The sequence below is a fragment of the Phascolarctos cinereus genome, unplaced genomic scaffold (genome assembly GCF_003287225.1).
Source record: "Phascolarctos cinereus isolate Bilbo 61053 unplaced genomic scaffold, phaCin_HiC Scaffold_8;HRSCAF=390, whole genome shotgun sequence".
Classification (NCBI taxonomy): domain Eukaryota; kingdom Metazoa; phylum Chordata; class Mammalia; order Diprotodontia; family Phascolarctidae; genus Phascolarctos; species Phascolarctos cinereus.
Window position 1 is genome coordinate 36,505,604 of NW_027556291.1, and position 72,089 is coordinate 36,577,692.

General features: G+C 39.2%; 1 pseudogene; it reads left to right on the forward strand.

Annotated features, from left to right (window-relative positions):
- The first annotated feature begins 26,711 nt into the window (after nt 1-26,711).
- On the forward strand, nt 26,712-32,701 carry LOC110197706 (polyribonucleotide 5'-hydroxyl-kinase Clp1-like; annotated as a pseudogene).
- Nucleotides 32,702-72,089: the final 39,388 nt, after the last annotated feature.

Below are 72,089 nucleotides of genomic sequence, written 5' to 3' on the forward strand. Positions count from 1 at the left end.
AACCTCGAGGGTTTGTTGAGATCTGTAGCGGTCAATGAAAATTTGAACAAAATTTGAGTGAAACCTTCAGAGAAGTCAAGAAAACATCCATCACAATGTAAAGAGGAACTCCTTGTGTTGGCTAAGAGAGAGATAGCATGGAAGTAAGCACAGGAAGCCATAAGTATCTAAAAAGCATTTACAAGGCACTGTGCTAAGCACTTCTTACAAATATTATCTCATTTTATCCTTACAACATCCCTGGGAGATGGATGCTATTATTCCCTCCATTTTACAGATGGGGAAACTGAGGCAGACAGAGGTGAAGTGACTTACTCAGAGTCATATAGTAAGTGTCTGAGGCTAGATTTGAACTCAAGTCTTCCTGACTCTAGGCCCAGCAATCTAGGAACCGAGCCAACTAGCAGCCTGTAATAATAATAATAATGGGCAACAGAAGAAACCCTGAATAAGGTGACTCAGAAGACTGACACTCAGAGTTATGACATTTGACCTCAGGTCTAGTTTCACCCTCAGCAAAATGGGGAGGTCAGTACAACGGGAAGAATCCCAGATTTGGTGTCCAGCACATCATGGCTCAACTCCCACTTCTGGTTCAATCTTCAGCCCTGCCATTTGCTACATGTGTGATCTTGGGCAAGTCACTTCATCTCTCTGGGCCTCAATTTCTCTGCCTGCACAATGAGGTTGGACTAGATGGCTTCCAAGGGCCCTTCCAGCTCTGATTCCTTCACATGCTAAAAAGGTCCCCTTTCTCTGTTGTCTTCCCCACTAGACTGCGAGCTCCCTGAGGGCAGGGACCATGTCTAACTAACTCATTGTAGCCGAACCAAGTAGTTGCTGAGGAAAACTGATGCTAAGTGCAAGTAATAGAGGAATGTCTTCTCTCTGTCACTGCCACCACCCTGTTCCAAGCACATCAGTCAGTCAGGTTGAGAAAGGGGAGAGAAAGGGGAAAGGAATTATGCAAAACTTGTATCTAGAACTTTTAAGTGTTTTACAATTAACATTTTGAATAGACTACTATTGATCCAGTGACAAAAGATTCTTTAGGACACAAAGGTTTACTCACATTGAAAAGTCAATGTTTTTTCTTCAGGATTTAAAACAGAACATGGTGACAGAAGTAAAGAATAGTAAACTGAGAAATCGATTAATGTGTGGTGTGAAAAATCTTGCAATATCTTCGCATATAATTAGTCCATTCATACAAGGCTTAGATGATTTTATTTTTAATAATCAATACTATAAAGCAGGAGGAAACAGGAGAATTATAGCACGAGGTCTGACCTAATTCTCCTGCCATGCTGCTAAAGAGTATCTGAAAAAGTCTCTTATTTCACAGAAGTCAGAAGGGTGATGGGGCTAATTAAAGAAAGGGGGAAAAAAAGAGAGAGATATGCATGAAGTCACTGGATCCTGCTAATGTTGCAAATGCAAAGCACAACTGTTTCCCTTCCTTCCTGGGACAGAAAGCTCCAAACTCCACCACTCCCGGGTTTGACACTTCTGTGCTGCAGTGGACGATTTTTCATTAGTAAAATGATCCTTCCTAGTCCTGGGGGCTGTAACTGAGGGTCTGTGCGTGTTAACCAATAGTGCAATATAGGGCTATTTATAATTCTATCCTCCATGGCAATCTTCAATGTGTTGCTGTAGGAAGGAATATAATAATATTCGGAGAAGTGTATTTTGAGGAGACTCAAAAACTGGCTCCCAGTTCAACCTGGGAGCCTAAATTTCCTAAACATAACAAAAGAGTAGGTGTTACTGTTCTGATAAGTCTCCATCCAGGCATATCTGAGGAATTCAAATAAGGAACTCAAGTGCTTATTACTATTATTCTGTATATTGTTGACTCTTGGTTGTCTTCAAGCTCAAATAATCAGTGGCTCAAATACTGCTCCCTACCTCCTGGCAAAGCCCTGGGCTGCCCAGACACAGCTGGGAGGCTTACAAGGACTGCTCCTCTTCCCAGAGAGGGAATATTTGCAGAGTCAGATTCTGATAGCATTTAGAGGGTGATGGAACTGTAGAAATCATCTAAGCCCCACTCACTCATTCCACAGAGGAGGAAACTTACTGGCTGTGTGACCTTAGCCAAGTCAATTCACTTGTGAGTTTCCAGATCCCAGAAAGATTAAGTGGGGAAATCAGAGGCTAGTTCACATCCTCTGTATGCCTGCCAAGCCAGAGAAAGGATTGGTCTGGGTTGTGTTCAGACAGAAATGTGGCATCTGTGGTATGGGAAAGAGGTCAAAGAAATGTGAAGTTGAATGTTGAGTTGTTCGGGTGACACAGGAAGTGCCCACAGAAAGTTCTATGCAACCCCAAGGTGAATCTATAGGAGAACGTGGGAAAGAGTCACACTGAAGGGATTTTGATCTGCATCAGTGGAGGGAATCCTCACACAAAAGAAAGCACAGATCCTCTTTAGAAATGATTGGGCCAAAGAACAAATCAGAGAAATAAATATTAAAGGAAATGAAACAATATGTCAAAATCCTGGAATGCAGTTACATTAGGGGAAATTTTCTTTCTAAACACTTACAAACACACAAGGATAAAATAACAATAGCTCATTAATTATAATAATAATAGCTAGCATTTATATACTACTTTAAGGACTACAAAGCACTTTACAAAATTATCTCATTTTATCCTCACAACAACCTGGGGCAGTAGGTGCTATTATCCTCATTTTATAGATGAAGAAACTGAGGCAAAGTGGCTTGCTCAGAGTCATAAAACAAATGACTGAGGCCAAATTTCAACTCAGGTCTTCCTGACTCTAGCAGGCTCTATCTACTTCACCACCTAGCTGCAGAAATGACCAAAGAACTGAGTCTGCAAACGAAAGCAAAAACTTCAAAACACAAAAACAGAAATCCTAAAAAACAAAGAGGAGACTATACATGCATGTGTGAAACTTTGGGCAAGATCTGAATCTGCCCTGGCACTACTTTCTCATCTGTAACATGGAGGTGTTGACCAGTTGGCCTCTGAGGTGTCTTTCAACTCTAGCTCCGTGATCCTATGACAGGAAATAAAGAACACTGTCAGAAATTATTATGCATGATTACATGCCAATACAACTGAAAAAGTATGATCTTGGAAATTATCCAAGAACAACAAAATTGTAAACACTGAAGATACCACAACAGGGAAAAAGAAGAATTTAAACTGCTCAATATCAGAAGAGAAATTGAGCAAACCTTAAATGAACTCCAAAAGTTTAAAAAAAAACAACCTGAACCAAATGGATTTATCAATAAGCTCTATGAAGCACTTAAAAATAATTAGCACCTATGCTAGATAGTCTTATAGCTTACAAGTATGATGCAGCTAAGAAGTTGTGAAGAACTGTTCCTCTTCCAGGAGAGATTATCTATCTGCTCAGAAAGACTCTCCTTTAAAGAGGAAAAAATGGAGGCCTATGGGAAAGAAAGTGATTTGCTCAAGGCCATACAACTGGCAGAGCTGGGATTCACATTCAGTCCTATGACTCTTTCCACTGTAACCCATAGCACCTTACTACAGATAACATTAAAGGAAGGTACCTTACCCAGCTTCTAGGGCAAATATGGTTTTGATGGCCAAGCCAAAGAGAGATGAAGAAAAACTATGGGCCAAGATTTTAATATAATGTTAGCAACAAGATGAATATGCTGGGGAAAAAAAATTCGGTATAAAAATGGAGGTGCTCTTGATAGAATGTTGGGCCTGGAGTCAGGAAGACTCATCTTTGTGAGTTCAAATCCAGCCTCAGACATTGACTAGCTGGGCGACCCTGGGCAGGTCACTTCACCCTGTTTGCCTCAGTTTCCTCATCTGTAAGATGAGCTGGGGAAGGAAGTGGCAAACCACTCTGGTAAGTTTGCCAAGGAAACCCCAAATGGGGACATGAAGAGTTGGACGTAACTAAAAATAACATAAAAACATTAAGAAAACTATAAATATAAATCATTCATAAAAAAATCACAAAGACTTTGATGTAACAGAATTCATATGGAGGAAATGGTTTTCTTTAAAGTATTAAAAAGAATTTTTCCTTAATGTGATTAAAGTACGTAAAATCAAAATCTAGCACCATTTGTAATGAAGAAATATTAGAAATTTCCCCAGTAAGATAGGGGGGTGGAAGAGAGGAAGCAGGAATGTCCACGGTCTCTATTATTATTTGATATAGTTCTAGAAATACTAGCTGTAGTAATAAGAAAAAAATTGAGAAACAAAGAAAAAAGGAAGGGCAATTATCCCTTTTCATAAGCAATATGATGGTTTAAAGGGTTGGAGAGAAGGAGATAGAGAGAGACAAACAGACAGGGACAGAGATAGAGAGACAGAGAGAGTGAGAATGAGAATGAGAATTTTTACTTAGAGATCCCCAGAGATTTCAGTGGGAAAAAAACTTGAAACAAATCAACAGCAGACTACAAAATAAAACCCACAGAAATCACCAACATACCTTTTACTAACAAAACCCCAGCAAAGAAAAAGAAATCCCATCCCAAAGAGCTACAAAAGACAACAGGTATTTTAGCGCTAACCTACCACGACACACACACAGGGCTTACGTATACACATGCAAGGCACTATTTACAGAAATAGATGAAGACCAACAATTGAAGAAATGGTCACTGTTCACTGTTTTGCCAGGTCACTGAAATAAAGATGACAACATTACCTCAGCTCATTTACAGATTTAAACTGAACTAACAAGAAATAGGTTACTTCATAGAGCTGGCCAAAGGAAATGAGGAAATTGATTTGGAGGAGCAGAACGTCTAGAACCTCCAGGAAAGCAGAGGGGAAGAAAAGGAGCAAGGAAGTGGGCCTTGCAATATCAGACTTCGGTTTAGCCTCTAATGCAACAAGTCCCCCAGAACTATTTGCTCCTGCTTAAAGTCACAAACGTGAATCACCTTGGGAACAGGCTGGAAGATCAGTACTCCAGAGAGGCTCTCTCCACCTGGCCCCTCCCCCACCCCTGCATCGAAGGCAGCACTGGTCCAGTAAGGCGGTAGGGCCAAGTCGGGCTAGCGCTGGAGAGGTCATTGGGCTCTTTCAGGGTGAGGCTAGTAGGGGTGAAGGGAACGTCGTGATTTCCCTCATACCGGCAAACAGCCAGGACCAGCTAACGATCCACCCCCAGCCACCTGAATCCTGGGACGAGGACAGGAAGCCCAGTACCCAAGGAGGCCAGCCTCCCAAATACAACCCCCACCTCCTCGCAGGAACTGAACAGACCACAGCCCCTTCCACTGCACTCTAGAAAGGTGCCAAAGCTTTTGCCTTTCCTCACTCCCCTGCCTCTTGACAGACCACCCGGACCAGGAGCCCCTGAGCTCCTTGTACAGGGAGTAGGCTGGACGGTGGCTCTGATTGGCTTAGCCCCTGGCCATCCAGGAACTCCAGCCCATAGGGAAGAGACAATATAAGAAGTATGCTGAGGGAGTAGCTCTGATTGGCTCGGAAGTCTAGCAATCTAGCCTCTACATCCAATCAAGGAGAACTTGTAAGAGGCTGGCTAGGCTGTTGTACCTTGTTCAGATCTGCAGTCCCAGGTGGCAATCCCAGGCTGAGCAAGGGGAGGCATGGAGCTCCTCTTAAAGGCACTCCTAAACGGAAACATGGGAAGGATACCAATGACTTACTGCTCTATTGGGGGCCTACCAACCCCAGGTGAAAACAGCCTGCCCTCACCTAGCCCCCTCCACCTCACCACTGTCCACAATCCTGCTCCTCTTTGCTCTAATGCAAGCCCATAGCCTGGCAAGCCCCTTATATGCCTGTTCTCTTTGGAGGAACTTCTGCTAGATTCCCACCTCCCCTTGCATCCTTAAGCTTTGCCGGCCACCTTTCTTCTGCTGTGTTCCTTGAACTGAAAGTTCCTGGAAACACCCTTGTAACTCCCTCTACAAGATGATCCTTATAGGACAAAATCTCCTAACCACCCACCCCCCATCCCCACTTCTCTGTCTGATTAGTTTAATTTTTAAGCTGAAATAGCTGTGATATAATAATAATAATAAAAAATAACTAGTATTTATATAGCACTTCATAAATATTTCACTTTATCCTCAACATCCCTGAGAAGTAGTTGCCATCATTATCCCCATTTTACAGATGAGAAAACTGAGGCATGCAAAGGTTAAAATTACTTGGCCAGAATCACACAGCTAAGAAATGTTGGAAGGTATATTTGAACTCATGTTTTCCTAACTTTGGTGCCCCACCCCGATGCCCATCTTGTAAAATATTAATTCCTGAGAAAGCCCCCTGACCAATTTCTCTATTCCTGGGCTACCCAGAGATCAATAAAGAAAGGCGCACTTGAGCTTCTTTTACCCACTACAACTTCCTGCCCCATAACCACAAACAGCACCTCCAGAGCAGCAGCTCTTTTTTCAGCCTATCTACCCAAGCCCTCCTGAAGTTATCATCCAGAGAAGCAATCCTTGGGGAGAAAAGGCAGCCATCCTTGCCACCACCAACATTAGCTGCTGACCAACTGCCAGCAAAGGAGCAAGTTAGTCAGCATAGCTGGAGAAAGACAGCACCCTGAAAGACAGAAAGGGTACATGTGCCAGGCAGCTCAAACCACTGGCGACACATTCATCACCACCTCACTTCAGATGCTGGTGGACAAAGCCCAGGATTTCTGCCCAAGAACCCTGGAAATGGCAGCCTCTTCCTAGCAGTCATGCTTTCCCGTCTGTCCCCGGCAGCCATCACTGAGCAGGACAACACTTAGAGAAGAGAGGCCCACCATCACAACACACCAACTGCACCCAACTGGCAGGGAATCCCAATAGCCTTCACAAAGCAGCACTTCTCAAACCACCAGCCCCTCAGTCCAACCAGTGAAGCAACCTTTGGAGACAAATAACCCAGCCACTGGTCTCTGCCTCCTCAGCAGCCAAAGCTAATGAAGAACCAAAAAAGAAAAATTCTTCCCACCAAAGTTCTTGGCACTGTCAAATGACTTTACGTCAGAAACAGCTATGATTTTCTCAATGGAGATACCACAAAGGCTGATTCATTACCACTGGTTTACTACTATACCCAAAGGACCTTCCCATCTGACTTCAAGCTGAAACTTCCTCTATGTCTTGTCTCTTCTATTAAAATGGGAGCTGAGTGTATGGAGTGTTATGGGTGGACTAGCTCCTCTAGTGTGAGGTAGCTTATCGAGCCCTTCTCAGGGCTGCTCATCCACCTTTGCTGTTCACCTGTCATCTCTCACCTGTGGCTCCAAGAAGCCACATGGTATGTGAAGTGGCCACATCCTGATAAAAACGGTCTCAGTAGACAGGCTAAACCTGTTGATGGTAACCAACAGTTAGGGGGATGTCTCTCTCAAGAATGTGAAAACTTCCCTGGGTTGAACAGGCAGATGAGAACAATCTGTTCCAGTGGCCATGAAGGCTGCTGAAGCAGGCATGGCATGCTTAGAGCTTGGTCAGACATCAAAGATACCAAGGTCACCTACCATATCCTGTTCCATCGTCAGTGGTCCTGACTTTTGTCTTGCCACTGGACTTCAATGAGTCTGGAAGTGTGAGGCTGACAACTTCGTGCAACTTTGTGTCACTTAAGTTCAATTCACCCACAATTCATAACATCATCCCAAGGGATTTGGCAGAGCCAAGATGGCTGAGTAAGGCAGGAATTCACTCGAACTCTCTCAAATTCACTTCTAAACAAATACAAGATAATCTCTCAAAATGAATTCTGTAGCAATAGAACCAACAAAAAGACAGGGTGAAACAATTTTCCAGCCCAAGACAACTTAGCAGGCTGGCAGGAAAGGTCTGTCACATTCAGGTGAAAGGATAATGCAATCTAGTGCAGGCAGCATCTAGCAGGCTGCACCCCAGCAGGTTAGTGATGATGACCAGCAAACCTCAGTATAGCGGGCCAGTGGCCAGGCCCTATACCCCCAGTGTAAGAAGCTTGGAACAGTTCCCTACAACCCCAGGAGCAGAGACCAACTTTAAAAGTCATGAAGTAGGCTAGAAAAATGAATAACAACAACAAAATAATCTGACCATAGAAAGCTATGTGGTGACAAGGAAGATCAAAACACAAACTCAAAAGAGGACAACAACGTCAAGATGTCTACACGTGAAGTCTCAAAGAAAAATATGAATTGACCTCAGACCCAAAAAGAACTTCTACGAGAGCTCAAATTGGATTTTAAAAAATTAAATAAGGAAGGTAGAGGAAAAACTGAGAAAAGAAATGAGAGCGATGCAAGAAAATCATGAAAAAAAATAACAACTTGGTGAAGGAAGCACAAAAAATGGAAAAAGATGTATAAAAATTCACCAAAGAGAAGAACTTAAAGTAGAATTGGCCAAATGGAAAAGGAGGTACAAAAGCTTACTGAAGAAAATAATTCCTCAAAATTACAGTTCAGCAAGTGGAAGCTAATGACTCCATGGGACATCAAGAAACAATAAAACAAAATTAAAAAGAATGAAAAAATAGAAGAAAATGTGAGACATCTCATTGGAAAAACAACTGACCTGGTTTAAAATAGTTCTAGGAGAGATAATTTAAGAATTATTGGACTATCTGAAAGTCATGATCAAGAAAAAAGAACCTGTATATCATATTTTAGGAAATTATCAAGGAAAATGGCCTTGATATATTCTAGAACCAGAAGGTAAAATCAGAATTGAAAGAATTCATTGATCATCTCCTGAAGGAGATACCCAAATGAAAACTCCCAGGAATATATTCCAAATTCCAGAGCTCCTGGGTCAAGAAGAAAATACTGTAAGCAGATAGAAAGAAACAATTTAAATATCATGGATCTGTAGTCAGGATTACAAAGGATTAAGCAGCTTCTACACCAAAGGATTGGAGGGTTTGGAATATGGTATTCTGAAAGACAAATGAGCTAGAATTAAAACCAAGAATCATCTACCCAGCAAAACTGAGTATAATTCTTTGGAGGAAAAAAAAAATGTATATACAATGAAACAGAGGACTTTCAAGCATTCCAGAGGAAAAGACCAGAGCTGAAGACAAATTTTGATTTTCAAATGCATCACCCTGTGATGTCATTGGTACTTTTTGAAAATGAAGGAACAACAACGTCAATCACAAAATGTGAGCTGTTTAAGAAGCTGTTTAAGAACGTCTTGCATTTTTATTCCGATTCCCGGTGCTTTGCACATAGTAAACATTTAATAATGATGTCAACTAGGCTCTTGCTGGAACTGGACAATAATTCTAAACTACATTTATCTCATTTTCCACAGGGTCTATTCCAAACATTTTCCTTTTTCCATGAGTCCCATTCCCATATTTATAGCAGATGACCTAGTCTCCTACTTCCCTGAGGAGACTGAGGTCATGTAAGATGAACTCTTTCAACTTCTCCACCCCATTCCTCAATGTTGTCAATATCACCAATTTCTCAATCCTGCTTCTTTTCAATTACATAAGAGCTAGCCCCATTACCCAGTAAGTCTACTTTTCTCTCTATCTACCATCCTTCTTCCCTTTCTCTCCACTTCTTCCAGCAGCCACTGCTTCTCTCTCATTATAATAGCTGATGTTTAGATAGCACTTTGCATCTGTTATTTTGTTTGGCCCTCACAACAACCCTTGTGAGGTGTGAACTGTTACACTCATTTTAAAGAAGAAGAGGGAACTTAGACTAGAAGTGAGATGACTCACCCAAGGTCACACAGCTAATAAATAAATAGTAGGATTTGAATGCAGGTAGACCCTTACTCTAAGTCCGGTGTTCTATCCACTATATTAACAATCATCCTTGCATGAATCCTTAATCTCCAGCACTGGTTCTCTCCTATCTGGATTTACACACATGCTCCGATCTTTCCAATCTTAAAAAAAAATGAAATCATTCCCTTGCTCTTCTTGCTCATTTAACTACTGTTTTCTCTTTCTCTTCACCTTCACCACTGCTAAACTTCTTCAAAATGTTGTCTGTGCCCATTATCTCCACTTTTTCACACCCAACTTCTCCTCAATCACTTACAATTAGGCTTCTGTTAATACTACTCAACTAAAAATCCTCCAAGGTCAGGACTCATTTTTTAATAAAAAAAAAATCCAACGGCCTCTTTCAATCTACATGTTTCTTAACATTTCTGCAGCTTTTGGTCTTCTTGACTACCTCCTCTTACTGGATACTTTCTGCTCTCTCTAAGTAAGAGGCTCTTCTGGATGTCCTTCTACCTCTCTGTTTCTTTTCTCTCTCCTAAACTGACTCTTCCTCCTTCTATTCCAATACCCTTACTCATAAGTGTTTTCCAAGAGTCTTCATTTAGTCCTCTTTTCTCTTCACACTCCCTTTCTTGGAAATCTCATCTATTTCCACAGATTCAACTACTACCTCTATGCAGTTGATTCCTAAATCTCTATTTCTTGTTCTGGCCTTTTTTTCTGAGCTCCAGGCCCCCATTACCAACTACCTTCAGAAAACCTCTATCTGGACCTCAAACTCCTAAATTTATAAGAGCAGTTTTGTTGAGTCTACTTCTACAACATCTTTGGCAATCCTTCCCCTTCTCTCCACTCACATGGCCACCACCCTAGGCCAAGATCTCATCACCTTCATATGGACTATTATAGTGACCTAGTCATTATTCCCCTTGCCTTAAATCTCTGCCTTCTCCAATCCTCCACACAACTGCCAAATTAATATTCCTAAAGCACAGGCTTGACCACGTCATTCTCCTGCTCAAAAAAAGTTTCTGTGGTTTCTGGGATAAAATACAAACGCCTCTGTTTTGCAATTATAGCTTTTTTTACAACCTGGCACTGATCCTTGGATTTCCCCAAGGCTCCTGGATTCTTGACCCTTTATGGATGTTTCATTCCCTGTCTCTTTCTCATTAGTCATTAGGGCTTCTTAAAGGAAGACTAGCCTGGTATCAAATTCAAAGTGAAAGACAAAAATGGAATACTGGTAAGGAGTTGGGGCAAAGGACTAAAATCTGGTCAACAAATACCATGCAAGCTCTGGAACAAAGGCAGGCTGAATAGGCAAATAGGGTGAGAAGACAGACTGTTAAGGAGAGAGTAGTTATACAATGTTTAATTTTTAAAAGAGACCTAATTTTAAAAATATCTTTGTTCTCTCTTTCCAGTGGCATCCAGGGGTAAAGACTTTCTTCATCCAAAGGATGGACATCATGCACTAAGCTGAGTAGGGGAAGCAAGCTGCCTTTCCTTACCTGTTAAGTCCTGTGGCCCTGCCAAAAGGGACCGGAGTTTTTATCTATTTCATTTGTCTTTTTCATCTCTAGGTACAAGGAACAGAGGCTTAGACCTAGGAGCTCCAAACATAGACACATTGAAATAAGGATTACACGTGGGATGTTGCTACTAGTTCAGCAGAGATTATACTTCCCACACCATCTCAGGTATTAGGGCAATGAAATGTGTGTTTTTGTTAATTCTATACCTTAGGATTACTATCTGTTACTATTTAATCTATTAAGTAGCTACATGAAGCCCAGAGTGCTTAGACCCCTAAGCCTAGAGTAACACAACTGGCAGGGGCTTGAACCAATGTCAGAGATGAAAAATACCTTGAACCTCCAGGGTACCAGAGAATCCTGAGGAAGGAATGGAATGTATCTGTTCTTCAGACAGTGAGGTACCGAATTACTGTTACACATGTGGAAAAGAAATGCCAACTAAGCAAACTTGAAAAGTTGAAAGATTATATTTGTTATTTTTATGACCTTGAGAAAGTTACTTAATACCTCTGGATCCAAGTTTCTTTATCTGTATAATAAGGGAATTACTTTATAATCCTCTTTTCCTTTTCTACTCAGTATACAGAAATGATCACTTTATTTAGTATTTGTTAAATTCAGAATAAAAAATATTATAATTTCAAAATTAAAATAACAAATAATAAAATGAAAGAATTAGATTAGATGACCTCAGTGGCTCCTTCTAGATCTAGATCTTGTTCTTATTCTCATTCTCTCTATGTGTAGTATATGTACTCTGCTTTCTCCATAGTACAATGCAAATGCAAAACTCTTCTCTCTGCGGCCTTTTTAACTTATATGTGATAAGCATACTTTGGTAATCATTTACAAAACCATTTAGCTTCAACAATGTCAGTTCATACTCTAAATATCTGGGGGTATCCTAGATCTCTAAATCTTACATTATGATAACAACAATGCAAGAACTGACTACTTGGCAAAAATTTCTGAGAAAACTGGAAAGCAATTTAGCAGAAGCTAGGTATATAAACCAACATCTCACACTGTATACCAAGATAAGATCAAAACGGGTACATGATTTAGACATAAAGGGTGATATCATAACCAAATTAGGGGATCATAGAAAATTTTGCCTATCAGATCTATGGATAAGGGAAGAATTTATAACCAGACAAGAGATAGAGAGGATCATGGGAGGGAAAATGGATAATTTTTATTACATTAAATTTAAAAAGTTTTGCACTAACAAACCCATTGCAGCCAAAGTTGAAATGAAAGCAGGAAACTGGGGAAAATGTTTATAGCAAGTTTCTTTGATGAAGGTCACATTTCTCAAATATATAGAGAACTGAGTCAAATCTGTAAGAATATGAGTCATTCCTCAATTGATAAATGGTCAAAGGATATGAACAGGCAGTTTTTAGAAGAAGAAATCAAAGCTATCTATAGTCACATGAAAAAAAAATGCTCTAAATCCATACTGATTAGAGAAATGCAAATTAAAACAACTCTGAGGTATCACTTCACACCTATCAAATTGGCTAATATGAGAGAAAAGGAAAGTGACAAATAATGGAGCGGATATGGAAAAAGTGAGACACTAATGCACTATTGGTGGAGCTGTGAAAGGATCCAACCATTCTGGAAAGCAATTTGGAACTAGGCCCAAAGGGCTTTGACCCAGCAATACTACTATTAGGTTTGCATCCCAAAGAGATCAAAGAAAAAAGAAAAAGGACCTATATATACAAAAATATTTATAGCAGCTCTTTTTGTGGTGATAAAGAATTAAAAATTGAGGGGATGCTCATCAATTGGGGAATGGCTGAACAAGTTGTAGTATATGATTTTGATGGAATACTATTGTGCTATAAGAAATGATGAGCAGGATGGTTTCAGAAAATCCTGAAAAGACTTATATGAACTGATACAAAGTGAAGTAAGCAGAACCAGGAGAACGCTGTACACAGTAACAGCAATATTATAGGATGATCAACTGTGAATGACTTATCTATTCTGATGAATACAATGAGTCAAGAAAATTACAAAGTACTTTTGATGAAAAATGATATCCACCTCCAGAGAAAGAACTGATAGTACCTGAATGCAGATTGAAGCACATTTTTTTTCACTTTCTTTATATTTGGCAACATGGCTAATATGGAAATAAGCTTTGCATGATTTCTTGCCTTCACAATGGGTAGATGAGGAGTGAGAGGGAAGGAGAGAGTTTTAAACGCAAATTTTTTAAAAATAAATTTTAAAAATAAATAATTTAATTTACAAAAAAACAACAGCAGCAAGGAATGTTAGAAGCACAGCTGGGGGCCACCTTTGTTAATAACCCTAGTTATTATGTTCTTTCCGTCTTCAAATTACTTTGTGTAATGGACCTCAGAAGCCATCTAAACTAGTCATACAAAGACTAAGGGATGAAGTGACTTATCCAGTGCTACACAAGTAATAAATAGAAGAGCCAAGAGGTAAACCCAGGTCTTTTGACTTCAATCTAATACCTTTTCTACTGCACTATTTTGTCCAATAATTTTTAAAACTTCATATTTAGTTAAATATTTATGTGGAAAGTCAATTCACCTCTATAGGCTCATTTCTCTCATCTGTAAAATGAGAGGGTTAGAAGAGATGACTTCCGAAAAAAATTATATGTATGTATATATAGATAGATAGATAGAGGGCACAGGGTGAGTTGAAGATTAAGGGGTCATATCTGGAGAATAAAATTAAGGGATGAGAGAGGATTATACTAGGAGAAGAAGAAGGGGAGAGGTAGAATGGGGTAAATTATCTCACAAAAAAAAAATCAGAAAAGTCTCTTACAGTGGAGGGGAAACGGGGAAGGTGAGAGGGAATGAGGGAATATTATTCTCATAGGATTTGGCTTAAGGAGGGAATAACATACACATTCAATTGGGTATGGAAATCTGTCTTACCCTACAGAAAAATAGGGGGAGAAGGGGACAAAAGAGCAGGGGGATGATAGAGAGGAGGGCAGATTGGGCAAGGGGGTAATCAGAAGTAAATACTTCTGAGGAGGGACAGGGTCAAAAGAAAGAATAGAATAAATGGGAGGGCAGGATAGGATTAAGGGAAATAGAGTTAGTTTTTCACAACATGTCTACTATGGAAGTGTTTTGCATAACTGCACATGTATAACCTATATTGAGTTGTTTGCCTTTTCAATGAGGGTGGTGGGGAGGGAGGAAGAGAGAAAATTTGAAACCTAAAGTTTTAAAAACATATGTTTAAAAAAAAGTGTTCTCACATGCTATTGGGAAATAAGAAATACAGGAGATGGGGTATAGAAGTCTATCCTGCCCTACAGGAAAATAGAAGGGGAAGGGGATAAGAGAAGGAGGGGGAGAGATAGAAGAGGAGACAGACTAGGGGAAGGGATATTCAGAATGCATGCCATCTTGGGGTAGGGGTAGGGGTGAGATGGGGCAAAAATTTGGAACTCAAAAACTTGTGGAAGTGAATGTTGAAAAGTAAAAATAAATAAATTTAAAAAAAAAAAGAGATGATTTCTAAGATCACTTCCAATTCTAGATCTAGGATCCTGTGTCATCCTTTCCTATGACCCTAAAAAAGTGACTTCACCTCTTGGGGCTTCAGTTTACTCTGATGTAAAATGAGGATGTTGTACTAGATGTGGCCTCTGGGGTTCTTTCCATCTTCTGAACTATAATCCTGTCACAGCAGTAGAATGACTTCTTTGGGGCAGGGACTATTTTTCATCTTGTCTTTTTATCCCAGAACCCAATTGTCTGGCATGGAATAGATGTTGTTGTTGTTGTTGTTTTTGTTGTTGTTGAATTTAATGAGATGACTTCCCAAATGTCTTTTATTTACATGTATATAAATTGTACTCCACTTCTTTCCATTTAACAGACCGTAATTAAGAGCTTATGATGCCCAAGGCCCTAAGTTGACTACTGGGGGATAGAAAAATTAATACATGTTTATCGATTGATTGACTAAAGTCATTGACCTTGAAGAGCTCACAATCTAATAGAGGAGGAAAAGATATATATTGAAATAACTCTAATTCAAGGCAGAATGGGCTAAATGCAAATACGTAAAATACCACTAAAAGTGGGAAGGGAATGAGATCACTTCCTGCTTGAGGTAACCAGGAAAGGCTTCATGGAAGCTGTGGCACCGTGAGTTTGGTTTAAAAGGTAGGAAAGATTACAAAGTGTAGAGATTGGAGTGCTGGCAAAAAATTCAACAAGAAGAGATGGGAAGGAACTAAGTTCCTTAAGAAGAGAGATTTAATTTATTTTGTATGTTCCAGAGAACCTAGTACAGTGCTTGGCCTGAAATAAAAGCTCAAAAAACATTTGCTGAATGAGCAAATGAATGATAAATGATTGAATAAATAAATCAATGGTATGAGTAAAATGGATTGCTGCAAGTGTTGATATTCTATCTAAACATTAGAAGAGGAATAGATTATATTCCAGAAGTTGGGAAATTCAAAGTCATAGGATTTTAGAAATAAAAGGGACATCAGAGATCTTCTACAAAACGAAGAGAGAGGAGCCGCAGAGAGGTTAAGAGCCTTGTCCACTGGCCACACAACTTATTTAGTTGGCTTCAGCATAGTTGAAACTTGAATGTAGGTCTTTTGATTCCAAATCTAGGGCTTTTCAATTACAGCATATTATATGCTTTGCAAACAATGCTCATTTGTAGAAAAACCTCCCAGCACCAGTGAGAGAGACCCACCAGTCTATTCACCTGTGGGGAAAGATATTTTATTCCTTAATAAATTCAAGTAAAGTTAAAGGATAGCTTTATAAAAAAAAAGCCTCATTTAAATTCTAGCTCTGATCTTCTAAATGTATATTCAAAGGAAAGAGGGTATAAGCAGCATATAGAAAACTGGTAAATATTTTATCCTTCAAATTTATTTATGGAATTTGTTTCATGTGCTATCTTAATTTTTTATGAGTTCTTTTTCTACTAAATCAACAGAGGAACGTGTCAAAGAGAAGAACAATAGTGTCATCCTGGTTCACTCACAGACTCCACATTTCTTTCCAATAATTCCTGAAATATAGCGAGTGCAGAGGCTTTCCAGATACAAAAGCTTGATTAAGAAATAATGAGATTATAGGGCATACCACAGTAATCAAATTTTCAGACAGAGATAAAAACATCCAGATGTCCAGGGTGAAGGGGAAATAGGCAGAAGTCAGCTAAACTCTGATTAGAAATATTCCAGAGGGAAATATGAGGGCTACTTGGATCCATTTCCCATCATTTTTGTCATGTACATCATTATCAAAGGCAGAACACACTGGATTTTGCTCTCTTATAACACACAGAATTTTATAAACTCCTACGTGAAGCCTAGTTCCTTGCACCCTAAAAATTTCCTGGAACTGAGCTCACTGGGCATTGGAGCTGAAGGCACCAATGAGTAGGACAGGGAGGGTGAGGTAGGGGATAAGATACATATACTGGGAGTCCCAAAAGTCTTAGTGCAGTTTTAAGCTTTGAGAGTTTATTTATTTTCTTTGGGGCACCCGGTACACATCAACAGTTTGATCAATCTAGAGATCAATGGATCATAGACTGAGAATGAGAAAGACTTTATATGCTCTAATCCAACTTTTGCATTTGACAGAGACAGAAGTTGAGGCCTTCTCTGGGTCACATAGACAAAGATAAGTGGCAGAGCTGAAATTCGAACTCAGGTGCTCTGACTCCAAATTCAGTATTTCCACCATGCTATCATTCTACCTCTCTTCAAAACTACAATTTGAAACTCTTTATTATTGTCATTACTATTGTTGATGGTGAGAGTGTAGTCGTCATATTCTATCACCCATGGAAGGGAGAACAGTCCTACTCTTCCACCTTAAGATGGTACAGGAGTAACCCTTGATCTTCAAAGGCTATGTTAGCACAAAGATAACTCTGACTAGTCTTAACAAGCTGAAAAAGATTCAGGGAGAGAGAAGGAGAGGGTGGGGAAGGAAAGGGAAAGGGAAGTTGAGGGAGGGGAGAGGGAAGGAAGGAGAGAGAAACAGAGGGAGAGGGGAAGAGAAGGGGGAGAGGGAAAGAGAGGAAGAGACACTTGAAAGTATGTATACACACACATACGTGTATGTATATAAAACTTTAAAGCAGACCTAGAATGCTCGCAATATTTATGACAGGAGTCCATGTAGCTTGTCTACCATCCTTATGGGCTACAGGTCTACAGAAAAAGTATGTTTCTTTAAGTTAGCCCACTCGTTCCTGTGAAGGATGAGTAAGAAATGCCATTTGAATTGTTCTTGCAACCCACTGGGGGTAGTTTCTGATACCCTTTTGGAATAAGGTCCCTAAGGAAATTTGTCTGAACCTATAAGGGAATTGCCTATGGAACAGGGACCCTTGGAGAAAGTTTGGTTTACCTTCTAGAAAGGAACACCTAGAGATTTTGTCTGAACTTCTCACTGAATTCAATTATTCCTGGAGAAAATGTGAATTGACTTTAACTGTTTCATGGATCCAGAGGATTATTGGTGTGTCCTGTGTGGAAAGGGATGCCTGGAAATGTTGTCTGGACTTCTGGGGGCTTTCCTATGTGTTTCTGGAATTCCTGAAGAAAATTTGGGTTATCCTAGGTTGTTGCAGAGACTCAAAGGAATTTTATGGTATTAAACCAGCTTTGGAGGTGTGGGTATTGAGAGGGGCTGGATTTAACAGAAGGAAAGAGCAAAATGTCCCAGTCTTATCCCTTGCCTCCCCAACCCCAGGACTCAAAGACAATTCAAAAGCATCAAGTTAAATTGGTGGGTTTTTTTTTTAATTTAAGGGTGGCTTCTAGTCAATCCCAAGATGTAAATCCTTTTGGGGAGAGTTTCATTTGGCCTAGGGAAGTCTAGACAGACTAAACTTCATTCTTAAGCTAGAGAACTTGATTTTCTTATACTTTTTAGTTAGAAGAGAATGAAATTCACCCTGTTTTTGTGGGTCCAAAGTAGAAGAAAAAGAAAGAAGGTAGAATACCCCACTCCCCTCTGAACCCTATGCTTTGCTCTAGGACTGGCTACCTGATTGAGCCTAGAGGAAGGAGGTTAGATGGAGGGAGGCCTCAGCCCCACCCCTGGAGCCAGCAGAGCAGTGCTGTGAACACAAACACCAAGCCTGTTGCTTTGCTTTTTCACCAGAAGGATTGAAGGGCTGACTTTCAGTCATCTGATTGACGATTGTGAGGAGAAGTACACTGGTGAGGACCTGTGAGCACAGAAAAGGTTCCTCCAAACCCTGGAGGTACCCCCCAAGAGCTTTGAGGGGTATGTTAGTCAGGTGCTATCCATCTGACTCCTCTTGAGATAAGCTCGTCAGGTCACTTGTTACACACCCTTTTTATTTATACAGTATATATGTAAATATTTCCAAATTGTCTTTGCAAGCAAGTATTGTTTCATTTATTATATTCCTATCCTCAGCGTCTAGTACAGTGCTTGGCATACAGTAAATGCTTAATAAATACCTGTTGATTGACTGCCATCTCTGGACCAGGGTTAGCATAAGGTGCTGAATATTTCAGTCACAGCAAGTCTTTCCAACCATTTCCTGAGGCTCACAGTACTTGTGATCTGAGTCAATAGAGGAAGTACCTAGGGGAACAAAATTACAGATCCTTGCATTACTAAAGAATGTATTCTTTCCTATTCTGTTTAACATTCTCTTTTGCTCCCCAAACTGTTTCTGATTAGGAAAGAAATCTCAGAAGGCTTTTTAACAAACCTTGCTGCCAGACTTGCCTTCAGGGCTGGAGGACATTACAAAAGAAGGAGAGCCTAAGAAATTCCCCTATCAGTGGAGCAGGCCAAAGTGATCTCACAATGTCACTTTAGATATAATTTAGAAAAATGGAAATATTTGAAATTACAATTTAGCCAAAGTCTCCTAGCACTTTATTTCTTCCTCATTTGCACATTATTACTGTACTTTATATTACGGTTATAACGTACAGAGAGGAATAAGATACATACAGCTAGATGGCCCCATTGATAGAGCACCAGACCTGGAGTTAAGAAGACTCGAGTTCAAATCCTGTTTCAAATACTTACTGTGTAACCCTGAGTAAGTCATTTAATGTCCATTTCACTCAGTTCTTTCATCTATTAAATGAGGATAATAACAACACCTAACTCCCAGGGTTGCTATTTAAGCATCAAATGAGGTACTATTTGTAAAGCACTTTGCAAACTTTAAAGTGCTATATAAATGTTAACTATTATCACAACAATATTATTACACAAATAACCATACACAGTCATCCAGACTCTTCCAGAAGACTTTTTAAAAATTGAAATCGATGACTTGCTGAGACAGCCCATTCCATTTTTGGATAGGTCTAATTATTAGGAAATACATCAAGCGTTGTTGTTGTTTAGCTGTTTTTCAGTCGTGTCTGACTCTTCACAATCCCATTTGGGGTTTTCTTGGCAAAGATACTGGAGCGGTTTGCCATTTCCTTCCCCAGATCATTTTACAGATGAGGAAACTGAGGCAAACAGGGTATAGTGACTTGCCCAGGGTCACCCAGCTACTAAGTGTCTGAGACGAGATTTGAACTCAGGAAGATGAGTCTTCCTGACTCCAGGCCCAGCACTCTATCTACTTCACCATTTATCAAGCTTAAACTTGCCCATTTGAAATTTCTCCCCACTGCTCCCAGCTTGATCCTCTTGAGGGACACATCTAGCAAGCAGCAGAGGAAGGCTTTGTACCTCAGTTCTAACCCCCTTTCCACTCTATCCCACTGCCCTTAGAACTAAACGAAATCCCCATGCAGAAATTCATGAGCCTGGATTATTGTGTGTGTGTGCGTGTGATACTTGCTTTTAGGTAAGAAGTCTCCTTAAAGATCTATGATGACTTTAAAAAGGTAAGACTAAATGGCTTAATTTGGCTAGCTGTTGTATGCATAATGTACAATTAATTAACATACTCCACAGTCTGGTCAGCTGCATAAAAATTCATTATTATGGCAAAAAAATAGGCAGGAATAGGATCTTAGATATATTTTATTATGTAAAGTTTATTTGGTAAAGTACTTACTCTTTGTGCTATGTCAGGGACCAATGGCAGACCAGCAGCCTCCTCCAGTAGGAAATGAGACCTGGGCCTTCCTCAGCCTACACTGGGGAGTGCACTATGAGATAGTTACTCAGGAGCCACTGAGTCACTGCTGTTGATTTTAAGGGGATCCATTCACCATAACTGGGTATCCAGTCCTATTCATAATCTGACTTGGATCTTACCAACCAAAGCCTTGGTCTTCTATCCTTCCTCCCCGGAGAAACCCTGATGGACAAAGCTAGAACTATAGCTGGTGTTATTAACTATCCTGTTATTAGGCTCTATCCTATTACTTGGCTCTACAGAGGTTCCCAAACTCATTTGGCCTACTGCCCCCTTTAAAAAAATTACTCAGCACCCCCTTGGAAATCTACTTTCTTTAACCCTTTAATGATTTTTTAAATGTACATCATTTCAAAAGTATATAAAATATTTTAATGACATATTAAATTTAATAATTTATTGTAAATTTGTGTTTTTTTCCTGATTTTGATGATACAATATTACTTCATGTAACCATATAATATCATATTGTAAACAAGTCATTACATCCACATATTCCTGTCAATGCATGGTGGACTTCCTGACAATGTGTGACACCCTGGCCTACCAACACTTGTTTGTTAAGACCTGTCAGTAGACTTGACCAATGATTGGTTATAACTTGCACTTTGTGTGTTTATTTTGAAAATAATATAACCACTATGACTTTAACTCTGTTACACAACAGATGAAACATGTATGAAAGGTTTTTCAAAATTTTCTTCTCTTCTTTCCTTATGCTTCCACCACCCCCTTATTTTTATTCTGTGCCCTGCAATTGCACCCAAGGCTACTACCATCCTCCTGGATCATTCCAGTGCTCCCCCAGGGGGTGGTGGTGCCCATTTTGGAAACCTGTGCATAATCCCTTATAGATCAGACAGTGGATAGAGGGATGGACATGGAGTCAGGAAGACGAGAGTACAAATTTGGCCTCTGACTCATAATGCCTATATGACCTGAGAAAATCCCAAAGTTTGCTTCAGTTTCCTCATCTCTAAAATGGGTATAATAATAGCACTACTTCCCAATGTCACTGTCAAGATAAAATGAGATATTTGCAAAATAGGTTGTAAAACTTAAAACAACTATGTAAATGTTAGCTATGTGGTTGTTATTTCTTAAAGTAGTACAAGTACTATTAAGTACCTTCTAAATTTTCTACGCTATAGCAAGACTCAGTCTCTGACACATTTTCAGGCTTTGCTTTTGGAATTCAATGACTAATTTATATGACTAAGACATGGTCTCTACTGTCTAGTGGAATGATATGACACAAACACAAATGACTACAATACTAATTTAAAACAAAATGCTTTGTAAAGTTAAAGGAGAAAAGTGGCATTGCTGGCTGGGGGAAATCAGAGAAAGTTTGATAGAAGAGGCAGCGTTTGCATTGGGTTTTAGAGGATAGATAAAAATCTAACACAGAAGGAAGGCAAAGAAAGGCTCACAACAATATTGACAAAGGTACAGATATGGGGGGCACAGCTCACTGGCTACAGTATAAGTGGCATCCTGATTGCCAAGGGCCTAAAATACCAAGCAGAGAATTTTGAATTTTGTTTTGGAGGCTTCAGTGATGAGGAAGCTGTCGTGACAAAGGAAGTGCCTGTAGCTGGCTCCAACCACATCTGATTTGTGCCCATCAGTGCTTGGTGTATCCTGCCAGTAGAGTGCAGCAGGGAGGGGGCACCCAGAACTGAGAGAATACTTGTTATTGGACCTATCCTGCTTCCTGCTAGGTTATAAGAGAAACAAAAGGAGAAACTGAACTCTGATCTCCCTGGATATGATCAAAATTACCACTGCCCATTTTTGCTGTTTACTTTCTCTTACCATGCCAACACCATTTGTATTGTCATGCGCATACTATGCCATCCATGCAATAAAAAATCCAGGAACTGTCTAATCCTTGTCTGATGTCAGGAACAAAGGAGAGAGGAAAGGATAATAATCTGATTTGGAAATTTCATATTCAAGACACGTATTAATATCATACCCCTAGATAAAGGCAAGCTTCCATAAATAGGAGAACCTAGAAGCAAAGGGCCATAATTTATACACGGTGTCCCAAAAGTCTTAATATAATTTGAAGCTATTAAAATGTAAGACTTTTGAACAGAACTGGAGCTGCCACTCATCCTTCTTACCAGTAAGATAACCCATGCTTTATGGCATTTAGTCATGCTACACGTGGAACATCTATGCCCTTGACCTCATTTCATGTGGAGTCTCATCCTCAGAAATTAATCTTTTTATCAATGATTCCTTTTCTTTTTTCGTTGCTCTCTCCTATTATTGAGAATTACGTTTTTATTTTTCTTGAAAGAAGTTTTTAATCTTATCTAGTGATGACAAATTTTAGTGATGATTTTGAGTTTTGAGCTTTTGTTGGTGTTAGAAGAATTCTATCTTATTTACTTCTCTTAAACTTGTATATCTCAGTTAATTTTAACCACCTTTGTGCTTTTTCATTGATTTTTTCCCATTGTGACAGTGAAAATCCTGGGGTGTTTTTCTTATTTCATATTGTTGGTTTTTTTTTTTTCATTTGGCCACAATGAGATTTTTCACCTCCCTATTCTGGAAATTTCATTTTATTTAGTCTTCTTTCCCCTCCCAGTCCTTTTTTGAACTCTCAGGACTTTGCCACCATGCCTCAGCTATCCTCTACCCTAGCCTTTTCACCTTGGAACATCACTCTGCCTCTCCAGCCCCTTCTTGGCATTGGTGAGTTCCTCCTGGGGCCTCCTTTTGGGGGTTGTGCCCAGGATGGCTGTGCTTCATTCCCTTCCTGGCTCTGCTTCTGAATCTCAGGACTTTGTCAACATGCCTGCTACATGGGTACCACTCTCTGTTCCTTCTTAGCTCCTTTTTGTGTGTTGTCTTCCTTCACTGGAATATAAGCTCCTTGAGGGCAGATTGTCTTTCTTTATGATTCTATCTGTATCCAGTCAGTAAATAAACATTCATTAAGCATCTACTAAGGTGGATCAGTGGAATAGGTTAGGTACACAAGACACAGTAATCAATGACTACAATAATCTACTGGTGGATAAACCCAAAGACTCCAGCTTCTGGGATAAGAACTCACTATTTGACAAAAACTGCTGGGAAAACTGGAAAATAGTGTGGCATAAATTAGGCACAGACCAACATCTTATACCATATACCAAGATAATGTCAAAATGGGTACACGATTTAGACATAAAGGGTGATAATATAAGTAAATTAGGAAAGCAAGGAATAGTTTATCTGTCAGATCTATTGAGAAGGGAAGAATTTATGACCAAACAAGAGATAGAGAACACTATGAAATGCAAAATGGATGATTTTGATTACATTAAATTAAAAGGTTTTTGCACAAACAAAGCCAAAGCAACCAAGATTAGAAAGGAAGCAGAAAGCTGGGAAACAATTTTTACAGCCAGTGTCTCTGATAAAAGACTCATTTCTAAAATATATAGAGAACTGCATCAAATTTCTAAGAACACAAGTCATTCCCCAATTAAGAAATGGTCAAAGGATATGAACAAGCAGTTTTCAGAGGAAGAAACTAAAGCTATCTACAGTTACATGGAAAAATGCTCTAAATCACTATTGATTAGAGCAATGCAAATCAAAACGACTCTGAGGTACCACAACATGCCTATCAGATTGGCTAACATGACAAAACAGGAAAGTGATAAACGTTGGAGAAGATGTGGGAAAATTGGAACACTAATGCATTGTTGGTGGAGTTGTAAACTAATCTAATCATTCTGGAGAACAAATTTGGAACTATGCCAAAAGGGCTATAAAATAGTGCATACCCTTTAATGCAGCAATATCACTTCTAGGACTATATCCCAAAGAGATCATACAAATGGGAAAAGGACCCACGTGTAAAAAACATTTATGGCAGCTCTTTTTGTGGTAGCAAAGAATTGGAAATTGAAGGGAAGCCCATCAATTGGGGAATGACTGAACAAGTCGTGGCATATGAATGTAATGGAATACTATTGTTCCATAAGAAATGATGAGCAGGTAGACTCAGAAAAACCTGGAAAGACTTACATGAACTGATGCTAAGTGAAGTGAGCAGAACCAGGACAACATTGTACACAATTAACAGCAACATTGTGCCATGACCAACTTTGATAGACTTAGCTCCTCTCAGCAATGCAATGATTTAAGACAATTCCAAAAGACTAAAGATGGAAAAAGTTATCCATATGCAGAGAAAGAACTATGGAGTCTGAATGCAGACCGAAGCATACTATTGCTCTTTTTTTGTTGTCTCTTTTTTCTTTCTCATGATTATTCCCTTTGGTTCTGATTCTTCTTTACAACATGACTAATGTGAAAATATGTTTAATATCATTGCACACATATAGCATATATCAGATTGCATGCCATCTTGGGGAGGGGGTAGGGGAGGGAGGGGGGAAATTTAGCAATCAAAATCTTGTAAAAGTGAATGTTGAAAACTAAAAATAAATCAACAAATAAATTTTTAAAAAAATAAGGTAGAGGAAGGGGTAGAAGGATGGAAATGTCTAATAGGCAGCTGGTGATGGCCCAGAATATCATGGGCCTCCCATTCTCATTTCCTATTTGCAGTTACATGAATAAAAATAAATTCCTTTTTTCTGGAAAAAAAAATTAAGTATCTACTAAGTGCCAGGCACTGTGCTCAGTGCTGGGGATACATAAAAAGGCAAAAGACAGTCCCTGCCCTCAAAGAGTTCACAATCTAATACTAGTACAACAAGCAAACAACTATATACACACAAGTTATATACAGGACAAATAAATAATCAAGAGAATGAAAGTACTAGATTTAAAAGGGGTTGGGAAAGGCTTCCTATAGATGATAGAACTTTATTTGAGACTTAAAGGAAGCCAAGGAATCCAGGAGGCAGAGATGAGGAGGCACAATCTCTTAATAAGATGGGTCCTGAAATGATTAAATTGTATGGCTGTGTTATAGATACTGAAAACCATAGAGGGCTGGACAGTAGATGAGTAGATGCAGAGTACAAGACTGAAGAGCTTACTGATACATTCTGAAAGACCTGGAGAAAGAAAGAGCAATGTGAATTAGCACCAAGCAATATGAGGTCACTCGGGAATTGTTCTGTGAATTATGTGACCCATTTGATGAGTCAAACATTCCTGATACACTGCCAGGAGAACCTAGGAGCCAATCTGGAGACCAGCTTCTGAGGAGGAATAATTGTTTAGAAAGGTTAGAATTCACCTTAGTGAAGAAAGAAAGCATTCCCACAGAAAAAAATGAGAGTCACATTTAAATCTAAAAGTGATGCTTCTCATCAGGGAAGGCTTAAACCAAACCTCCTGTTTCATCTATTGGACCTTATTAGGGATCTTTTTAAGACAGGGACCATGTTCTCTAAAAGAATTAATCATGGGAAGTTTGAATCAGCTGGGTATTAGACATATTCTTGGAAGGCAACAGAATCATAAAAGAAAGCTAGATTGATAGAGGGCCTTAAAGAAAGATCTTTCGCATCTATGCAGGGACTAAAGGCTGCATGGCATAAAACAAGGCACTGCTGTTAATGCTGCTCATCCTTTGCTTCAGAGGGTGATGTCTTGACTCACATGTGAATTGGATTGAAGTGAGGCAGAGGTATACAAAGTCATCACCCTCACTCTTTTCCAGAGCCATCAAAGTCCAGTGGCAGGGCAAAAGTTAGGAAGACTGGCAATGGCCTGGGAAAGCACTCCACAGTGCTTGCAAGCTTCAGCCACCTTCATGGTCATTGGAACAAATTGTTCTCCTCTGCCCATTCTGCCAGAGGAAATCTTCACACACTCAAGATTTATAAAAAAGTAAAGGGTTCCTAATACGCCTTTATAAAGTCATGCTAGAGATCTTGTTCAAGGGTCAGACTAAGTATTTGGAGTAGGCCAATTGAATTTCAGTGATTTTAGGGTGGGATGCTGTGGGGAAACCCTTTGAATTGTTACTATAGAACAAAGCAAATATTTTTACAAAACCTAGAGATGCAAAATGGTGGAGGTGCAAATGCTTTCCGACTTTATAGTTGACTAGGTTGCCATGGAGAGAAATTAATACAGAGATGGGCAGTAATACCTAAAAAAAAATATGTGTACACTCAGACTGCAGCAAACACTTAGAGATCTGAGACAAACCTGAGTTATAACTGCACAGTATTGGTCTTCAGACATATCTGCCACTTACCAGTTAGCCAAACTGAGGCAAACACCAACAGAGGTGGAAGACCATAGTACTTCTGTAAAACAAAAAAGTCTCAACCTTTAGTAATCCAAAAAACATCTTCTTGAGTTAGGGCCATGGTAGGAAAGCAAGGAAGCCATACTACAGGTACAGATTTGAAGGCAGAAACCAACAGAGGTGGGGGTGTGAGATTAAACTCCTTGGAAAGGTAAAGGACCAAAGAAAAAGAGGCCATGATGGTCTGATATAAGAACATCACCATCTAGCAACTTTGGATATAACCAGAGAAGCAGATCTATCTTCTACTATAATTATGATGGCCATATATATATTGGACATACCAGTAAAGAAAATCCAGTCTTAGTACTGTAGAAGCTAAAACCTTCTGATCCAGAATTAGAAAAAGAGATAGGACCAGGGGAAAAGTTTACCTGGATCCCAAGAACAGTGGTAATGACTTGATCATCAATTCTGCACAGATTCATTATATCTGAACTCATAGGACCCCCTACAGAGATGATGACAAAGGTTAAAAATGAGGCCTATACTGCTGTCCTTAACAGTGCCTCTCAAGTGACTATTACATTCCAATTTTCCTATCAGAGACATCCAAGGAAAATACCTTTACAATCTTTGAAAGCATTTAGACTTGTTGGAGTGAGTGATAAAGATTACTCATCTAGGATACATCAAAGTGAACCTGAGGTTCTCCAAATAGACTTGGTATCAACAGGTAAGCAGACACTGAGGCTCTGGTCTAGTCAGAACCAGGAACTCTCAGTCAAACATCAATTAATCAGAAAGAATTACAGCGCATACGAAATACTAGGAGGCCCATGAATACTAGGTAGCCTGTTAAGAGTACTACAAGAAAAGAGAGACAAAGAGTGATAGAAATAAGTGATAGGTAGTCAAAATCAGGAGTGGATCCTGAAGCATTTTGCTGTGATTGCCTACTACCAAAAATGTGCAAGTATCAGTTGCAGAAGAAGCAGCTTAATCAGAAGACAAGTATATTCTTTCTGCATGGGTGGTAAGTGGGATGTGCCCAAGATTCAAGACCACTGAAGGCTGATCTAGTAAAATTCCTTTATCTCTGATAGAAGAATTCAGAAACTATCTGAGGGGCCTATTTATCAACACATTATTGTGGAATCTATCAAATACTATGCCACACCCATGGTGGAGGTACTAAAGAAGAATGGAAAGATACAAATGTATATAGACTATGGGACTTCAAACAAAATAACTCAAATGGACTACTATTCTATGCCATGGGTTTAAGATACCTTGGGCTCTTTGCTAGGTAGCCAGTAGTTCTTAGTTCTGGATTTATCTAGTGGATAGTATCACAATCCTATGACCATGGAAGAAAAAGCAAAGACCACCTTCATTTCCCTTTACCAATTTAAGCATACGCTCTAAGGCAGCTTGGAGGCATCTACCACTCTCCAATAGCTTATGGGGAAAACAATTAGAGACATAGATTATCTGTCATTATTTGTAGAAGAACAAGAACTGGAAGAACAAGAGAGAAGGGAACAGTAAAAGAAGAATTAAAGGAACTATCACAAAAAAGACTTCCCAGGAACAAGATCTCCAGAAGGAAGTGGCTGCTCTAATGGTAGCATTACCGTATGTCACAAAGCACAGGGTGTCCCACCGGTAAGAGATATGAGTGGCAGCCCTAGGTTTGTGAAGTACAAATATCTAATCGGAGGCTAATCCTTCCCAGTTCCAGCACATATTAGCCACAAGTGGCTAGCTGGGGCATATGAAGTGTTCAAGGAGTTCTAGTACCTCTGATGTGAAAGCCTGCTGAGCACTTTGGTGTCCATTTGTCACCTAACTCTCAACTGTAGGTCTAAGAAGCTGTAACATTCACAGTGGCCACACCTGGTAAAAACCATATCAGCAGAGAGGCTAAACCAGGTTAAGGCCTTAAACTTGTCAGTGAGTTAGGGGGATATCTACCCCCAAGCATGTGAAGAGGTCCCATGGTAGAATGAGTGGATAAGAACAATTTCTTCCAACAGCCACAAAGCAGGCACTGTGAAGTACTTAGAGCAGGGGTGGGGAACCTTCAGCCTCGAGGCCACACTTGGTCTTCTAAGTCCTTGGGTACAGCCTTTTGACTGAGTCCAAGTTTTACAGAACAGATCCTTTCATTAAGGAGATTTGTTCTGGGAAGTCTGGATTCAAACTTCCACATACCACATGTGCCCTTGAGGCTGTAGGTTCCCTACCTCTGGCTTAGAACTTGGTCAAACATCAAAGGTGCCAAGGTCACCCACTACATCCCAGGCCACCACCAGTCAACTTTTGTCTGGCCACCGGACTTGGATGACTCTGTAAGAGAAAGTGAGGCTGCTGACTCCACCTCACTGAAATCTAAATCACACGCAAATCAAGACATCACACTGTGACGTCACCGATCATCTTCAAAAACAAAGGATGGACAACAACAAGAACAATATCTCTGTTACATCCAGGGTGTGTATGGGTGTGTGTATGCATATTAAGGCTCTTTGCCTATAGGTTCTTCTGTTTATGGAAATTTGTATTTACCTGTGGGGTATGATATTATCATTTATCACCTAGATTCTGGAATTCCCTATCAGATCAGTGCTTTCTCCTCCCCACTTTGCACCTCATACTAAAAAGGATTTGGAAGTTGCTGCATTTTCTTTGTTTATTATCGGATGTGGGACATATATGACCATGCAAGGTGGGGTAATCAGAAGGCAGACATCATATATAAATTCTTCCAGCTTTGACTGCAAAGGTAGGACATGGGGAAGGAGGGGGTCAAACTGCTGCCTCTTCTTCAGTCTCTTCCCCTTAAAATATAGAAGGAAGTAGGGTGGGTGCATTAGTGAGCATCCCAATAGTTCTGAATGCTGTCCCACTGCTACCACATTCTACCAGTGTCCCAAAAGAGTCAGTAGGAAATCTAGCATCTAGAAATCAGACTTCAATCCTGCCCAGAGACACTTCTTCCTCCATGCTGCAAAATGGATGATCTAATTTCACTCTTCTAGCTTTCTCTTCCTAGAAGCCTCCACAGCTAAGTTCAAAGAGATGTCATCAAAATGGTGAAGTACGCCAAAGCATGACCCCGTAGGAACTCTATCTAGGGGTCCTGGGGACTCTGGAACATATGATTAGTTTGGAATTTGCATTAAATATGAATCAAAAGACAGAATGAAAACAAAAAGATTTATTAGGAGGGTCTTATAATAGTCAAGATGGTTGGTAATGAAGGTCTGTACTAGGGTAGTAGTAGTAGTGGAAATGAAAAGGTGGGGAATGATTCAACAGATAGAAAAAGGGAGAACTAGCAAGCATTGCCTAGGAAAGAAGAGGAAACTTTCAAACATGAGACTAGGCCAACAATAATGACACAATGAAATAGTGAAGTCAGAAAGAGAAGCAAATTTGAGGAGGGGATAACAAGTCTAGTTTTAGACATGTTAAATATGAGGTTTAGATGTGACATCGGTTCAACCAACAGTTATTGAGTAGCTACTGTTCACTGAGCTATCAAATAGCTATTAAGTTCATCAGGATATTATGGTAGATGCAGGGGATAAAAGAAAAGATAGATGAGATGCAGGTCCTATTCTCCAGGAGCTGAAAATTCAATAGGAGAAAGAGGATGGATTCAAAGAAAATGTTAAGAAAAATATGAGGTAATGTTTGTTAAGGCTAACTGGCTATTTCATGAAGCACAGTGTACTCTCACTTGGATGGGGATTATTAGAGAGGGTCAGGAAATTCTTCATGGTGGACGTGATACCTTAATTAATCCTTGTAGCAAGGGAAAGACTTCAGTGATAGATTCAGGGGTGTCCATTCCAGGACAAAGATGGGAGAATCACAAAGAAGCAAGAGGTAGGATATGAGTAAGGAACAATCCAGTTTGGCTGGAATATAATGTCCTTGAAGGGGAGATAAGGTAGAGTATGAAATTTGATAACCATTCTCAGACATGGGCCAATGCATTGCTTTGTTCCCTTGTTGGAAGGGATGACTTCTCCTTCATGTGAAGGTGTTAGAACAGAGCTGGCCTTGGATCTGGGAAGACTTTGGTTCAAGTTCTCCATGTGGGCCACATACAGGCCACGTAGCCCTGTGCAGGTCACTTTAACTCTCAGTTCTCTAGACAATCATTGATAGTTATTATTTTAGACTAACATTCTGCCACGGAAGAATGAAATCAAGTGCTACCACATTCTACTGCAGGGGCCTCCAAAGTTTGATCCCACATGTCAGTATTGTATAATTCTATACTCACCCTCCTATAAATTGAGTATGAATGTATGACCAAGTCTTTTTTAAAAAGAAAATCATACATACACATACACAGAGTTCTGTAGAATGGATTCATCTTTGGGGAGAATTTTGAAAACTAGCCAATTTGGGTAGTGTTACCTCCTGGAGGGCAGGAACCTTATTCTTGTCTGTGCACCCCCAGGGCCTGACGCAAGGCTTTGCCCATAATAAGTCCTTAATAAATACTTGGTGGATTAAACTGAATGAAAATGAACTTTTGAGCAATCTACTCAGTGTTAGGAGAATAATCATGCCAATTCCTTAAATACTCAGCAGGGAAACAGAAACATCAAGGTATTTCAGAAGGGACATGAGCAGGCTCTAACACATCGCAACCAAGGAATTAGACAGGAGAAATGGTATAAGGATGTCATCAAAAATATATGAACAGGAAATGCTTGGTGCATTGCCTCTTCGGGCTTCCTCTGCCTCGTGGAAGGGCCCAAGAGGGCTCTAATTTCTAGTGCAGCTCCCAAAACAGTGCCCACACAGAAGATAAGGAGGCAGAGGAATCCAACAATGAAAAGAAGCCACTAGCTAAGGACAAGTTAGAATCGGAGACAGAACTGTATTCTGAAGTGGAGGTCTCCCAATCAGCCCAGCTGGAACTACTGGCTGGCATGGCAGAGATCTATGGCACAGAACTAACTTGAAACAAAAAGATTCATTTTAGATGCAGGTGCCAAAGTGGCTGTCTTCACTTGTCATGCCTGAGCACAACAGCCTACTTCAGCTGAGTGGGCACACTAAGATGGCTTATGTCTCCAAAGATACTCCCAAGCTATTTTATCATAACACTCACACAGCCCTGGAACAAATGAGACTGCAAACAGAGCATGAGGAAGAAGAATGAGGTCTTCGAGCAATGGTAATTGGCCTTATATATGTGGGAAAGTGCACAGTGTGCCACCTGTTACTCAATTACACTGTGCAACTAGGCCGGTGACTCACCTATGTGGAGCTGGATATTAGCCAAGACTCTGTGTCCATTCCTGGAACTATGGGAGCCCTTTACATTGAGCAACTCACTGATGTAGAGGAAGGTTTCTGTATCCAGGACCCACTGACTGGTCTATCATTTTGGCTTCACCATGCCTGGTACCAACATTAAGCTTTACAATAAGATTACATTATGTTATGCTTTGCAGACATCTTCAATAAACACTATGAGGCGAACCACGGAGCCTCTTTCAGTGGCTGCGTCATTAGCACCTGTGGGTGGGTCAAAGATTCTGGCTACCAGGCCCTAGTGGTACTTTTGAGGTGGATGTGGTGGTAGTACTGGACCAGAATGACTGTACAACACGCTGAAGTGCAACTTGTTCCACTCTGTGCTCACTGTTCTACCCCTACCCCAAGTCAGGAGGAGTGGCTGAGCATTCGAAGGATTTCTCCCAGGAATATAGTAATGTGCATATCTGTGAGTATTACTGTGGCTTCTAAGGCTGTTTCTATCCCCATGCCTGTAAAGTCAAATTCCCCGATGTGAAAATCTACACGGTGAGGGCTCCCACCTTCCCAGACTCATGTCTCCCTTTGGGAATGTCACTGGAAAACAATCAGCTGAAACTAGTACCAGACACCTCAGGGAAAGACATGGTGCACCACTTCTTGAGTGTCAGCACAGCCAAGGGCATTGAGGAGAACAACTCTGAGACCAGTGTGGATCTGGAGCACCAGGTCTTTTTACTGTGCTCTCTCTCTGGCCTCTCGCTCACTGTCTAAGAAATGCCTCCTCATCGTGGACATCCACTTCATGGATCTCAAGTAGGGATTTCTGCATGCATCAGAGGGACCCTCCACATATCTCTACCAGGGCAGGCAGATGGGAGGGCTCAGGTGGTTGTAAGCCCTTGTGACCAGAACGCCTGGGTAAAACTGGTTTAGTAGGAAACAGGCCACCTTTGAGGACTAACGGTAACCTATTCTTTGAAATTGTATTTTCCTCTTGGTTCCTGACAGGTCACCTGGCCTCAGAGTAGATCTGGGCTTCCAACTGGGATTTTCAAAGACCCTGGAAAACACTGGTGCTATTTCCGTGTTGCTAGGTAATCCAATTATTTTCTTCCTTTTGGCTTTTTATCCTTAACTTATATTTCATACACTTTCCTTCTGTCTTTGCCCATGGTGGAAGTACAAATTGAAGGACATCTTTCAGGAGAATTTAAGTTTTTCAAAAAGATTTTTCTAGTTTCAATAAATATTTTTGCAGCCTTTTGCAATATATATGAATATATATGTACATATGCATATATATATATATATATATATATATATATATATATATATTATATATACATAGATAGATATTACAGTAAAAGATGATGGGCTTCTCATATGATGAGAGAGGTAAGCGTTGGACAGTCCACGTGCTCTATCATATTCTTATAACAGTGAGACAAAGCAAGGAAGGCCCCTATCACAATGAGTGGACTCTTCATGGAAAACTTATGAAAGGACACAGATGAGAGTTATACAAAATGAGAAGGTACAAATGGATTATAATTTCTATAATTGGCAAGAATACCTACATCTGTGAAATTACAGATCTACTGCAATGTTGGAGAATTTGGGGAAAAATACAGGGAGAGTTAAAGAAAAAAGAAAAAATGAGTCAGTGGCACTTTAAGTATTTCAAGCACCCCACATTTCTTTAGAAACACCCTACAATGCTCATCATTTTGATACTCCATGAATACCACACATTTTTTGCTTCATCATGCTACCTGACACTCTGTCTTTGATGTATGGTCTCCCGGGTGGGAAGTGAGGCTTGCCTGTCTAAAATGAGTAAAGAATATTGGCACAAACTAACATCTATTCACTGCCTATCACTGCAAGTGACATCTGGGTAATCTTTTTTATGATACTTCCTGCATCTAAGTTATCATCAACAATATGCTGCAGCCTACTCATACCCAAAAGGTGCTTTATCATTGCCCTTTGGGTCACCCATAATTTGGATTCTTTGAAAACCGTGGTGGTCCACGGTGCATGGTCAAACAGCATCACTGCACGACTACTGATGTTTACAAATAAGATGTTTTGTGTGTGTGCACATGTGTGTGAGTAGCTTTTTGAAACCTGTATGATTTGCCCAAAGTAATCCAATCTGTTCTCTTTGTCATATTTAGGACTGGGTCCATCTACCTGTAAATCTATAATGTCTGTCCAGGGCTCTGGGATATACTCACGTATAATGGGATGATCTTGCAAAGAAGATTGAGAAGAAGTATTCTGGGAGGTAAAAAGACAACCACAACAAAGAAGTACCATGAAAATCCATGGAAAAGAGAGTATCCAGAGAAATTTGGTGCTTAACAACAATTGTAAAGGAGAAAGGGGACTAAGAAATGACCATTTTATTTGACAATTAAGAAATCATTATCAACCTCAAAATAGCCATTTCAGATGAAGACCAGATATATAGGGGGCAAGAAACAGTAGAACTACAGAGAGCTTTGCCTTACAATTCAATTGGGAAAAGAGAGATATAGGACAAGAGCTTGAAGGAAAGGCAGGGTCAAGTGAAAGTTTTTAATTATGGGAGAGATCTGGGCATATTTTTAGGCTTTTTCATCATATGCTATCCTAGATGGTCATCAATATGTTGACACCCTCCAGGGATGGAGAAGCAGTGTAGCACAGTGGACAGAGATTCAGGCAGACCTGGGCTCAAGTCTTGACTCCAACACTTACTAGATGGGTGACTTTGGGCCAGTCACTTAAGCCCTCAGTGCTCCAGGCTGCTCTCTCAGGCTTTACATAATAAATGAGGTGCCAATTTGCATTGGTGAAGGGAATTTCCAGCGTGAATTCCCCACCGGGATTAAGTCACAGGCCCAAATCTCAGATACCCATCCCAAGGGGTTCCATTTACATTTAATAAATATTTCTTATCTATGCGAAGTTTTATGTGCATTCCGTAGGTTAGCTTATAAACTCTCATCTCTCGTATTCCATAGTGTCAGAAAATGTTATGGACACTATCACGTCTCATTATTTTGTCGACTACTAAAACACAGGTAACTTTGAGGTTACAGCAGCTAACTACACGTGTGTGTGCATGTATCACATTAAATTTTGCAAAGCACTGAAGTATCTTCAGAACCATCAAAGAAATATTGTTGAGATTAGTAAAGTTTTAATGTTAGGTGTATTTTAGCTTTTTTTTAAAAATGATTACAGTATTTGTAGAGTGTATGACTTGTGCTGTTCCACAGATTTCATGCCCTTTATAGCCTACGAATCATGGAATAGCACAATCTCTGAAAAATCAACATTGTAGGTCACCCACAGAGCACTGACAAGTGAGGAAGATGTTGGGCAAAAACAGGTTGTACCACATTAACACTGATGACCTTAACATAAGAAAGAGGCATAAAAAATGTTATGCAGAAAATGTAGGATCAGAAAAGGTACTAAGCCAGTCTTGTGAAAGTGAGAGAAAATAAAAAGAAAATTCAAGGACTTCATTGGTACCCACGAAATATTGAAAGACCTAGAAGGCCTCCAAAATATTGGCTACATCTCCTCTGGAAGATTTATGGGAGTCCAGAGAGTACAGGATCTAGTGGAGACAGAATAAGTCAGCCTAAAAGCATTTATCAAATGCCTACTATTTGTCAGGTACTTTACTAAGTGCTGGACTTTTTTAAGGCAAATATGATCTTTCCCTTAAGAAGCTGATATTCTAATGAGGAGGGAGGATAACAGCATGCAAACTACATACATATAAAACATGCAGAGTAGATGAATTTAGTCTGAGAGAGGAAGACATTAGCAGCTGAGGGGATGGAGGAGGATCTAGAAAGGCCTCTTGTACAAGGTGAGATTTCAACTGAGTCTTGAAGGAAGCTAGAATGAAGAAGGAAAGGTGAAGGGACAGTCAGTGCAAAGACATAGAGATGAAAAATGGGGTGCTGGTTTTGAGGAACTGCAAATAGGGCAGTGTAAATGAATCAGAGAGTGCATGGAAGGAAGTGAGGTGTGGAATGGTAGGAAAGGGTCAGGTTATTAAGAGCTTCAAATGCCAATAAGATACTGGAGGCAGCCACTGTAGCTCACTGAGCAAGAGGTGGAGGGGTGGGGAGAGGTGACACACAGTCAGACCAATGCTTTAGGAAAATCACCTCAGCAGCTGAGTGGAGAAGAGAGCAAAGTGGCTAGAGACATGTCATAGAGAAACCAGTTAGAAAACAATTGCAGGAAAAAGCTTAATAAATGTCTTGCACCAACCTCTCCTTTCATCCAGCTATATCCAGGCTGGACAAAAAGACTGTCAGAATCCTATGGAAGCTCTGAGTGTAAACAAAGCAAGGGAGGAAGCAGGCAAAGCAAGTAAGTTGCACAAACGCAGAGCAGATGGGGCCAGGTGGGTGCTCAGGCAATGTTCGGGGAGCCACACCCAACTCACAGTAACAGATGGGTCCAGAACAGCACCCTGGAGGAAAAGAGTCCAGGCAGAGCAGCCAGCAAGCCACAGCAGGCAAAAGGGCCCCAGCAGCACTGGGAAAGCAGAGCACAAGGGGTTTTGCAGTAGGCCTGCTGCCAGCACAATCAACCACATCTCACTGATCCAATCCAATAAACATTTCTTAAGCTCCTATATGTGCCAAGGACAGGGTCACAGCAAGGGATAGAATCAACTCCAGGTTTGAGACTATACAAGAAAGAGTTAGGCAAGGCTCCAAGGCCAAAACCTAAGAAGAGCCATCAGGAGATTCAGCCAAAGCCCAGAAATTCCTGTAGAAGGCTGGACCTTCTCTTACTCATTCCAACCTAAACTAAACAGGGCCTTCTCATAATACCCCAGAGTAGCGGAGGGAGCAGAGTCTAACCCAAGCATAAAACTCCAATCTGAAAACTAACCCTGGAAACATGAATAAACAAAAGACAATGTCAAATCACTGGGAGGGGGAAGGGCAGGGAAGATATATGCAAACAGACACACTGATGCCTGGTTTGTAAAGTTGTGAATCGGTCCAACCATATAGAAAAGCAATCTGAAACTATGCCCCCAAACTCATGAAATTGTGCCAGTCCTTTGACTCAGTAATGCCATTACCAGTCCTATAGCCCAAAGAGATCAAAGAAAGAGGAAAAGATTCACATGCTCAAAAATCTTTATAACAGTTCTTTTTGTTATAGCAAAGAAATGAAATCTAGGGTGGTACCCATCAATTAGGGAATGGCTAAACCATATTTTTTTGGAGATTGGGTCCCCCTATCTCACTTAAGCTGGAAGTGCTATGGATTGACCTCACTGCTGATCAGCATGGAAACTCTAACTGGTTTCATTTCCAATTATAACCAGTTTGCCCTTCCTTAGGCAGCTTGGTGTCCTGTCCCATTCCATCCTCTGGCTCTCAGGGCTCACCATATTGGTGTGAGATTTATAACACATACTTGCTCAGCTTTAACCCTACTGTAGCTCAGAACAACTGAACTCAGGCCTTAGCTTCCCAAGTAGTAGGGGTAACAGGTATGCACCATCACACTGGCTACTGAACAAATTATGGCACATAATTACTATGAAATTACATTCCAACATTATTGTACCCTAAGATGTGATGAAATGGATACAGTCATTGATCCAACCATTTTGGAGAGCAATTTGGAACTATGCCCAAAGGGCTATAAAAATGTGCATACCCTATGACCCAGCAATAGCACTTCTAGGACTGTATCCCAAAAAGATCATACAAATGGGAAAAGGACCCACGTGTACAAAAATATTTATAGCAGCTCTTTCTGGGGTGGCAAAGAATTGGAAATTGAGGGGATGGCCATCAATTGGGAAATGGCAGAACAAGTTGTGGTATATGAATGTAATGAAATACTATTGTGCTATAAGAAATGATAAGCAAACAGACTTCAGAAAAACCTGGAAAGACTCATATGGACTGATGCTGAGAGAAGTGAGAAGAACCAGGAGAAAGTTGTACATAGTAACAGCCACATTGTGTGATGACTAACTTTGATAGACTTGGCTCTTCATAGCAGTGCAAAAATCTAAGACAGCTCCAAAAGACACATGATGGAAAATGCTATCCACATCCAGAGAAAGAAATATGGAGTCTGAATGCAGATCGAAGCATACTATTTGTTCTTTTTTTCTTCTGTTTTGCTTTGTTTCTTCTTTCTGGTGTTTCCTCCTATTGGTTCTAATTCTTCTTTACAACATGACTAATGTGAAAATATGTTTAATAGGAATGTACATGTATAGCCTATATCAGACTGCACACCATCTTGGGGATGGAGGGGGGGAAGGGGGAGAAAATTTAAAACTCAAAAATTATGGAAGTGATGGTTGAAAACTAATAATAAATTAATTAATTAAAAAAGGATATAGTCATTTCAGAAAAATATGAGATGATCCGTAAGAGTTGATGCAGAGCAAAGCAAGTAGAGGCAGGAAAATAATTTATACAATGTAAAGAAAAATAACTTTAAAAAACTTGAGAACTGCGACCAACGAACAGCTCTGCAATGACCATAGCTCAAATCCCACTTGTACAGGAGGTCTTTTCCTGCCTCTACTCCACTCCAAATAGTACCTAATTAAAGATACTACATCCAGAAGGCAGCAGAGAGACAGACACAGAGAGTTAAGGAGAAGGAAATTGTTTCAAGGGGCATGCTTTCTGGCAGCACAGAAAAGTGTTAAGTATTGATTCGTGAGAGCCCTATCTCTGGTAGTCCTGAGTTAAAGAGTTAAGAGGAGCAGACCGAGGGAAGCCTGCTGAGTTATTCTCTCAGAAGACACACTGCACACTGGGGTTGGGGGAGGGGAGCAGCATGAGGATACCATAGGGAAAAGAAAGATGCCCATGAACCTGTACTACCAGAGGTGGGACTTTCCTTGTTCACATGTGTTCCTATGTGTGGGCCTCACTATTATCACACACTAAGTTCAGGACCATTATTCCAGTGGATGTTGTGTGTATGTATGGAGCATAGGCCTCAGGTTTTGAGGGGCAGGGGTATTTTCTAACCACTGTTCCTACTATGCCATATTAATAAATGTTAAGGATTTGAGTTCTTCACACCTACTGTTTGAGGTACACTTACCAGTGGGGTCTTCAAAACTAAAGTTTTAGTACTACAGACTCAAATAGTGTCCTATGACCTTGGGAGGAGTAGCCCTTACAGCCAATCCACAAGTAAAAGTGTGAATGGGGAGATTATCTCTTGGAGGGGATCCTACGCTTATAAGGGAGGGGTGGCTGAGGGGTGCAGCAATATTACACGGGGCGTTCTAAACTTAAAACCCTACTAAGACTTTTGGGACACCTTATGTTTTGAAACAACTATGATGTAAAAACAAAATATTTCCATAAAACTTATTTTTAAACTAACCAACCTCTTACTTTTTTGCAAGGCTAAGCTTAAAGGTGAAGTACACATTTCTGGCTGACAGTTTTCAAAGCTGGCCTGGCACATAGAAATTTCTTCTCTAGCTCAAAAAGGTGAAAAGGAAAAGCAATTTATATGCTTGCCTTAAAAATAACCACTTAATAAGTCATAATTGCAAAATCGATAATAAAAAATCAAACTAACAAGAATTCTGTTAGCTTGTATAAAGACTTTTGAAAGTTGGTTACCAAAGTCATTTCAAAAATACCAATTCCTGTAAACTTCCAAACGAAAATCTACAAGGACATTAAAAAATTGAAAATAAACCTAGTAAGGAAGCTTAGGCTTTTGATTTTTTTTTTTTTAATTTTTATTCCATATCTCTGGCTGTCCATCAGGTACCTAATGATCAAAGGGCAAGCTCTATTAATCTTTATTTTTCTTAGTGGAATTAGGAGAAAGATCTGTAAAATGATAGATTTCCCTCCTTTTTTTTTTTTGCCTTAGAGCACCACTTAGCAGCAATTTCATAGTCTTCTCGATTTGTTCAGACTTCATTCAAAATCACCACTTTAAAACTTCTACTTTAAATCACTGGACAAAATTAAAAAAAAAATACTAAGACAAAGGAATGCTGGTTTCCCTAGGCCAGAGATAAAACTACACAGGGCTTTAACTGATCTGGGAGGTTTAGGTTTGAGGCCTTTTCTTTTCAGGGTGGTGGGGACAAACAGAAGGTAAATCAGTTCAAAATAATTAGGATGCTACAGACTGGAAAAAAAAGAAATCTTTCAGAGAATGTAATTAGTCTATAAAATTATGAAGAGTATAGGAGAGTGAACATGTTCTAATGCAACAAATCTCAACATCCTTGAACTAGGGATCCATCTTGAAGCTTGAAAGAGAATATATTTTAGGTGTAAATACAAGAAAGTACTTCTTTACACAGCAGGTGCCCTAAGAGACAGCGGCACAGGCTGAAAATATCAATAGCTTCCAAACAGTTTTAGATACATTCAGAGATGTTACTTTCACACTAGGTTATTAAGGTAAACTAGGATGTTTGAACAAGAGGAGGAGAATGAGCTGGTTTGCCTTTGGGAGACTGTGCATTGGATTTAATGACCTCAAGTTTCTTCTTGAAACAAAGAACCATCTTTTCAACAACAATATTCTTGTAATGTTGCCATGGAGCTGCAAAGCACAGAATATTCCAGCCCCAGGAGAATCCAAATTGCAGGTCATTCAAAGGTCAATGGAGAGATGCATGGTGGGGATGAATAGGCTGGAACATATTCCTAGTGAAGAACAGGGCAGGAAGACAGATGTAAAAAATATTAGGAGAGAAATGGCCAGCTCCAAAGGGAGTTAGGCTGGTCATACAGAGACAGCAAAGGAATTCATAGCAAGATATGCTGAGAAAGGTCTCCATGTGTATTATAAGAGGGCAGGAGGATGAGGAGTAAATGCCCTGCAATCTGTTCCATTGGAAGGAGTACCCACATTGATATAACCACACATCATTGAAATTTTGAAAATGTTTGGGGGGTATCCCAAACTTCTTGAGGTTATACTTAATGGAGGACAACTATGAGCTCGCATTCCACTCCCCACAGTGTCCCTGTGAGAAATATAACACTGGATTGAATGAACTACAGAGCCAAACCAGTGAAGCATTATTCATGCTCCACAACCGAGGATGATTTTAATTTAAGATAACTGTCAACTTGAAAAGTATCAAGAGTATAAATTTAGGAAGAATCCAAGCTCAAATCACTACATCTAATAATCCAAGGGATGCTAGGATCTTCTGAGTATTACTCCAACATCTGCCTTTCATTGCACCAAAGAAGAAAAATCCACTTCCTAACTAGAAGGATGAGACTAACAGGGAATGGCTTCCTTCCTTAAGAAAGTGTTTTCATTAAATTTCAAATTGATTCCCATTTCCTCTACTGTGGCTGTATACTTCACATCAGTCAAGTGATTGAGGTAGCTGGGATATGCATGAAGTGTAACCCAGGACCCATTCCTGCCTTCTTAGCCAAGATAAAGGAGAAGCATATTTAATGACGACAAAATCCTCACCCTGAAGTTCCACAATGGGGACACAGCCAAGAAAACCTCTATGATTTCTTGTAAAAAGAGTTATTCTAGCATGGCATCATGGTGATTCTGACTGTTTTCCCTTAACCTATGAAATTCTCTGGACCTAATTAGACAATTTTATGGCAAATGAGAATGGTGACAAAACTGATATTAAACATCCTTAATACAGATTTGCATGATAGCCCTTAATGGTTCCTGGGGTGCTATTTGGGGACTTTCAAATACATATTTAATGCTCAAAATGATTCTAAATTTGGATTTACATGATAAACTTTAATGATTCAGGTGGAGTATTTAGAGCCCTGTAGGTAAACAGTTCCTAGTTTTAAAGGTCCCTCATCACACATGGATCCAGTACAGGAGAATAGCATCTTAAAGAGTATTATAATCTTTTGGACAAACATGTTTGTAAAAAAAAAAATTGTTTGCTCAGTCTTATTTTTTTTTTAAGCAAAAAGCAAAAAGAAAGTCTCCTCAAATTATCGTCAACTACTTTTCAGCTTTGGAAAATCACATCATTTCTAGTAAGAGTAATAATTAAAATGTGTCATAAAAAGGAAACAATATTTTTTTCTTCTCTTTTCACCATTCATACTTTCTGTGCTGCCCTGCCCTATTCTTAGCAGTAATTAGAGATCATGTTTGGGGGCTACCCAATTTGGTACAGTGAGAGCTTTGATGAATTGCTATTGCATGCATACATAACATGGGTTTTTGTAATTCATATTCTTCTGAATGAGCTTACTTTCTTTTCATTATTACCAAGTGGGTATCACCGGGTCACTGACTTGCACAGTACCAGGGACATGCATGAAAAGACCTGGGCTGACTTAGAATATTGGTTCTGTTGCTGAAAAGCTGCATGATTGTGGGCCAGAAATATCACGTCTCTGAAGCCATTTCCTTCTAGGCTTGGAATCAATGGAGATCCACATGCAAATCTTGTCATTGACATATACAAGCTGTGTGACTATGGGCAAGTCACCAAACCATAGAATTTCAGCAGGTTCTAAGCACAGTGTTAGACACTAGGATTGCAAAGACAAAAATGAAACACTCCCTGACCTTGAGGAGCTTAGATTCTACTGGGAGGAAACAACATATCCAGAGATGAAAGCTAATAGAAAATACATACAAAATAGGACAGTTGGTGAACTCAGCAAAGTCCTTTATTAACTTTATTAACTGAGCCTTCGGGCTGGGCCTTGAAGGGAACTAGAGTAATCAGGGAAAGGTTCAAGCCATAACTCAAGAAAAAAATATGCAGAAGAATTGTCACGACAAAAAATGACAGGCAATCAGCCAGCCTGTGCTTGAAGATCTCCTACAAGGGGCAACCCACTACACTCTGGGTCACTTATAAGTTGTGTGACTACGGACAAGTCACTTTCACCTCTCTAGACGTGGTAAAATGGGGATAATAATACCTGTAGGATTTCCTTCCAAGGGTTCACATGACGCTCAAAGTAGGTAATAAATGTAAATGGCTCAGCAAATTATAAGGCATTATTTAAATGTTGGGCATTATCCTCTATAAAATGGACAACATTAATATTATTATTAGATTCGCTCAGTGAACCTTCCAAAACCACCTTATATCCCCAAATTTTATTCATTCACAAAATCAGTTATTATAATACACCTATGCAATAGTTTGACAAACATGAAATGTAACAGAATAATAAGTTATCAGCTAGGTGGTGCCAATGATAGAGTGCTAAGCCTAGAATTAGGAAGACCTGAGTTCAAATTTTGCCTCAGAATTCGTCCTGGACAAGGAACCTTTTTAAGCCTCAGTTTTCTTATCAGTAAAATGGGGATAATAATAGTACCTACCTCTCAGGGTTGTTGTAAGGATAAAATCAGATAAAATCTGTAAAGTGTTGTTCAAGCCTTTAAACTCCACATAAGTGCTATCTATTATTATTGTTAGTGATTTGTGCCTAGATCTCTATCTGAACTTCAAAAAGACTATTTTTATTACTACTACCACCACCACTAATTTTATTAATAATAATTACGTAAACCGCCCTCATCGCATTGTGGTGGGGATCAAACGAGAGAATGAAAGCATTGTGTAGGCTTTAAAGAAAGTATAATAGCAGTGGTGGTAATGGTGGAGATAGTGGTGATGGTGGTGATAATGGTGGTGATGGTGATAATGGTGGTGATAGTGGCAATGATGGTGATGGTGGTGACGATGGTGACGATGGTGGTGATGGTGGTGACGGTGGTGATGGTGATGACGGTGATGGTGGTGATGATGGTGGTGATGGTGGTGATGATGATGGTGGTGATGGTGGTGATGATGGCGGTGATAGTGGTGATGGTGGTGATGGTCATGGTGGTGATGATGGTGGTGATGGTGGTGATATTTAACCAACTGCTTAGGAGAGACAGCATACTTTATCTTGTGTTTCCTGTTATGGTCATCATTTGTTTACCTACTTTAAATACCATTTACTATCAATTAACCCAAGTAATGGGGTAAAGCATCCTTCTGTTTTCACTACACAATTGTTGTTATTTAATATGAAGCTACTTAGATTCATCATAAACTAGAGCATCCAACCATACCTATAAATGTCACACTTAGGAATGGTAAAGAGCACAGATGTTCAACACCTGATATACCCATTACAATGTTTGTTTATGTCAATGCTGGGAGGTCTGAAACTCTTTCTTCACAATAAACTTGGCTTTCCTTCATCTCTTTAAGACACCTTGGGTTTGCCTTTTCCAAGGTGACTTACTCTAGAGGAAGCATGGATGAACTAAGAACAGGAAGACCTTTGTTCAAATCCTACCTAACCAGCTGTGTGACCCCAGGAAAGTTATTTTACCTTTCTGAGACTCCATCTCCTCATCCATAAACCATATTTGCATTACTTCCTTTCTAGGTTATTGCAAGAATTATTCAGATCCATATATATATGAAAGAGCTTTGACTGTAAACAAATGGCATCTACTATTATCAATGTCTTCCTAAGTGATTAAATATGGCTGCACAGAATAAAAGACAGAGTGCTCATGTTGCAGTCAAGAAGGCCTGGGTTCTAATTGCCCTGCTGACACTTGCTAGCTGCTTGACTACAGGCTAGTGACTCAACTTCAGTGAGGCTTAGGCAACTTTCTCAAATAACTTCATGGAACTATTACCTTAACTATATGGATTTTCCCTCCAATGATGTGGATAGCAACACTTCCATGCCTGACTATCTGTCCTCCCTATCCATGTCTTCCCATAAGTTTTCCACAGGTTACCTACCCAACATGCTAGGGGCACCCCCATTACATTCTTTTGACATTGTGGGGATATCAGTGGAAACTATGAGCTATCTATCAGTCTATCAGTTATCTGGTACTCTTACCATGAGGCCAGTCCATTTTCTTTATGAACCATACACATATGTAATGAAATCCTTTACTCCAATTTTTCCCAATTCCTTATCTTTTAAGTATTATAGCCTCCTCACACTCATCACTGTCTCTGAGTGATACCCATTTTAAATTCTTTAGAGATGGTAGTGTTACATGACTCACAAGTAGATTACAATTTGTATCAGTGGAAGGAGTTCTCATACCAGTGGAATGAGAGATTACTTATGTATTGGCATTTCCTTCTACTTAAGGAGAATAAGAAAGGAACTGAATGAAGTATCAAAAGACCTAGTTCCAACTCCTGGCTTCTAGAATTCCAAATACTATGGTGAACAAATCAAGTCACCTTGGTAAATATCAGCTTTGCCTTCCATAAAATGAAGATAATGTGAGATGCACAAATTTAGAGCCATTTCCACTCCAAATGTTCATAGGAACTATTTGTGTCCAACCTGTGGTAGAGCGTTCCAAGCCTGTATTGGTCTGATCAGACACCATCAGACACACTGTACGTTGACCCTGATGCAGTGATGTCATTTTGGTCCTCTCTGAGCATGAAGAACAACAACCAACCACTACTACTCCTGACCTTGATGGATTGTTGTGAGTAATGGGCTTTGCAAATCTTCAAGTGCCAAAGACACATAAACTATTAGGAATGTTCTAATCCATTTGTATGTTGAAAAGATATTCCCAGGGAAGTTTCCTGCCAAGCATGATTACACAGTGACTACACACCTTCCAAAGGTTTTGTATACATGTCCTCTTCTTGTGATCCACTGATATTGATGCTTATCTTCTTATATTCAGTGATCGGAAGAGAAATGATGGATGCTAGGAAGTCAGAGGAAATTGCTATTTTCAGATCCAACTGCAGTTTATAATGACAGATTTAATAATAAGAATGTAACAAGCATTTCTAATGCCCTCAGATAAGTGCTTGGTCAGAAAGAGATTCCTTAGGCACCTGGGGAATCAATTAACACCCATTTATTCAATATATGATGTGTGCCAGGAATGTGTGCTAGGTGCAGGGGACATAAGTACAAAGAATAAAACAATCCTTCCCTTGCAATGAGTGTACATTTTAAATGGTCAGACACAAGTACATAAATATATACAGCATAAAAATAAAGTGGATAAATGTAAATGTATAAAAAAGTCATTTGGGAGGCAGGTCACTGACAGTTGAGTGTGTGTGGGGGGGGAAATCCAGAAATGTTTCATACAAAAGATGGTGCTTCAACTACATCTTTTTTTGTGACTTTTTTTCCCTTTTTGCTTCAACTACATCTTAAATAAAGAAAGAGACTTTCTGAGTCAGAAATGAGGAAGAAGCACATTCTAGCCATACTGGTACAATCAATGCAGAGGCACAAAGATGGGAGATGGAGTGTGTTGTGTGTGAGGAACTGATAGAAAATCAGTTTGGTTGTACTGCAGGGTGTGGGGGGAGGGGATACTGTTCAATGAGGTTTGGGACTAGGTTGTGTAGGACTTTAAAAACTCAACATGAGAGTTCATATTTTTTTCTTCCGCTAGAAGCAGTAGCGAGCCACTGAAGTTGACTGAATAGGGGAGTAACATGGTTAAACCTGTGCTTAAGGAAAATCCTTTTGATGGCAGTGCGTAGGATTGGACTGAAGTGGTGAGGGATTTAAGGTGGGGAGACCAATTAAGAGGCTGCTGCAATTATCTAGATGAGTAGTGAGGGCCTGAATTGAAGCCAAGGCTGTGTGAGTGGAGAAAAGCTGTGATGGTAAAAATGGCAAAATTAAGCAACTGATTAAAAATGTAAGATGAGGGAGGGAGAGGAGTCCAGGGTAATTCCAAGGTTACAAGTTTGAGACACTGGAAGGATGACAGCATCTTGGACAAAAATAGGGAAGCTTGGAAGAAGGGACGGTTTAGGGGTAAAGACTAATTTAATTTGGACGTTAAGTTGAAGACGTCACTAGGACAGGCCTGCACAAAATAGAGGAACCTCTACATTTTTCGTGGGCCACCCAAAAACTTTTGGCATGCTGCAGGTTGTGCAGACCTGCTCTAGGACATGCCACTGTAAATGTCCAATGACCAATCAAGTGATGTGGGACTGAGGCTCAGGAGAGATTAGGGCTGGATATGCACATATCTGGGAAAGAAGAAGATGAATGTGAATAAATAGACTCTGAAAATCCCAGAATCTGCATTTCCCTTGCCCTTCAAAAGCTTTCTTGCCCTGAGTTTCAGGGTATAGGAGAGAAAAAAATAAAAGCCACACACTCTATTGGCCCCAAGGGCCCACAGAGAAGCCATTAGGTGCTGTGCTTAGGTGGGGCCACCCCTGCAGGAGCTTCCTAAGACTCTACCCTCCCACCTGATAGAACTGGGACAATGGGAGAGCTGACATGGATTCCAGGGTGCTGGGAAGAGCAGCTTTTAAGAGCCATATTGGCCGATCAGACAGAGCAAACAAAATCCCCCCTCCCACAATGTCTCCCTAGTTGATACCCTAGTTGACTGAGGCCCCTGACCTTTGAAAAGAGAGTTGAGATTGCTAACTCCTGCATTCAAACTTTTTACTGTCGGTGGGGGAATCAGAAAGTATAACCGCAGGAGGTTTTCCACTCTGAGAAATGGTCAGAAGGATTGGCAGGAGGTGATCAGTTGAGTGTTCCACAAAGCAGTTCTTAATAAGCATTTTATCCATTAAAAAGTAAAAACAGTCATCAATACCCTGTGGATTGTTTAGAATGAAATCAAATACAGAGGCTTGGTTGGAGCAGAAAATCTCTAATGTGGAGTGGGGTCTAAGAAAAGATAGAAGAGGTTTACCAATTTTAGTACTTTTGGGCATAATTCAAATACTACTCTTGGATCTATATAGAATCTGGGGTCAGCCAGGCTGTTCCAAGACTGTGACAGAGCCTGTGTAGGGGAACAGAAGAGTAGTCAGAAGTTTACTGGTAAGCACATGCTGGTGAACAGAAGTACTATAGCCTTTGCAAAAACTGGCTAAATTCTCTTGGAAATAACCATTGTAATGATGGCACACTTGTAGTGCCACTTGGTGGTCAAAACATACATACATATACATATGCATATATGTTTACTGTATAAATATATTTGTGTGTGTACACGTGTACACACACACACACACACACACACACACAAGCTCTATTTGGTCAATTGATTGAGGAATAGCCTGCCTCTCTGTAGGTTATAGAAGGCAGTACAACAAGGCAGATGTGGTCATTACAACTTCAGTAGCACCACCAAGTGTATACCTAGCACAAATCTCCTGTCACAACACAAATAACTGACATTCAAAGCACTTCATGGAGATTAGATAATTCACACCTCACAACAACCCTATGAGGTAGGCACTACAGGTATCATTTATTCCCATTTACAGATAAGGAAACTGATGGTCAAGAAAGTGAAGAAATTTGCCCATAGTCACATTGCTAACAAGTATCAGAGATAGAATTTGAAATGAGACCTTCCTGATTTCAAGGTCTGTATTCTATCCACTATGCCATGCTGCCTAGAATTTCATTTCTTGGCAATCTTCCCGTGATTCCCTCTCCAAGGTAACAGTGGTGAAAATTAATTTATCTAGGATCATAGATTTAGAGTTAGTAGGGACCTAAGAGGTCATCTAGTCCAGAACCCTCATTTTACAGATCAGGAAAACAAGGCCAAGAAATATTGAGTGATTTGCCCAAAATAGCATAGGTAGTAACTGACATTTTAAGGATTTGAACTCAAGTCCTCTTACTCCAAATTCAATGCTGCTTTTACTACACTCAGCTTGCCCTTAATAAAACAGACTATTTCACTCTTCTCAATCATTCCAAATCAAGAAATTAGAAGCAGTAGACACATGGAAAAGGGAAATATTTGCTGATAAGTAATTCTATCACGAGAGATGGGTCCCCTTTTCATTTGCCATTCCACTTTTGTTCTACTGCACACTCATATAAACTCAATGGTTTACCCAAGGTGGAGTAAAGACATGTTGTAGGCACTCCCATGCTGAGGGTCCCCAACCCTTCTGATCACCTAAGTAGTATCACTATCTTCTAATTTTATGGTAGTCAGTATTTCTCACATGATGCACAAGAAACATCCAGCCTCCAATTTGACGAGCATTTGTTAAGCATGTAGGACCAAGTTAAGTAACCAGGCATTTCTCAGAATTTATTCTGTGCCAGGCACAATGATAAGCCTGGGGACACAAGTAAAAGCAGAAAGAAAGATAGCCCCAACCTTAAAGGAGCTTACACTGAAATGGAGGAAGATAACCACGTAAGAGGAAGCCAAAAAAGGAAAAGAGAGGAGAAAGTGGAAAGAAGATATAAAAGTGACCTTGCTGGAGGTATTGTAGAGAAGAAACTGGAGAATCAGGATCACAGCCTGAAGAGTAATGAAGACCTGGCCAGCCTGGGTGCCTTCCTTAAAATGGAGGTTCTGGGAAGAAACATCCAATCAGATGGAGAAGTGACAGGGGTAGAGAGTACTTCCAATATGTGAAGTGCAGGGTGGAGTGAGCTTCCAGAATGAAGAGATTTCTGGGGCACTGCACAGAATGTCCAGGATAGTCAGAAGTAAAGTCAGAAGAATAGTGAAAGTATATGCCAGGCACTGTACTAGACATTTTGGATACAAAAACAAAAATGAAACTATTCCTTGCCCTCAATGGGCTTAAATTCTACTATACCCTGAACACAGTTGGAGATCAATAAATGCTATCGATGCTTTAATTAAATTCAACAAACCTTTATTAAGTGGTTCTTATGTACAATGTGCTGTGCTAAGCACAAGAAATACAATGATAGAAAAAAAAAATCAGCCCCTTGCCCTCAGGAGCAAGTATTCTATTAGAGGCAAATAAAAAGAGTGCAAATGAATATATTCAATGTCAATAAAAAGTAATCAAGAATAGGGGAAATACTAATGACTTGGGGAGGACAGAATTAGAAATGGACTCATGAGACAGACACAGCCTGAGCTGGGCCTTGAAGGAAGCCAGGACTTCTGGAGGTAGAGGTAAGGTATTTGGGGGGCCCTGGGGGAGGAGCCTGTGCAAAGGGGCAACAGTAAATGAATGGAATATAGAATACTCACGAAGTGAAGATGGATGTATCTGGGGTGGGGTGGTGGTGGGAGCAATAATGTGAAGTAAGTCAGAATAGTAGGCTGGAGTCAGATCATGAGGAGCTTTAAGTGGCAAATAAAGAAATCCAGAACCATTGAAGCTTCTAGAGCAGACAACTAACGTGGTTAGAGCTGTATTTAGGAAAATCCATTTTGCAGCTGGGTGGAAGACAGATTGCAGAAAGCAGAGAGGAGAGGTAGGAAACACTATTTAGGAGGCTACTGTAATAATGCCCAGAGATATGATAATGATATGAATAAGGTGGTAGCCATATGAATGGACAGAAGGGGACATATGTGAAGGATTTTTTTAGTAGAATCAACAAGACCTGGCAACTTACTGGAAATGGAAGTGAAGGATGATTCCTGGTTCTGTGAACCTGAGTATGTAAGGATAATGGTACCCTGGACAGAAACAGGGTAGATAAGAAGAGGAATATATTTCAGGGGAAAGAAAGTTAGATGCTAACCTAAAAAAAATTTACTTTCATATATCATGCTTCAAACTATAGCTAAAATGGAAAATATCAAATGTTCAAAGACCAATTTTAGATTTAACAAGGAAGACTAGAAGATGGGGTGGAGGACAAGCTGTTCTTGCCTCAGACTTAAAGTTTCCCAGACTGGCCAAGTCCTTAGAACCCCTTTATTTGTAGCTACTGGATTTATGTTTGGAGATCTCCAACCCAGACTTCAACGGTCCCGACAAAGCAGTTAATCTGTCAGTAAATAGTCTACAGTTTTGGTAAGAAAGAGCTCAGTCCATGGGAGGGCAACAGAAGTATTTAGAGACATGAGACGCTCATAGATCACCAGAAATGTAGTTTGTCTTTGGCCTGCATTAACTGTATAGCAGGAGGTTTCAAAGATTTAATTAGCACATTGTAATAAGTGATTACATTCTGCACCAGGAAAGCAATTACTTAAAATGTCAGGGTTTTTTTTGCCGTTTAGACACTGAGCCTCCTAAATTGCAAAGGAGAATTTACAGATTTCCAACTGAAATTTGTTTGGAAGCTCAAACAGATAAGAGTCTTACTTCGCTGACCTCAATGGAGGACATTTTTAAATATGTCTGGATGCAATGAAAACTTGAAGTAATTTTCCTCACTGGATGATTAAGGAAAATACACACAGATTCATTCAACAAGGAGAGTTTAAGGCATCAAGCACAGAAGCTCTTCTAGGAAGTTACGTATGCACTGTTGTCTACTCCTTGTCTTTTGAGTATTTCAACCAAAATAACCTCTCAGTTCACCAAATGTCTTTTTCTAAAGCTTTTTCCATATTTGTTAATAATGTTCTGGCCAAAGTTCCTCTCTGCATATGCATTTCTGTGATAAGGTGTAATGTCACAGTCTCCCGAACTTGCCTCAGGTTATCAGCATTCTGCAGTCAGACATTAGAAAACCAAAATGATGGCTTTCCTCCAGTGGCCTGCTTCTGAAGCGAAATGCAAACTCAAACCAGGAGGATTTTTGGGTTGTCTCCCAATTTGCACAATCTTCCTGCCAAAGGGACAATCCATGCCACACCTAGTGATTTCTCAGGTTGGGATGACCAGTAAAAAGTTCTTGGTGCTCAACTGGATTATTCTTGTTTTTAGCTAAGCTAGGGATTGATATGCTTCTTGGTTGACCTAAGGCTTTATTACATTATAGATGTATGATTAGAAATAACACGAGTGATGGTTTTGTGTCCCAACAGCGGATAACATTCATGTTCAGCCGTTTTCAGTCATGTCTAACTGTTTGTGACCTCATTTGGGTTTTTCTTGGCAGATACTGGAGTGGTTTGCTATTTCCTTCTCTAGCTCATTCTACGGATGAGGAAACTGAGGCAAACAGGGCAAAGTGACGCATAGCTAGTAAGTGTCTGAGGCCAGATTTGAACTCATGAAGATAAGTTTTCCTAACTACAGGCCCAGCACTCTATCTACTACACCACCTAGCTGCTTTGGGCACAGAATTAGGTACCGAATTCAAGAGAACAAACTTTTTTTCCTGAAATTCACTTCCTCACTCTGGCATGTATGCAGAATCTACAGGTAGTCAAACCTGATTGGGACAGATAATTTTACATGAAGAAATACAGTTTTAGTGTTGATTCAAGGGTCATCCAAATGAGATCTATGGAAAGGACCAGGTGTCTGAAATGCAGAAGGTTGTTCTACTTTTTATTAGCTTGTTGTCCAAACTGATTCCAGTAGAAATTGCCCAGCCTTCAAAATGAACAAACTTCTTACATGGAGGCCCAAAGAGCTAAAAGAATATTTCCTAAGGTGATACCATGTCTGGTCTGGTTATTTGGTGGGAAAGAATCCAATGTTTCCCATGATGAGTATAGAACAATCTATTTAAATCTAAAAGAGACCTAGGAGATCATCCAGGCCAGTTTGACTGGAATATAGAGTGTGGACTGGAAAAAGAAGGTGAGGTTAGGATGTGAAAAATGGGAAGTACAAAACAGAGGCAGTAAATAGGAAGCCACTGCAGTTTCTTGAGTAAAGGAGTCAGACCAACACTTGTAGGAATAGCAATCTGGCTGATGTGTGGACAATGGCCTCTACAAAGTCCTACTCCAGTGACTCATCTGCAAGTGATCCTGGGTTCTTCACGGCTATACCAGCGCACCACAAGCTCTGGCAAGTTCCAGAAAGGCTTTGAGGATGGCCCCAAGAGAAAACTAAGGCTGCTTTCTGAATACCAACCCAGATGAGCAAAGGGAGGCTAATCACAAGCAGAATGGCCATTTGGTGATGAAATTTCTGGTTGCAGCAGTCTATTAAACAAATAAAAGGACAAAATGGTCCTCTGTCCTGTGTAAAAATAGCAGAGTAACAGAAAAGAGACAGAAGGTGATGATAATCACATACTCAAAAAATCAACAAGTGTTCCTTAAGCACTTACTATGTACCAGTGTTGGAGGTACAAATACAAAGAATAAGACAATCTCTACTTGCAAGGAGTCTGTGTTCTTAAAGTGGAAGCAAGCACATCTGTACATACATATAGTAGAAATGTAAGGTGAATAAACATAAATATATACAAAGTAGTTAAATAAAGTGTAGTTTGAGAAGGAGAGCATTAGCAGTTGGGGGAGAGGGGGATCAGTACAGGCTTCATGTAGAAAATAGTGCCTCAGTTGTGTCCTGAAGGAAAATGGGACTCTATCAGACAGAGTTAAGGAGGTAGTGCATTCTAGTTAAGTGGTACAGTTAGTGCAAAGGCATGGAGATTAGAGATGGAGTGTTGTGTATGAGGAACAGACAGAAGGGCAGTTTGGATACAGTGAAGAGTGCAGGAAGAAGAGTAATGGCCAATAAGGCTAGAAAGACAGGCTGTGAACAGGTTATGTAGGACTTTAAAAGCTAAAGAGAGGAATTTATATTTTATCCTAGAGGCAATAGAAAATTGCTAGAGTTGCCTGAGTAGAAGAGTCACATGGTCAGATCTATGCTTAAGGAAAATGACTAGCAGCAGTGTGTAGGATAGACTGGAGTGGGGAGAGACTTGAGGCAGGTAGATCAATTGGAAGATTATTGTGATCATCTAGTTGAGATGTGAAGATGTGTTTTATACTATCTACAAACTTGAATTTGAGTGCTGATACTTTAAAAATGTGAGATCCTCACCCAATAACAAACACATGGACATCCTGCTGAAAAACAAAAAAAACAGAATCATATCAGTCTTGATATTCTCATTATAAATGAAACAAAAAGAAGGAAGTTGTAGTTAAATGGGGTGATAGGTCACTACTACAAGCAGAGAGAGCTTCATTACTTAAAGGCAACTAGAACTATTATTTCATGAGATGTCCAATCATTTCATATTGTTGCTCTGATGATGATAATTACAAAAAAGACTACTCTGAAAATAATTAGAGGTCATGCACTAACACTAGATATTAAGGGAGATAAGGCAAAGAAATTCTAGAAAGAACCTAATGAAATCCTTCAAATTAAATATTGTATATAAATACGTACACACACACACACACTGATTCTCAGTAATTTCAGTGCGAAGGTGAGAACAGTGATAAAAATATGGAAAAAGCATGATTCAAGAGAAATGAATGAGAGAGGTCAAGGATTTTCACACTATACAGAAGATTCACACCTTTATATCTTGAATACTGTCTTATAAAAAAATCCATCAATATATCAACAAGTTTTAATTAGACACCGACAATTTTTCAGGCACTGTGCTAAGTTGGGGATACAAAGAAAGGCAATCTCCCTCCCCAGTAAAAACAGCCCTTGCCCTCAAGGAGCTTATATACTAACAACTGGCAAGCATCAAATAGCACAACAAAAACATTAACATTATTTTCTTAACAGACAAGAAAAGACTTGTTATTGAGATAGGAGTTGTTTCTCAATAAGCTCTCTGTGTAGTCTGTCCAGCCATCTGATAGGACAAGGATCAAAATTAGGGAAGAAAAAAAAAAGCAAAAAGAAAGAACTATAATGAGAGAAAAGAAAGAACAATGATGTACAATTGAATCAATTCACTTCTGAACTATTCAAACGAGCAATCAGTAATCAGAACGGGAAGTGGACCTCAGAAATGCCAGTGATATCAATTACAATAATTTTATATAGTAGTTTAACTGCTATAAATTCACTGCCACAACAAGAAAAATAAAAGAACTTTCAAAGTGTCTTGATTAATAAACATGTGACTTACTCTACCCCCCCAACGCACCACTTTTAAACTTCCCTATTACTACTGAAAGCCCCCCATCCTTCCAGTCACCTAAGTTTGCCCTCTCAGTGTCATCCTCAACTCCCCTCTCACACTCTTTCTACACATCCAACTGGTTGCCAAATTCTGCTGTTGCTGCCTTCATGATGCTTCTTCACTCACACAGCCATAATTCTGGTTCTAGTTCAGTTCTTCATCACATACTACCTAGACTATTGCAATGACTACCAACATGTTTTCCTTGTCTCAGATAAACCGCACGAGGAAGAAGAGAAGGCGTTTGGGGAGAGTGGGATGGTGAACTAAAACCAACCACCACATCACCAACTGACAGCATATATCATATGCTATGCTCATACTGTAGTATCTCATCTCTGGAGAAATGCTTCTGCTTTTTTCTTTAGGTAATGGCTGTTGGACAATTTATCTGAAATGAGCACTCAACATTTCTATACATTATTGAGTGGTCTTAATCATTTAATGCATTTTCCCATGTGGTACATTTGGAGTAATTTAGGAATTCAAGACAAAAAGCCCACAGACCACTCTCTCCAGATTTCTAAATCCAGCTGTTTGTTTATGAGTGTGAACAATACAGAATTTCTCCTGCAAAGAAGCATTGTGTCATCTTAAACAGCACCTTAGCAAATTTTGCATTAAAAAAATTCACCACCTAGTTACTTCAACATTTCTCAGAAGAAATAGCATTCCCCATCCAAGTATGAATTAATGTTTAGAATGCAACAAAGCAGGTAGTTTGCTCTCAGGAGTTTTCAATGTAAATCTCATTTCTTACTGGTATTAATTGCCACTGGCTCACTTCTCCCAAAAGGGCATTCTTTGGCCTGCCAGTAATCACAACAGCATATGTTCTAGTACGTTACTTGAAGCAAACCAACAGGCAAATGAACCCCTGGCAGCATGCAGGAAGAGCAGGGGGACAGGGCCAATTGGACATTACATAGACTGTCATTCTGGAGCATAAAAAATTGAGAAACACAGCTTTCCTAAACCTCAGGTTTATTAACCTTTATCAGCTGTTGAGAAGCTGGGACATGATGGAATTTTTGAACTTTTCTGTCAGCAGCAAAAGGGCAATGCCTGGAGTCACTGCTGTCTGGCAAAAACTGTGCCTGTCCACTCAAAAGGTCTCTTACGTACTTTGTTCATACTGGATAACAGAGCCCAGAGATTACAGTTGTGTTTTTTCTACAGCCTCTGTTTCTAACTCCTGGAAGTATGATTTGTTGCCCTCTACATGAAAGATTCATGAACTATGACCCATGATATACATGTTATTTATTGCCAATGAGTTAATGCAGACAAAGGTAGATGTAGGTCATTAAGAATGTATTACATTTTTAAAGGGAATGATAAAAATCAGCTTTTTTCCTTTTACTTCACTCAGTGAAAAAGAATATCTATATTTTCCTTTGTTAAAAGGTTTTGATACTTCCCTTTAGTGAAAAACATTTGTTAACCTTCTGAATGAGGAATCCTTCCTTTGCTCCACCCCCCATATATATATATGTGTGTGTGTGTGTGTGTGTGTATTACATATATGTGTATATATAATATATATATATTATATATGTGTATATATAAATATATATATACATACACACACACACACACACACACACACCCCAGGGTAGGACAGGGCAGACATGCAGAGGCATCTGGTAGTAGTATTAAAAGAAACCTTTCATTTAAAATTTCATAGTAACAGAAAACATCGATAAGACAGTTCACAGAAACATTTGTGAAATGTCATTATGGGGATAAAAAAAGATGCCCAACCTATTTCAGGTAAGTTAGAGAGTTCACCTCTACAAGTGTCTCATTTATCAACTTCTTTCCATTGCTGCCCATCCTCTAAGCACTTCTCATAGTCTGACTAGTAAGTACAAGAGTCTATTTCTTTCACTACCACAGCCTATATACTACATTATAAACTCATATTAGAGACAGTTGTCTGGGGCACCAAGAGGGACTTGCCCCTAGTCGTGCAGCCAACATGTGTCAGTTCTTCTTGGCTTCACAGTTCTCCTTTTATCCACTGAGCCATGCTGCCTTTCTGCCTTGCACATAGAAGGCTCTTAATAAATAAATGCTGGGTGAATCCCTATCATTCCCTTTGTTTTCCGAGACAGTCTTACTCAAAGCCAACCTATACATGTTAACTCGATTAATTCTTCCTGTAGCACACTTCTCATCATGTCATCTCCTGCTCACCTCACCCAACCTCAAAAACCCTTCAAGATTTTCAAGTGATTACTAAATAAATTGCAAACTCGCATCCATGACTTGCCCCTGACTTCCAGCCTGACTCCCCCCAATCCCCTTCACCAACTCTACTTGCGGTTCCCCGAACACAGCTAGGTCATCTTCCCCTGGCCATTACATTTCCTATATTATTTTCCTTTTTTAGCTTTTTCCGTTGCAATGCTTACTTCTCCCTACTCGCTCTAGCAAAGCACCAGCGTCTACATTAGTTATATCCAGGCAGTCTTAGAGTTGATCCTCTAATTCTTACCTCAGGAGTTGCTAGATTTTTTTCCCATTGATATGATCTATTTAGGTTAGCTTCTTATAAAGCTATTATTAAGCCTCAGGAAGCATTAAACAGCACAATCTGTTTCAAAAATACTGGACCCAGCCCAGTCAGTGTATACTGCAAAATATAGTCTATCAGCAGCCTTAAATGGGTTCAAGATTAAAATGTTTCAAGGGCCATCAAATGGTGGTAACTATGATTGAGGAAGGGATCAGATATGTTAAAGAATAATTTTTTATCCAGCATTTCTCATGTTGATTATTTATTTGGAAGATACAGTAAAATCTTTTAAATGTAGTCCTAATTGATGATAATCTGAGTAGTATGAAGACTAGGGAGAAGTATCAGTAGATATCTGGAAACCAAAACTAAATAAAACAATGTAATACTTACAGAAATGCAAGCAAATTAATCCAGACAAATTTAGCTCTTTTTCTATGTCTGTGTGTGCGCATGCATGTTTAATGAAAGAAAAACACTTCCAAAGCAAAGGCTAACTGGCACTGATTATGGGGGTTAAAAGGCAAGCCTCATTATTCTTGCCACAGTTATCTCTTCTCCAGACATAGCTCTTCCTCCTCCAGAGCACTCTGGACCTCCCCTCTCTCTGGCCTTGCTGGAAACTTCCAGCTCCCTAGCTAAGCTTAGACTGAAAGCTCATTGAAAGTAGACTTTTGCCTTTCCCTGGTGTTTAGCAGTGTCTATGGGTCTGCAACTGATATGGAATGCCAACATCATTTTAAGACCACATCAGTTGTTAGAAGTTAATAAATGTTTAATTAAATTGTTGAAAAATCAACTGCAGCTACCCCCCCCCAAAATAAAAGAAACAAAAATAAACCTTCAGCCATCAGAAAGTGTCTAACACTTACTTGAGAATGAAAAGCAAGGCCAATGGCAGTAGCTTCAGACCAGCTTAACTTCCCAACACAATTCATTCTGCTGAGAGCTACACACCTAAGGTTCAGGTTCACAGCCAATGACATGCACAAATCTGTGAGGAGAAGCCTTCAACTAGGCCAAGGCGGTTCAGATGCCTGAATGAAATTTTATCATAAATAAATAACTACTTAATTAATGCATACCAGAGACCTCACAACATTTGACACAGGATGTCATTTGATAGTTCTAACCTTTGTCTATTTATGGAACCTTAAAGTAATTAGCAGTTGGAGTTTTGAAGAGATCATTTTCCTCATATGCAGAACATTTCTCTGTTGTCCTTTCCGGTTTATTGTATTATCCCAACCTAAGACTAAAGCAGTTCAGTTTGTTCAAAATATGCCAACAATCTAATTGACAATGGTGAACCCAAGGCCATTTTTCTCAAACAACATGACCTCTTTGGTCTTATCATGAGACTTCATACTATTTCTTTTCTTCTCTCCAGACAGATCCTTCTGCATCCAATGTCCCCAACTTCTAGGAGGCTTACAAACACCCAGGCCATTTAATGAAATGTATCTACTTACATTTTTATAATAATACAGACTTTTTGAAAATGACTAAAAAATAAAAAGAATCAGTGAGCAATGAAATAGGTATGAGATAAGGTGTTCATCCCATGGTAACCCTCTGATAAAAAAGGGATGTGTGGCAAAGTTCATTAACCTAAGACATGTCTGTAATGACATGTTAAAAATGGCATGAGACTCCTTTATTTGTAAACTGAAAGATTTAATATCTATAACTTTGTTCAATAACTTGATTGTGAATATCAAATGAGGCATAAATTGGAGAAATTATATGTTCCTTTGTGTTATTTGCCAGTGTTAAACAGGAGGTCTAGTACAGATTCCAAATGGAAGATGGATTTCCTAGAAATATTAAGGGCTTTGAGATAATCTTGCATAAGATAATTGCAGGCCTCCAAATGGTGCAGAACCTCCTAAATATGGCCTATAATCACTCAATCAGCATTTATTAAGTGCCCACTATTAGCCAGGAAGTGTGCAGAGTGGTGGGGATTCAAAACCATAAATGAAAGTCCTTCCCCTCAAGAGTTTTATATTCCTTAGTGGGAGATAATATGCACATATATAAGCATATGCAAATCAGTTTGGCTGGTATGGGTGTGAGAGTAGCAATAAGGCAACATATATTGTCTACATAATAATATGAAGTTGGATGGAAAGTTTATAGAGTTTGTACACATGTCTTGGACAAACATATTAAATGTACAACAAGCTAGGTCCAGAAATGAAGCAGGAAGAAAGAAAATAAGTATTTATTAAGCACCAGACATTGTGTCAAGCACTTTTCAAGTATCTCCTTTGATCTTCAAAATAACTTTGTGAAGTAGATGCTATTATGATCCCCATTTTATAGTTGAGGAAACTGAGGTAGACAGAGGTTAAGTGACTTGCCCAAACTCACATAGCTACTAAGTGTCTGAGGCCACATTTAAACTCAGTTCTTCCTGACTCCAGGACCAGTGTTCTTATCCACAGCACCACCTACCTGCCTCTAGGCAGGAGGAAACTGGGTTGGACTGCAATGTCCATTTAGTGGGAAGCTAGGTGGCACAGTAGATAGAGCACTGGGCCTGGAGTCAGGAAGAACTGAGTTCAAAATCTGGACTCAGACACTTACTAGCTGTGTGACCCTGGGCAAGTCATATTAGCCTATTTGCCTCCATTTCCTTATCTGTAAAATAAGCTGGAGAAGGAAATGGCAAACCACTCCAGTATCTTTGCCAAGGAAATCCTAAATGGGGTCATGGAGAGTCCAAAACAACAGCAACAACATTTAATGACCTCAAGCTTCTCTCTGAAATAAAGGTCCATGTTTTTGCATTTACATTCTGCCAGTGAAGTTATATGCATGCAAGTTATGGAATCACATAGTTTCTGGTCACCCAAAAGGCAATGAAGAGGCCCATTGTGAACACGAGGAGGATACAATATATTAGCAATAAAGAATTGTCAGAAAGAATATCATCATGGTCATGATTAACTGGAAAAGGAGGCGGGCTGGTTATGTAGTAGGAAGAAGGAAAAATAACAGCTCTTGAGTGCCACTGGTTACCTACATCATGTCAAGAAATCTAAAGAAATGCTCCTAGAACATTCAGTTGGACCCCCTCTGTCCCCCTGGCTACCTACTCCTGGGGATTTATATGAACATATTGCATAAGAGTAGAGGTAGTTTCTTTATTGTTTAATTCTCTAGAAAGGAATATTTCTTGGTTCTTCTATAGCAATTCACCTGGTGAAACTGGATGTAGCATAATGTTGGACAGATGGTGTCACCTGAGCATGGTTACCAACTACCATTTAATGAAAATCATGGCAGCCTCTGACTCCTGTTTGACTTATATTTTCAATTGCCAATGTTTTTTAACAGTAGACATAGAGAGAACTTTCTGATTTTACAAAATATTACACACGTATGCATTATTGGAACCTCACAACAACACTGTGATTAAGTACCACTGGGTTTCTAATCATTCCTCTTTTACAGATGAAAACACAGGATATCAGAGAAATTGAGTGACTTGCCCAAGGTCACACAACTAGTAAGTACTAGAAGCAGAGTTTCCTTAAGAGAAAAACTTTCCTGCAATTATAAAAGTAGTCTTAAAACAAAAATCCTGAATGCATCAGAGTTCTAACCTTCCTGCTGGGAACCAGAACTCCCCAGAAGAATCAATTTAGAAACTGCTATAAGAGAATTTTCTTTGGACTCTACTGAAGGTAGGAGAAGAGTTGTGTAATCCTTATTTTCTAGTTCTTCTTGAATCTCAAATTACGTACATGGGGATGAAGGTTGTGGGATAAAATTTTCAGATTGCTTTCTATTTCCCTATATAGTCAAATCCTTGCCACAGGCTTTTTAATAGTTTATATGTTAACAATTTGGACTCGAAATGTCAAACTTCTTCTGGCTATGTATCACTGCTTAAACATGCCCAGCTGCCAAAATGTCAATTATTCCAAAAGACTGGCCCATTAATTCATCTCTCTCAGGTCAAAGACAAACTCACAAGGTCTGACTGAGCTTTTTTTTTTTTAAATAAGTATTCCTTAGTCTTTATATTTGGCACTCATTAAAGAAAACATCTCTGAAATTTCAGGTTGGTCAGTGTGTATATTGTTTCTCCTCCATTTTCAAAGAGAAATAATGACATTGGTGTATGGAGTTTTCAGGGAGGACTAACCCCTCTGGCCGGTGTGGTAGCCATGAATATGGAAGGTGATGTCACAGTGAAATATAGCTACCAGACAATGTAGTACTGGACCACTGGAAAATCTATCATTCTGTTGTGACTTCTCAGATTTACTCAAGACAACTGACAACTAAGCAAACAAGAAAACATGATGTTAAAGAATAAGCCAAGATGTACATAGAAATCAACACATTGTAATTTCAAGAATATAGGAAGATAGAACAGGGAATTTTGATTTCTGGCCAAGATGGCAATCGGCCATACAGTTCCCCCATAGCAACTCTCCAATAAACACCTGAAATTCATACCAAATAATGATCAGGAAATACAATGATAAACTATAGTGACTTCTTCCATACTATAACTGTACAAAAAGCTGACAGACAAGAGGACAGGCGACTGCCAGCAAAGCCAGCACCAGCACAGACAAACAAGCCCATAAGCTTAGTACACTAAGAGAAAGGCCAGAGTTGTATGTAGGACTCTCTGTCTGCCAGACCCTCTGTCCAGAGATAGCAAGAGCACAGGACTTCCATGAGAAAGCTTGAGCATGATTGTAAACCTACAGAAGGGATGTTTGAAAGCCCCCAAAGAACACAACAACCAGCACTGGCATGGCAGAGACCAAGGGGAGTGCAGCTCAGATCAGGATGTCACAGAGCTTTAAAATCCCGATCACCCAGATGCCAAAAAGGGCACTAAAGATTCAGCACTCTGGACCTCAAAGATACAGGGGAGACAAACCAAGAGGACTGACGATGAGACAAGGTAGGGTCAACCAGTCCAGTGAAAAATGCCACAGGGGGACAAACTTGGCTCTGGAAGGAAAAAAAAAAGCTCCAATTAAGCCACTATAAGCTGGAGAGATGAGAAAATCAAAGAAAATACTGACCAACATAAAAATGTCGCAAAACTAAAGATCCCCCAAAGAAGAAGCCAATGACTGTAGCAATTGCAAGCAGGAACTCTAAGAAAAAAATGGATTTTCCACAAGATATACATGTATACCTAGAGGAAAAGAAGCAAGACATAAAAAATGAAATAACCTTATCTTCTGCATTGAGAGGCTAAATGATTTGCCAAAGCTAATTTTCAATTGTGTCTCTTGATATTCTAGGTCTTTTTTTCCTCCAAACTAATTTTTTTACTTTCTTTTTTTTCTAGCTCTACAAAGTATGCTGTTGGTAATTTGATTGATACAGCATTAAATCTGTGAATTAATTTGGGTACTATTTTCATTTTTATTATAGTGGCCTGGCCATTGAGCACTAAATATTCCTCTAAGTATTTAATTTATATTTCATTTCTTTAAAGAACATTCTGTAATTGAATCTATACAAGTACTGAGTGTGCTTTGTAGAATGAGCCTGAAATATTTTATGCTTTCTGTAGTTATTTGAATAGTAACTGCCTATTCTATTGTTGCCCACTGGATTTTGTTACTATTGTAGAGAAATACTGCTGAGTTTTTATAAAAAACAAATTTAAATGAATATTCATTAATATTGGTCTACAGTTCTTTGCTTTCTCTTTTCTTTGTTTTGACATTAGGACAATACTTGCTTCAGAAAAAAAAATTTGGTAAAAATTGCTTTCTTTTTCAACTTCTCTGAGCAATTTTTATAACACTGGAATTAAAAGTTTAATAAAATCCTCCTATAAATCCATCAGGACCAGAAGGATTTTCTTGGGTCGTTTCTCTACTGAAAATCATATCTCCTTTTCTGAGGCAGAATTATTTAAGATCTCACTTTGGTGCCATATTGGTTTGAATATTTTACTTTTTTGAAGGTAATCCTCTATTTCTTTTATGTTCTCAGTTTCATTGGCATAGTAGATTCTGATAATTCTTTTTATTCTGGTTTTGTTGTGATTTCACCTTGTTCATTGTTTATTTTGCTGATTTGATTCTCTGCCCCCTCCTTTAAATCAAGTTAGTTAGATTTGTCGATTTTTTCCACCTTTTTAAAGAACCAGCTTTTAGATTTTTTGATAGGTTCTTACTTCCAAATTTATCTACTTCACCTTTAACTTTAAAGATTTCATCCTCTGTGCTATTTTGGGTTTAATAGTTGGGCTTCTAATTTACACACACACACACACACACACACACACACACACACACACATATTCAGTTCTCTCCTTTTCTATTTTCTTAGTGTATGTTTTCTTTCACAAGATTGTTTTCTTTGAGGATTGCTTCAGCTGCATGCCAGAAATAAACATATTGTTTTGTCATATCACTGATGTATAGATAAGTATTAATTGCTCCTATTATTTATTCTTGGACCTATTCATTGTTTAGGATTTTATTATTCAAGTCTGTACTTGGACCTATGTATTTCTTTGTGCTGCCTGAATTTATTAACATTTTAATTGTGCTATAGGTCTTTAAAAGATGCTTCAGTATTTCTGCCTATTACATTTACTTGCAATTTCTCTGTACCCTAATATAGTCAACATTTTCAATATTTGTAAAATTCACATGTGGTCCTGAAAATATTCATAGCCTTTATTAGTTCTACGCAGAAGGTGTTATGAATTTTAGCTTTAATTTCTCCAGCAATATTTAACGTTTTGTTTATCTTTGTTAGATATGCTTCCCTTGGAGAAAAGAACATTAAAGATTCTTACTATAACTGTGTTATCTATGTCTTTTTGCAATTCAATTCATTTTCCTTTATGAATTAGATGTTGAGCCACATACAGTATATAAGTTTAATACTAATATTCATTTACTGCCCATGGTTCTTTTTGGCATAACCTAATTTCCTTTTTATTCCTTTTTGATATTTTGAGTTTTTGTTTTGTCTGATAGCAAGGTTGCAACTCTTGTTAAAAAAAATCACCTAATGCGGAGTAAATTTCCTTCCAGTCTCTCACTTTTGCTCTATGTATGTCTTTAATTTTTATGCATGCATCTTATGACTAACAGGTTGTATGGCCTTATTTTTTGTATCCAGTATGTCACTCTTATATTATTGGATTGTTTAACCCATTTACATTCAAAGCTCTGCTGGATAGGTTTTTATTTTCCTCTGTGTCTATATTTTTTTCTGAGCTAGAATTTTTAAAAATTCTCCTTTTTCTTTTAAGTCAATACTTTGTCTCTATGATTAGTTTTGCTTAATCTATTTTAAGGCAACCCTATTCCCATAGCCTCTCTTTATCCCTCTCCTTTTCCCTGTTTTCCCCTCTTTTGTCAACCCTTCCCCTAGTTTTAGAGTGTTACTTAATTTATTGATTTCTTTTTCTTCTTTCTCTATTATTTAGTTATCTAGTTCTTCCCCCATCCTTTTTTTCTCTTCTCAGATAAATGGTTAATTCAAAATCCCCCTTCTTTTCCTCACCTCTAACTTATTTAGGATTTTTTTTCTTAATCTATACCTTTTTCTAAGAAGGATTTCTTTACCTTGGGCTCTTCATTAATTCTCTTTCCTGTCTCTTCTATACTTTTTTTCCTTCAGTTCAGGGACTTTATACTTGTTTTTTTCTTTTAGCTTCTTTGTGCTCCTCATGGAATTAAAGCTCCTAAAATACCAAGTTTAAATTCCTTCTCCCAACTAACTTCTTTTTGTTACTTGTAAACCTTGCTCCGTCACCCTTTTATTGTCTGTTGTACTTCACATTTAAAAGAGAAGCAGAAAAGACAGAAGCATAGCCACAGGATAGCAATTTTTCTATGTCCCAAATCATGTGGTCCAATTCTGTAACCTCTCATCTCCATGATCTTTCTCTTTCCTGATTGTCATACAATCATCTCTCTGGGTCTAGGTCTGCTCAGTGGGTTGACCTCAGGATTGGTGATTTCTCTTCTCCTCAGGCAAGATATTGTCAAGGAGGTCCAACACTTTCTCAGAGGAAGTGGTCTCCTTATTCCCCAACCCCTTGCATATTAGACCCATTTTAAGATTTCCATCTCCCATTATATAGTTCTTTTTCCTCGTGACAACTCCCACCCCACACCACCATTCCCACCACCACCAATGCAAAACTTATTTGTTTTGCCTCGTTGTGATCCTTCCTTTTGTCTCCACTCCCTTTTTTCCTCTAATCTCTCTTCTTGTTTGTGTGTGGTCATTTTCATGTTAACTTCCTCATTAGACTGTAAAGTTCCTTAAGAGTTTAGCACAGTACCTGGCATATATTAGGACATTATTAAATGTTTGCTGAATTGACTTGAGAGACTACAGGAGTTATCTTCCCTTAACTGTTCACCCATGGACTTGATTACGGCACATAACATTGTACCCTGTATCCTCCACCAGCCTTTCACTCACCCTCTCATTCTGCAATTTAGACTCACAAGATTCATCTAAGAGGTTTAGGGGGTGTGGTACTACACAGTATAGTCCATAATGTTTTCAACCTACTCCTCCTCCTCCTCCATCACTTTTCTAATATATTTAAATACAATTTTCATCTTTATCCCCTTGTACACTTTAGAAATTTCTTTGGTATTGTCCCTTTGGTATTGTTGTTTTTTGACTCTATATGTGTCTTTATCTTTCCAGTTTTTCTAAGTTTCTAGAGATGTGGTAATTTCAGTACTTATTCCTTCCTTAATAATTTTATTTATGACTTTCATATGTTTCTACAGACATTTAAAAATTATTATTGCTCTTGTTATTTTAGTTTTTGAGTTATAGATTCTCTACCTCCCTCTAGCGTCTCCCTCATCCATTGAGAAGGCAAGCAACGTATCAGTTATACATGCACTCACATATTTTAAATATTTTTCTAAAACATTTCAAATTCCTTTCTTTTATTGAATGTCCATTGTTTTTTAATGATGATTATATTCAGGTTTGCAGGGTATATCATTTTGGGTAGTATCATGAGTCCCTTTGCTTTTCAGAATATATTATTCCATTCCATGATGGGCTTTCCCATGAAAGCTGAATAGTGTTTTGTTTTCAGAATTTCCTTCCTTTCTGTTTGAAGGTCTTCCTCCTGGTTGCTTGGAGAATTTGTTGTCATTGGATTGTGAAATTTAACCACTAGAATCTTGAAATTTGAAATACAGGGTTTTTGTTTGGTTTTCGCTTTTTTTCTGGAGGTTATCTGTGAAGTCTTTCAATTGGCACTTTGCGTTCTGTGTTCAGAAGTTCTGGGCAGTTTTATTATACTATTTCTTTCAATACAGTGTTCAGGCTTTTGTCTACTCATTCTTAGAGATGAAGTGTTTTGCTTTTGTTACTGCTTTTTGCTTCGCTTTTTTAATGTTATCCTTCACTTGAGCACATTTATATTTCTTTCCATTGTGTGGATTCAAGTTTTTCTCTTGCGCTATTTATTTCTGTTCAGCAAGTCATAATTTCTGCCATTCCTTTCCTTCTCATTTCTTCTCTCACCACTCTTATTTCTTTCTTGATCTATCATGGAATACCTTACTATGGTTCTATAGTCTCTTGGGAATCCATAGGGTTCTCTGTTTCATCAAGTGTTGGTACAATTTCCTTTGTGTTACAATATTTACTGTGAGAATTTAGTAATCACTTGTATGATTTGGTAGAAATCTTCCTTTCTAATCTTATAATAATAGCTAGCATTTATGTAGCTACATGAGTTTATTTTTAACTGAATTTTCTTCCTCTTGAAATTTTTGGTGCTTTTAGCCTTCTTTCTTATATTCCCCCTATCAGTTTGACTTCCTCCTTTGAAGCTGTCTCAGCCTCCTCCTCCTCCTCTTCTTTGGGGAATTCACTTTGCAATAGGCCTTGGTCCTTACCCCAAGGTCCTTAAAAGAGAACAGAACTGGTCCCAAGTGGATTTCAGTCCCCTTTCCTCCAGGACTGCTGTAGCCACATATGCTGGCTCCCCTCCCCAATTTCCTCTGTTTCTCAGGTCTATGGCAGAGTTCAGTCAGTGTCTACTTTTTTGGTCTGGGTTGGGTAAGGTTGGAATGAGTGTTCCAAGCACAGTTTCTGCCACCTTAGGCTTTCTCAGGTGGCCATTAGATTACTCTAATGCAATTAAATTTTGTTATATCTTCAGTTCTAAGCCAATACCTTTCATAACCTGACAGATCATGCTGATGTGATCTATGTAATCTTGCTCATGAAAACCATGAACGATTACACTCAATTACTGAAGGGGTAAAAGCATACTTCGATCTGTTTCTTTGAAGCTGTGTTTATCTCTGATTAAGCATTCATAACAGCCCAAAGATTTCATCAACTGGTCATACCACAGTTTAGTCATTGTAGCCATAAAAATATAGCCAGAGTTCCCTTAGGATTTCAATTTCCATAGACTGTAAGCTTCCAGAGGGGTAAAGGACAAGTCTGTGTTAACTCTCTCCACATAGCACTCAAAATAAACATCTACACTCTCACCGGATAGCACCTCTCTCCCTCTATTATCTTAGGGGAAGGCAGTAAGAAGCTGGATGTGATCATACCCAGAAGCACTGTTGTACTCTGTTTCTGGCATTAAAAAATAAGGAAAGATTTTTTTTTCACTCGTCCTGAAGGCATTAATCCTCCCCCTCCCTCCAAATAAAAAAAGAGATAAGGTAACCTCTGAAATTTTCTCTAACACAGAAATCTATTTGTGGACCAAAACATACAATAAGTCAGGCAGTGCTCAAGTTAAAGTGTGAAGCATTTATAGATAAGGTTAAATAGGATTCTCTCTTTGTTAGTCTGATTTAATATATTATGGGTAAATGTTTTGTTCAAATATTTTTTTTGTTCATTCAGGCCTTGCTGATAAGCATTCCAACTTCTGTCTCCAAAGAGATTAATCATGTTAAATATGTTCATTTGGCACAGCAAGGTACCTAAAGTAAATAGGGAGGAACTGAGTGTGCCAATGTCAAAGAAAGAGATGTGTTTTTGCCAAGCTCTGAATGATATTACTAAGTGTCAGTACTAAGACAGATGATCTATGTGTTTCAGCTGAAGGAGTTTCTTTTCAATTGACTAAAAATAATTAAAAGTGCAGTCAGTTCTGTTTCCATATGCTCAGACTAAGTAGGCCTCTTGAAAGGTTTGGGGTATTCAGTGAGCCTACATTCTGAAAAATGGCTTTATTTGTCCCTAAAGGAACCTGAGTGGGTCTATGGGAAGATTCCTTTTAATATCCTACTGGGCACCCTCCTGGAGAATGAATGATAGGGACAATATTGTTATAAATAGAAACAGACTGAAGATGATATTGTATATTTCCCTCATGATATCGTATATTTCCCACAATTTCTAGGGAATGGAATTGTCACATAACTACAGAAACCATTTTAGGGAACCAAAATGAAACTGAGGAAAAATAAGAGTTTGAACTAGCTATTCCTGTTTGTTAATTTATTTTTTAAAACTCCTCAGAAATTTTGCTAATCCTGATTAGCTGAGGAAGGTGATTTGTTTAAAGTCTAATAGGTGACCATGAAATTTGTTTTTGCAACCAAGTACTCTATTCACACATGATAAAGTTTTAGCTGATAAAGTGTTTCCAAGCTAGGAAAAAGGTCACTATTCATGGAAAAGACACCAAAACCATGGTGAAAAACTCACTAGGACTTCAACATATTTTATATCAAAAGCCCACATTGTACAGACAACTTTCCAGGCATAGGAAGGTTCCAGACATTTAATTCACTATTTACACTCCACATGAGCTGGGGAGCAAACAAGCAAAGAGAGAACTGGAGGAGATATCTGCTCAAGCTGAGAGGCATTAGGTTGAATCAATATCTCTTCAAATGATTCAAGAAAAGTTTGGAGGATCTGGGATTTCTGAGTTTATTGGCATACTAGATAAAGCAATGTGGTAAGACAAGAGGAAGCTGTCACTCCCATCAGGGGTGGATGACCTCTGAATGAAGAGAAATAAGAAGAAGCTATCACCTTAAATCCTGTAATTTCTTTGAATGGAAACAAAAGTTTCAAAGAGATATGCTACCCTGGAAATGCATGCGCAGTGGGTACCATCACTTGAATAAAATGTAGCTGAAGGCTCAAATAAGGCACTGACTCAGATATTCATGCTGGGATTTTATCACAAAGGACTTAGAGTACAATATTAGCAACATTTTTCAATAACCCTGTGATCTCATCCACGTGGGTACTTCCTCCACATGAGCAGATCACAATCCAATTTGTATTTTTCTCCTATGTTACTCTTCCCTACATTCTTGTAAATATTACATACGGGCCACCCCAAGATGCTGGGGGCCTCCCTTCATGACTATTGCCATTTCATGAGTACCAAGGAAGCAGAAGCTATCCATTACTTAAACCTTACTCTGACTACGTGACTGGCCCACCTCAGCACCCTTTGTGATCATACCTCTCTCTCTGATAAACATTAAGCCACTTCTTGAACACAACTGTACATTAGTGATATACTGCATCTTATTAATGACCATCATGCATCTCTCTAGTGCCCTTTAGGTGACTTGTAACTTTAATTCTTCTAAGATTTAGGTGATCCATGATTCATGACACACAGCATTACAAATATTGGGGTTAAAATAAAAACTTTCATATCACAATGAAGCTTGAAGTCATTGAAGGCTGTCTATAACTTTCCAAATGAAACTCAGACTACTCTCTTCCTCCTATTCAATAATGTGTCTGGTTCACTGTCTACCTACAGTGTTCATCCAATGTGTATCTGCTCTATAGTAAATCTATTCAAGTATAAATCATCATCTCAAAAAGTCAAGATCACCTCAGGTATACTGGAATCCAAAGCACTAAGCCATTCTTAAAAGAATGTAATGCCAGCTAAGGACCAGTTATTTTATTAATGTACCAGAAGATACTATTGTCGTCATTGAAGTGCTAAGAATTTACTATCCGAAGAGTGAATCATTCCACATGCTTGCGAAATCCATGAACAGTAAGAGTAAAAGATAGTATAATGGACTACCAGTCCATGAAACTGCGTGGCTTAACAAAAAGGAAATAGTTTATATAACAACAATCCATGTTAACAAGTATGTTGACATCCATGTTTGACATCTCTACACCTTGGTTTAATTTTCTTACTCTGTTCTATTTAGTGAAAATAGGTTGAAAGATAAGCACAGTGAGAAATCTAGATGGGGGGGAGCTGTCAGGAAAGCTTGCATTTATTTAATTGAACTAGAAAGTTAATTAGAGGGGGAGAAAATGTGGTATTGTCACTAATATACAGGAAATATTAGTTGCTGCCCAGAAAAAGAAAAGGTGATTTAAAGAGCCTTTACTTAAGCAAAAGGCAAATTATAAAGTTTGGTGCAGTCTAACATTATGAGATGAAAGAAATTTAGAAATAATTTTAGCAACTAATTTTTGATGTAAAGAAATCACTACAAGATTAACTGCCGCCTATAGACCCTTTATGCATGCTTCTCTCAAGGTAGAAATTGAAAATTGGAATAGGAGGACATTTTGAAGCTAAGCCCCGAGAAACTCTGATTGAACTGGGATTTTCTGATTAGGGTGGTGACATTAAAAAAAAAAGTTATTTGGTGGAATACAAAATTGCTGGTAGTAATTCTGCATTGAGCTGAATTTAAAAGGCAAAGAGCAGACACTGTATATATACCAGCTGCACTGGTAGCAAAGATGGTCTGAAAATGTAGGGGTTTTTTTGGTTGGGGGGAGGAAATTGAATCAAGTAAGGAAAAGAAATAACTCACTGAGCATCAAGATTAGGGAGATAATTCAGAGCCATTTCTTGTCAGACCCATGGGAATATAATGCTGTCTCAAGCAGAGCTACAACTAGGAAACTTTTACCCAGACCAGGGCAGGGGGTGTAAGTGAATGAAAGTTTACTCTGAGTATGGCTGCTGGAGGGGGTAAGGGGAGACGAAGCACATCTTGAGACAATGCTATTGGTACTATCTAAATTTCAATACCCTAGGACTAAGTTCTGGCTGCCCTGCTCACTGAAATCTCTAGTTTTAGGCCCTCATAGGGCAGTGAGGTGATGTAGTGGATAGAGGGCTGGACCCAGAGTCAGGAAAACTCATCTTCCTGAGTTCAAAAATGGCCTCAGATATTTACTAGCTGTGTGAACCTGAGCAAGTCCCTTAACCCTCTTTGCCTCAGTTTCCTCATCTGTAAAATGAGCTAGAGAAGGAAATGGCAAACCATTCCAGTATCTCTGCCAAGAAAACCCCAGATGTGGTTACAAAGAGTCAGATGCGACTGAAAAATAATAAGTGTAACAAACTCCATGAGCCCAAGCCGAGAAGAGTAAATAATGATTCACGTCTATGGAGACTTTCACCTACCTAGTCCCAGAAATGGTAATTAGGAATGTGATGCTGCTAATTTAGCTATACAGAGCTAATAAGTCCTATTAGAGTTCCTAGAGTAAATGATTTCAGTTTCCACCACCCCCTGTTCCTTTCTCAGCATACCTTCCCCATGGGCACCTGAACACATAGGTACAAAGATTAGAGAGAAGTAGAAAGAACTCTGGATTTGGAGTCAAAAGATGCAAGTTCAAATCCTGACTCTACTACTTAGCCTCAGTTTGCTCTTTTATAAAATGAAGGGATTGGACTAGGCGATCTTTAAAGTCTAGATCTGACATTATTGTTTGTAGTATGTAGAAGGAGTATAGTGGGCAAAGGAAGGGTCAAGTGCCTGTTTGCCTGTGTCCTTCCTCTAGGACCCTGTTATGTACTGTTGCAGATGGTGGGGGTTGTCAGTTAAGGAGTGACCCTTTCCCACAGCTGAGAACCAATGGAGCATGCAGGAAAGACTGCAGAATGATTGCAGAGAGCTCTGCTCTCA